This window comes from Solenopsis invicta, chromosome 10, assembly GCF_016802725.1.
Source record: "Solenopsis invicta isolate M01_SB chromosome 10, UNIL_Sinv_3.0, whole genome shotgun sequence".
In the NCBI taxonomy this organism is placed as follows: Eukaryota; Metazoa; Arthropoda; class Insecta; order Hymenoptera; family Formicidae; genus Solenopsis; species Solenopsis invicta.
The window spans coordinates 6,271,347-6,343,435 of NC_052673.1; the positions used below are offsets into that span (position 1 = coordinate 6,271,347).

The window sequence follows — 72,089 nt, forward strand, 5'->3', positions numbered from 1 at the left end:
TACTTTAATTATATATTTTATTTTTTCAATAACATATATTGAAATCGTTTATCAGTATTATATATGTATTGGCATAAGGTATTCACTTAGATAGTAATTTTTGTACATGTAGAAGTCAAACAATGTTGGTAGCGATTCTAGCTTGGAGGGGTGACTACTTGGAAATTTCCGAAAAATATTCCTCAAAAAATGATTCCCGAAAATTTTCTTACTTTAAATAACATTTTTATTTTATTTAACATTAAGAAAACGTTTTTTGTAACATTAAAATAAATATTTTTTTAATGAAATAAGTTTAAGGATCGATCCCAAGAAGGATGTAAAATGATTTCTTTTTTAATACATTGCTAAACTTTTTATAAATTTTTATATAAAGTCTTTTTTACTGACACTCTATGTTGTACTTGGGAACACAAAACGAATTCTTTTTGAAGATTAAAAGAAACTCATTACTCTTTTAGCTGAACTCAATGCAAAACTTTTAAAAATTTTAAGTATCATCTGGGAATGCTTTTTATCGTAGTTTTTCGAAATTGTGTCTAATATTTGAAAAAAATGCTCTATTTACAAAAAAGTGAATAATGAGAGATATTAATAGTGAATCTGAGAAGATTGTTAAAACCCTGCTGGTCTGTTTGGGTCTGTTTGACCCGAAATGATTTTTGTTCCTCTGCAACATTTTTATGTGACAAGTGAGCGGTTTGGTCCTTTCATGACTTTATTTTATATCTTAAAAACTTTACAGTGATTAAGAAAGTTTAAAAACATTTTTCCTTTTTTTTTTCTAAAATTTTTAGTTGTTACGTACATTACGTTCGGGTCAATATAACCCGAAAAAAAATTAATATTTTAATAGTGCCAATTAAAATATAACAGTGTTTTATGACAAAAAAGAACATAATTAGATTGAATGATTATTTTTGTATTATAAACCAATGTTTGGCAACAAATTTATTGTTTTCAGGAATATTATTAAGTATTGTGAGAAAAAAAAATAAATTTCATTGCTTTATTATTTGTTTGTATTACTATCCTAAATAGCACAAAAAATTTATAAAACATTTACTAAATATTTATAATATTTATTTTAATATTTTATAAACATTTGTCATAAACATTTTAATAAATGTATTTATGATTTTAGATTTGACAGATCATATATATTTATCATAAACGTTTCAAAAATGATAAATATTATGATAATTATTTTGAAAATGTTTATTAACTGTTATGATAAAAATTTATTTCAGAAAGTGTATTGCATCGATACTCGATTTCTTCGAGTTTATTGTTATTATTTTTTCGATATGCTGATTGATTCTCATTCAACGCTTACTTCGTGAGCGGCTGTTATCGTGGAGATCGCATTTTTTGATTATGTGTATTGATATTGTTAATAGTGTAACATTAAATTTGTAATTTGTATAAGAAATTATGTAATACTAAAAGCTTTGTAGCACGCGGCTGTTTTATCTAGTCTTTAAAAATTTATACAAAATTTTTTAGTAAGAGAAAAACAAAGCGCTGGTCAATGATTGTGTTTTACAACATAATTGCAAATTTTGTTCATCAAGCAATAACAACAAAACAAATATTGTATGTAGTAATTGCCAAAAACAAATTTGTAAGTCACACACAAGTTATTTTTATCCAAATTGTATCAACTTATAGAAAACGTTTTTCTTTAATTTTTGATGGATGTATTTTTTTTTTTTTTTGTTATTTATCTTTGAATTTTTAGCAATAAAGGTTTTAACAGTCCGTTTTGTTTTTATATCTTTGCAAATATATAAAATGAGCCGGGTTATATTGACCCGAACAGACCAACTGTATAGTAAATTAGAACAGACCAACAGGATTAAAGCATATTGAGCTTTAACTTCGCTTAATACACAACATTGATGCAATCATATTTTTATTTAATTGAGCAGTTTCCATCAATGTTGATTGACGATGTTTTGACGTTTATCTCATGCTAGACTGTATTTGTAATAAATCGAAAGTCTCAATTTTATTGGCTTGAGGACTCCCCAGTAAACGGAAATAAATTTAAATTGATTGACAATTTATAATACATTTTAATTCATTTGAATACATTTTGGACTATATGTATAATACAGCAATTTTATTATTTCAATTCTATGTCATAAACTGTATTCAGCAGAACTCAGCGACTATACAACTGTTACTGACGAAATGCTATGTGTTGAGTGTTGTAGTGAACGCTCTTATATGTATATTACAATGTAAAGAATAATATAGTTATATTTTGTATTATATGTGTAATATTATTGTACTCATATACATTGAATTCTAATACATTTATTTCAACATTTTTAAGAGTATACAATCATGGAGGAAAATTTATAGATTGCTTTATTGAATTGCCAGAACGTATACATTACGTAAAAATGGTCAGGTAAAACTCACTATTTCAACATGTTTAGAATGCAAGAATACTTTCAATACCACGACAGTTGCATTTAATAGGCGATTCAGCATCAGATGGTAAATCTAATAACATTATATGAGAACAACGGTCACTCAACAGTCTTACAAATACGATATACTTAATATAAAATTAAGTTGTATTTATTCAATTATTGAAAAATCCTTTCAATTAAAAACAAAATTTAAAAGACTATAATATTTAGATATTTCGGATCTAGGAAACATGATTGCACCTATATGTATAATATATTACATAATTTTAAAATAGATGATGATAATTTCAATGTAGAGGATAAAGATAATTTGGAACATGTAAGAAATAAATGATACAGAGCAAAATGAGGACGAACAATAAGAAGCAGTAGAGACTGCAGAAAAGCGAAGAAATATAACAATATGGAAGACTAATTATAAACAATTAAAACATTTGTTGCATAAAATTATATATTTTTTTACGAAACAATACATATTATTCAAATATTTTCTCTATTATATTATTTATTATTATTAAGTCTTACTTTTTTGTTTTACTGAAGGTATTATTTACTTTATTGTGCATTATATATTATTATGAATTCTTCGTTCTTTTTCTCTACAACTTTATTAAAGTTTTAAATAATTTATTTCTTTCTCTTTGTAAGTTGTTACATTCTTCAATAGCAACTATTTTCTTGTCTCTCTATTTTATTGCTTTCTTCAACGCTTTTCATCTTTCTATGTTGTTACTTTCTTCAATAACGTATTATTTATAGCTTTTATTCTTTTCTTTTCACACTCTATCTGAACTTGTCTTAACTCATATACTTGTTTTGAGTTTGGAGTTTTTATATTTTTATTTCATTTGTTAAATATCTTTTTTTTAGCATTAATTCAGCAAGCAAAGGGGTATTTCACCCTCTTAACCTGCGACTCAGCACGTATAAAAAAATACGTTTCCCTTATTTTGATCTGTACTGCAACATATTAAAGGCACATTAAAATCGCGAACAGTATCAGTATTTTATCAGTTTCCTTATAAGTAATAAACATTTCAATATTAAATTCTGCTTGTTATTGTAATACAATAATATTAATCTAATAGAAGGGCCAGCACAAAAGCAAAGATGTAAAAAATTAATTAATTTAAGGTTTATTAGCTGAATCACTAAGAACGATACTTAATATACAGTTTCAATCTTATTTAGTCATTTCAATCGATTTAAAATAAATTATTACATTCTAAATATTTCCAACTATTTTAACAACGACATTTAACGCTATTTAACAGCGCTTTTTAATTTGAACATTAACTACATGATTGAAAGTCACCTTACAAGCAAACATAATTTATACATTAAATTTTGGTATGGTACTTGAAACAAAGTCCATGGTTGAATTTCTTCGAGTAAAATTTGATTTGAATAAATATTTCATTACTTTAAGTCTAGAATATGTTAAACTACACTTTAATGAATATAAGGTAACTATTTTTTACTGCCAGTGTCCCAATTACTGCCGCTTCTTTCAATTGTAGTATTAGAATAAAAAATATAAGAATGTTGTGTATTAAAAATATTTTAGTGTTAAACTGAGATTATCATTTAATTATATTCACAACAATATAATATTCGATAAAATTTACATTTATAAAATAAAGGAGGAAGTAAGGAATGCACCTAAGAATGTAACCGTCATCATTTTCTAACGAAAAGAAAAGCAGAACTAAAATATAAAATACAATTCATAAATAACTTTTATGCTTTTCGACCTAACCGAATTACAAGAGGACTGGGAGACAGTTGTTTGATTTTGTGAAAAAATCGAGGAGAATTGTATAACATTGTGTAACTTGACATTATCGCAATGGTGACTCAAAAGTGAAGTCATTCACAATTACATATCTCCGATACTTTATAACATAAGTTCTGATTAACGCTAGTTTATTATTATAAAAAGTATAATAAATTATACATACATAACGTTTAAAAAATGCAAACTAAGATTTATATACCTACAGAACGTTTTTATAGAAGTGACAGTAAATAGGGAGGCAATGTTAGGCAGTAATCGGGGGATAGCTTTCATTGACTGACAGCAATAGGTTTAATAGGATCTTTTCCATTTCGTTGATCATATTTAATTAATCATTCAATTTTCAAGTTTGTTGCTTTTATTTTGTATATATTAAAGTTATTGCTTAAATAATAATAAAAAAGAACGTTGTGATTATATATTGCAACAAACTAAGCGTGCTACGACGTATTTAAAGTGGCAGTAATTAGAACAGTTACTAATCGTCTAAGTTTCAATATAAAGTATTAAATAAACAAGTTATTCAATAAAATAAGGATAGGTGCCGTATTAACCTTTTCTCCTCTATACACATGCAAAAATTTATGTTATCTGCAAAACTGAATTTCAGTTTTTATAAAAGCACAGAGCGAACACTTAATGACCAGTAACCATTCTACAATGTCTAAATAGACTGTAAGAAAGTAATTTTAATAGCTGCTTCTAGAATTCAAAGCGAATTATACGGTGATATTTCATCACCGGATATTCCATGGCCACCGTCTTTTCTTTACAATAGCCAAATATTATAATATAAAAAACTAAACAAACAAAATGAACAAAAGTTAAGGCTCTTATAAATTAATTAAAATTAAGAAATAATGAGCTCAAGAGCCACGCAGGATGTCAGACTCAAATAAATAAATCACAGCATAAATCCAGTGTCGAAGCAAACGTTTCGACCTTTAATGACGGTCTTTCTCAGTACAGATTTACAAGTCTATAAAACAACAAATTAATCGCACTAATTAAGATATGAACGAAATAAACAAATAACGAAAATAAAAACAAGTTACCAAACAAATAGAGATTGTGCGAAACCACGATGTACATACATCTTCTTTCAACGTCTTAACATAATAACATAATAAACGATCTCACAGAGCGTGTGCAAAGACAAGAGCTTCGTAAAGAATTGGTTGCTAACAAATAAATAAATAAAATGATGACCTTTAAACTTATAACAGACAATTGATTTTAAAAAACACTACTATTTCAGTCAATAAATTTCTCAAAGTTTTGAATTTAATAATAGATTCTACGTTTTTTAAATGTAATAACGTTTGCTACAAACAGATCTTTGGTCTGCCGATGGGATCACCGTTGTCTCCTATTTTAGCGGATTTGGTCATACAGGATTTGGAGTGCAAGGCGTTAAAACTCCTTTCTTTTCATCTACCTTTTTACTGCAGATATGTAGATGACATTATATTAGCAACCCCGGCTAACTCGTTATCGGGCATCCTTGACATGTTCAATTCCATACATGACCGTTTACAATTTACTATGGAGAAAGAAATCGAAGGGAAAATCAGTTTTCTTAATGTTATACTTGTAAAAGTGAATAACAAGATTATTTTCGATCAATACCGTAAATCAACTTTTTCGGGAAGATACTTAAATTTTTTCTCACACCACCCCTTGTGTCAAAAAGGTGTTATTTTTATTATGGTTGACAAATTACTTTTATTATTACATCCTCAATTTCATCGTAAGAACTTCATAATTTTAATTAATATTTTATTGGAAAATAATTATCCTTTAAATTTTATCTTCTCCATGATAAATTTTAAACTCAAAAACCTTATAAAGATGATACCTACGTTGAGGATAAACGTGTGAGAAAATTTTTTACGATCCCTTACATTGAGTAAGTATCAAAAAAATTTTCATCTTTCTCGTGTAAGTTTGACTGCAGTGTTGTGTTTACGATCCTTGCTAAATTGAATAAATTTGTAACTACTGGCAAAGACCATATAGAGCGTCTTTTGTGTAATGACGTGGTCTATAAAATTAATTGTAAGGACAGCGATTCTTCTTACACGGCACAAACGAAACGCCAATTAAAAACAAGAGTCAGCGAACATAAAGCAGATATTTAGAAAGGCCAGTTCTCCTTCGGTTATTTCGTTACATTGCATTGGAGAAAACCACAAATTTGATTGAGAGAACGTGGAAATTTTAGACAAAGAGCCATCTTATGTTAAAAAATCTATATTCGAGATGTTAAACATCAAAAATCAATTGCATGGACACAATAAACAAAGTGATACCGAACTCTTCTTGGATGCGTATCTTCCTATCCTTAATCGTATTCGTCCTTCATAGGTTTGTCATCCCTTCTTCTATTCCTTTCGTTCGGGCCACCGAGGCTATCTCGTTTTGGTCCTTCTTATTTGTATCTATTCTCATCGAAATGTAACATCCCGTCTCACAATGCTGTGACACGAGTTTCGGTGCTTAGAAGTTTTGTATATAATTTTTTGTCTCGATTATTTCCATTTTCTTTTTTTGATTTTGCATAATTTTTTACAATGTTTTTTTTTTACAATTTTATATCTTATGATTTCTACAGCTTTCTTTTATTTCATATTTATTTTTATTTTTATTTATTTTCCGTTTATTTCTTTTAACTATTTAATTTGTATTGTTGTCTGTTACAAGTTTAAAAGTCATTATTTTAATATTACTTTTTTATTTATTTATTTGTTAGCAACCTTTACGAAGCTCTTGTCTTTGCACACTATCTGTGAGATCGTTTATTATGTTAAGACCTTGAAAGAAGATGTATATACATCGCGGTTTTGCATAATCTCTATTTGTTCGGTAACTTGTTTTTATTTTTGATCATTATTTATTTGTTTATTTCGATAAGTTTATAGCTTAATTAGTGCGATTAATTTGTTGTTTTATAGACTTGTAAATCTGTACTGAAAAAGACCGTCATTAAAGGTCGAAACGTTTGCTTGGCATTGGATTTATGCTGTGATTTATTTATTTGCGTCTGACATCCTGCGTGGCTCTTGAGTTCATTATTTCCTAATTTTAAAAAACTAAAGTTTTGACAAACTGATGAAATATGCGCCTCCTCATGTCAATAAAAGTGATCTCGAAATATGGTAGCAATCCACTTTTGCACAAATGCTCAATGTCTTCAACGCTCATATATTGTTAAATGTATAGCAAGTCATTCGCAATTAAAAAGCTATTATATACACATCAAAAATCTTTATTATTCTTCCACGTTCAAATTTTTCTTTTTCAATGGGAGACCGCGGACAAAATCTCTCACAAATCAAACAAATAATGTAGATCTTCCCAGATAGACAAATGTCAGCATATTGTCTGTATATTGACGAAATTTTAAGATTGGAAATGTTTGCATAAATACCTTAAAATGCATTTTCATATAAGGTAAATATAATCAGCATATAAAAGAGGTTTTTGGATGCTGCAAAAATTATAGCAATATGCTACTTATTTAATTAGAATCGGAGTGTGATTAATCCCATATATGTTTGCAGCATATAAAAGTTTTTTAATGTTGAATAAATTACGACAATATGCTGCTTATATAATCAGAAATAGAGTATAATTAATTCCTTAGTTTTAAAAAAATTTTTTTTAGTTTTTTAACAAATCCTATTATTTTTATAACTTAATCTGTATTCACTGTTTCACTGTTTCATATAAGATTCTATTAATATTTTACTAATAATATTTAGTATATTTACTATAATGTTTTACTAATTATAATTACGCATTATTTTATAATTTTTTAAAACGCATCAGCGGGATTCAAACCTAATATTTTGGAATATTAACCTAATACATTAACACTGAGCTAATTTGTACACTTGTGATATCGTTAATAAAAAGTTATATTTAAAGTAAAGTTGATTTGTATAGGAAAAAGCGCGTTGATCGAGTACCGCGCGAATACTCACTATAGCTCTTTGATTATTTAGCCGTAGATAGTTTTTAATTTATAATAAACAAAATAAACTGTATAAATTATACATGAATAAAACAATTAAAACTTGTTTCTGCCAATGGCCAGACTAGTAAAGATAGTCAAGAAGTAACAATTGGAAATATTATAGTACCGGAACATGGAAAAACATTATTAACGTCAAAAGCACGTTACAAAAATCAATTTTGTAACTAATTGTTACAAATTATTAAAAATTAACTGTAGAAGAAAACTAATTGCACCAATCGATTCTATGGGAAAATATATTGTACTAAAGAAACATGATTGCTCTAGTCGATTTTACAGGAAAATATATTGTACTAAAGAAACATATATGACGCTTTGTTAATTGTTATAAACAAATTAGTTGCAAAATTGATTTTTGCAACGTATTTTTTATGTTTTTTTACGTTATGATCCAATTTCCAATTATTTTTTAGCTATCTCTACTGGTCTAGTCATGGGCTTTAATGGATTAAAACAAAAAGTAATTTTTTCTTTATAAAAAAATAATTTTTTTTAATTTATGGAATGATTTAGTTAAATTTTGTTTATCTAAAAATTGAAAATTTTAAATATGCAAGCATATGGTTCAAATATCTACTTATAATTGAATTGTAACATTTATTTTTCTATTTCAACAAAATGTTATATATTTTTACAATCACAATGAGATAATTAATGATTTGACAGACTTTAACGGGACTGAATTAAAAATTTTAAAAATTTCATCAAAATGTGCACCGAGAAAGATTTTAATTAGGAATAAAATGTATGCGCACTTAAGTATTATAATATGTATGTATTAATTAATGTAATAGTATACATTCAATAGCCTACGCAAAAATAATAGTATTGGCTCAAACAGATAATCTTTGTGAATTTAATTATTATTCTCAATTTAATTATTATTCTCCCTTTTCTTTTTTTGTTAAAGCTTTGTTTTGTATTATTTATCTAATCCTAGTGTTGTATAATTTACAAATATTTTATTGTATGTATTTTCTTGTAACCATCGGATGTCTTTTCAATAATAAATTCTTTGGCTTATAATTTATTTTTTGAGCGTTAAATATAAAAATTTTTGCAATATAAACGATTTAAAGAAGAACTTATAAAGCTCTCAATTTACGATGGGATTATATTTTACTTACGAGTTAACTTGCTCGCTACTGATAAGTTACTGTCGCCTTTCATACGTTATTATATGTATACAAAAACAGAGAATATTAATGACAGTTATCAGCAAACATAAACCAAATAATTCTGTAAGCGAGAGGAAGATTACACAGATGGGGATGTTATCTTTGCCCCCCCCCCCCTCCATTCTTACTGCATAAAGTTATTGTGAGATCAAAACATTGTAAGTCGAGTATTATCTATATATTCAAAATATATATATCATAACATGTATAATAATAATTTAACAGCGTTCTGAAATTTATTAATTTATAAAAAGATTTTAATTCAAAACAGAAAATCTCTTTATTCCGACACATAACCTATTATTCGAAAAAAATGCGTTATTTTATAAATTTTTTAACATATAAAGCATTATATTAATATTTAGCATATAAATTACAAAATTAAGTCTAATAAACTTTATTATTATAATATTGATAATAAAATGAAAAAATTAATACGGTAGAAATAATTTATTCCATAATGAATTCTGAAAAATTGATATTTTACAACAATTTTTGTTTATTGCTATTCACGAATCAAGAATAAATGTAAGAGTTAAAAAATAATCAAGAATTTTTTGAAATGTACATGAACGGAATTATTTAAATAACGTATATTTAGAAAATATAATTTCTTAACAATAAATTTTACAGATAAGGGTATTAATGATGTTGATGATATGCATTATTTCTTTAACTATTAAACACATAAATGGGTCTGAGAGACCCCATATGAAATTTCGAACGTTTGCTGTGTGAAGACGGAAAGAGATAGGAGGTTCGGACCAGGACGTAAAAAAGTTTGAAATCTCCTCTTTCGAATGATACCGTTGATCAACTTTTTGATCAACTAGAATTCGGACGGCACGGCAGCAAAGTTTTGTTAAGATCTATGCGACCCATATAGTGTGTGTGTGAAATATTTTTCACAGTAGTAATCTTATGTAAAAAACACGTTCAAATAGATCCGTACGCGTATGTTACTCTGTTTAAAGTTATAATACTATAGTGCCGTAAAAAAGAGGACTTCTAGGGTCCAAAAAATGTAATCAAACACATCAATTTTTAATTTTAAACACCTTGAGTTAATCAAAAATGCTTTATATTCGCCTTACGTAAGTATATTTTTTAATAAAAATGGCAATGACATAATTTTTTTTTTTAAGTATGACTTTTTAGCTTTAAAACGCCATATTGTAAAGTTCTTAAAAGTTTTTTGTTGCAAAGATATGATTTTTTTTTTAAGTAGATTTTTCGACACTTAAAATACCTCATATTCTCCTCGTTATATAATTATATTTTTAAAGGAATAACAATACCATAATTTTTTTGAAAGTATGACTCTTTAGCTTTAAAACATCGTATTTGAAAGTCCTTAAAAGTTTTTGTTGTGGAGATATGATTTTTTAAAGGAAAAATGGATTTTTGAACAATTTCTCATTTTTGCTTAATGGTTTTTCTTTTATAACTTCACAATAAATCATTTTTCGACAATGCCGATTATGCAGTCACATTTCTGAGATTCTGAACTTTTATGTGAAAAAAAGATTGTTGAAAAATGTTGATTGGAACCAAAGTTATAGCTTTTTAAAGTAGAAAAAGCCTTCCAGACCCAAAAATGTGTTTACGTATTTTACAGGATCGGTGTGTTTAAAAATTAAAGTTAATATTTTGATTGCCAAACTAATTTTAATATTGTGAATATTAGACCAGTGATTTTATAACAATAATTAAAACGATAAAAGTAAAGATGCATATGAAGTATGAAGATATATTACACGGAGAAAAAGTTATGGTTGCCACAACTGAATAATAATGTTATTTTCCGCCCATCAATACAACATAGTTGTGGGAAACATAGTACTCTGGAAGTGATCCCTATGGTTGCCACAACCTTAGTGAGGATAGCTACATATGGATGCTACAATCATAATAATATTGTTCCTGCAACCATAGTTACATATACTTTTCAGCAAATGTGCAATATAAAAAAAATTTTTTTTTAGTTTTTTAATACAGATTTTATTATTCTTATAGCTTAATATTCTGTATTCATTGTTTCGCATTTGTATTTTCTTAATTACAATTACGCATTATTTTATAAATTTTGAAAACGCATCGTCGCCAGCGGGATTTGAACCTAAAATCTTCGGAACAATAACCTAGTATGCTAACTCTGAGCTAATCGTGTACTTGTGAAATCTTTAATACAAAATTATATTAAAGTTGATTTAAGCAGGAAGAAATTTACGTCTTGAGTATCGCGCGAACACTCACTAGCCTTTTAATTATTTAGATATTGTTAGATATTTTAAATATAAATTATATAAATAATTAAAATCTGTTTCTGCCCATGACCAGACCAATAAAGATAGCCAAAAGTAACAATTAGAAATATTACCGGAGCATAAAAAAACATTATTGATCAAAAGCACGTTGTAAAAGTTAATTTTGCAACTAATTGTTATAAACAAATTGTTAAAAATTGACTGCAAAGGAAAACTGATTGCACCAATCGATTTAATGGGAAAAATTATCTAAAAAAGCATATTTAACGCTTTCTTAATTATTGTAGTTATTATTATAAACAAATTAGTTGCATAATTGATTTTACAATGTTGTGTTGGAACTTAGCAAACTGCAGGGCGAGCATGGCGTCGACCTCTTATGACTACTGTGATCTTTTAGAACTTTCCGACGGAAAACTAAAAAATTCCACAGTTTTTCCGGCTTTTAGATCCTTCTAGAAGAATCGCGAATAATTGGTGGAAACACGTGGTTTCATTTTTTGTAGTTATAACGGCCAGCAACAGCAAGACAGAGTGATCCCACGCGTCGCCGCTCCGTCATTTGACAACAGACGTTCACGACCTCCGTGAAGTTGGCACCCGACTTTTACGAAATCAAATTTCAAAGTGTGTTTCTTGTAGGATTTTGTCTGTAGATGATTGTAGTAAACATTATTTTGTTTGTAGTTAAAAAATAAATATATTATCGGTTTTTAGAAAACAGTAAGAAATTATTTAATAGCTACAGCTCAAATGGCATCCCACTTCTATATAAAATTGTAGTTGTTTGTAGTATCAAAATTTTTGTTTGTAGTTAAAAAATATGTTTATAATTAACTTTTAAATAACAACTGGGTATTAAATTACAATAAAAAAAAAATTACATCATATTATCATTAAAAATTGTTTGTAGTTGTTTGTAGTGTAAGAGTTTTCGTTCGTAGTTGATTGTAGTTCAAGAATTTTTGTTTGCAGTTGAAAAATAAATATGTTATCGGTTTTTAAAAAACAATAAAAAATTATCTAATAGCTACAGCTCAAATGGCATCAGATTTCAATCTGAAATCGTTTATAGTTGTTTGTAGTTCAAGAATTTTTGTTTATAGTTTAAAAATAAGAACGTTATCAATTTTTAAAGAACAGTTGGAAATTATTTTATAACTACAGCACAAATGGCATCCCACTTCTACATAAAATTGTTTGTAGTTGTTTGTAGTATCAAATTTTTGTTTGTAGTTAAAAAACATGTTTGTAATTGATTATTAAATAACAGCTGGGTATTAAATTACAATAAAAAAAAATTACATCATATCGTCATTAAAAATCATTTGTTTGTAGTGAAAGAGTTTTTGTTTGTAGTTGATTGTAATTCAAGAATTTTTGTTTGCAGTTAAAAAATAAGTATATTATCGGTTTTTAAAAAACAGTGAGAAATTATTTAATAGCTACAGCTCAAATGGTATCAAATTTCAATCTGAAATCGTTTGTAGTTGTTTGTAGTTTAAGAATTTTTGTTTATAGTTTAAAAATAAGTATGTTTTCGATTATTTTAAACCAGTTATAAATTATTATATAACAATAGCTCAAATGGTATTATACTTTTATATAAAATTGTTTGTAGAAATTGTTTGCAATTCAAGAATTTTTTTGTAGGTTAAAAGTAAGCATGCTTAAAAACAGAAATTGTGATAACATTTGTGCTGCAGTTAAAAATTAATCCTTAAATGTTTTTTAAAAATCAATAATATACTTATTTTTAAATTATAAAAAATTTTTTGAACTACGAACAACTACAAACGATATTAGATTGAAGTCTGATGCCATTTGAGCTGTAGCTATTAAATAATTTTTTATTGTTTTTTAAAAACCGATAACATATTTATTTTTCAACTGCAAACAAAAATTCTTGAACTACAATCAACTACGAACGAAAACTCTTACACTGCAAACAACTACAAACGATTTTTAATGATAATATGATGTAATTTTTTTTTTTTATTGTAATTTAATACCCAGTTGTTATTTAAAAGTTAATTATAAACATATTTTTTAACTACAAACAAAAATTTGATACTACAAACAACTACAAACAATTTTATATAGAAGTGGGATGCCATTTGTGCTGTAGTTTTAAAATAATTCCCAACTGTTTTTTTTTAAATTGATAATGTTCTTATTTTTAAACTATAAACAAAAATTCTTGAACTACAAACAACTACAAACGATTTCAGATTGAAATCTGATGCCATTTGAGCTGTAGCTATTAAATAATTTCTTACTGTTTTTTAAAAACCGATAACATTTATTTTTTAACTACAAACAAAATAATGTTTACTACAATCATCTACAGACAAAATCCTACAAGAAACACACTTTGAAATCTGATTTCGTAAAAGTCGGGTGCCAACTTCACAGAGGTACGCTCACGCTCTCGCTCCCGTTCCCGCTGCCGCTCCTGAGCGCTGTCTCTATTTGCTTATTATCCCGAACAATATATGTATACGTTACTTGCAGGCAAATACACGCGAATAATATTTATTGTTAGCTATATTCCGAAAATCACTGTCAGTACTAAAAAATCAGTAGTTCACACTAGCAATGTACATCGGGACGTAGTTTTATATTCTCGATGTATCTGCCAGCGGACATAAATATATTTCTGACAAAATACGTCGTTTGCCGCAAATGTGATTTCACATAATATGGCGTAAAAACTGCTACTGAAATAAACTTTTAGTGTATCGTGCAATTGTATTCTATAGATCTCACAACCATAGTATTTATTCTGCTAACAATATTAGAGAGATAGCAATAATCCTTCGGTTGTGGCAACCATATTTGAGGATATTATAACTTAATGTTATTTATCCTAAAGACTATGGATGTGAAAACTGTAAAAATGAGCATACCTTAACAAATGTATTTGATATAATATCAATGTAACTAGAATTCACATACATTTCTTTTGCAAACATAGAGATTATTGTTGTTACACCCACAGTCATTTTTTTCGTGTATATATTATGAATTTGTTGAAATTTAAAATTAAAAATTAAAAACGAATACTGAAGTGGATAATTAGTGTATCATTCATAATTTATTCCCCATTCTGAAGCAAAAATGAATGAAATCAAAAGTATTAAAAATTATGTTCACGTAAAGTTGTCAACGATATAAAAATGATGCGTCAAATAGCACAGTTAAAAGGTTACATTGAAAAATGTTTAGTTAGTATCACTTAGTTAGATGCCGATTAAGATATAAGTCTGAGATCGTCGACAAACATCGTTAAGTTGTATATATCCAAACAATTAAAAAAGCCTCTTGTTTGGTCAGAGTCTTACGAGTAATTCTTGTACATTTACACAATGTACAATAACTTTTGCTCTCAGCGCAAAAAGATTTAGTGTAGTTAAAACGCATTGTATTATTGTCCTCTTTTATGAATAAATATTTGAAACATTTTTATATCTTTATTATTTGGCTCTTATTTTCCTTTCATTGCATTGCAAGAATTGAGGTTCCAACTTATTAATTTATTACATATTCACAACGCATTGTAAAAAATTAATTTCTAATACAAAAATTAAATTAAAAATATAAAAATTTTCCGTCATGCAAAATAAAAACGAAAAATTCAAGTAACTCACATTTTCATAAATTTTAAAGAAACAATCTGCTATTTGCTGAATTAAACTCCTTTAGAACATTTTGCTTTACAAAATAAAACTTTGAAGATTACTTTTTTCTTTAAAAAACTCAAAGTTGTCGGATTTTTTTTTATAATGAAAGAAAACTCCTACATTTTTAATATTATAAATTTTTTATTATGTAATAATATTTTATATCTTAAATATAAAGCAATAAATAACATCTGAATGGAAAACTGTTAATTCTTTTTTGAAATAAAGTCCCAAATTTTGTCCTCAGTTTAAAATTCTGATAAAATTCTGATATTCTTCTTTAATAAAACTAGAAAGTTATTTTAATAATTAATACTTTTTATACTGTCATAATAAAATTTATGTAATTTAATAATATAATTTATAATTCTTTTTAATTTCATAAAAAAATCAAATAAAATTATATTTAAATAGATAAAAAACCACAAGCATAAAGATAATGAATTTTTGCGGAAATTTACGTTTCTTCTAGTAGTAATGACATGGCAATCAAAATATTATTACTATTATACTATTTTTTATTCTAGCATTCTGATGAAATTGATATTTAATATTTTTTAGTATATAAGAATAAAAAAAAATCAGTGTTTAAATATTGTAAAAAATATCGTTTGTAAGTAATTTAATCAAAATGTACACAATTTGAAACTATTTACGTGCATTCAATAATGGAATTTTCTGTCCAAATCTATATTTTTCCACTCTTCTACACATGATAATAAGTAAAAAAACGTTATAATTGCTCAATATTACTAATGAATGAATGATTTTGTATAATTTCCGTAATTGCGTGCTTATTTACGTGTTGACTTTTAACATTATCTTAATTTACTTAACCAAATGTAAATGAAATGGCATCATAACTTTCTCTCATGCTGAAATCATTAAGATGGCTAAAATTCATTATTCCAGATGTTTTTCAATAAACACTCACCTTCTATTTTCCCCGTTCAAACCAAAAATTTTCTGATATAAATGACGGCCAAGATGACAGTACTCGTTGCAAACTTCCCGTACAAGTACGAATCAGCTAGTTGCATCTCTCATAAGCAAGAAAAGAATCAAACGACAACATGTATCTCTTGTCATTTTTGTTTGTAAACCTTTTTTTGGGCTTAAATGCTCACTTCAACTCGATGGCCCTTTTTAAGGCCGCAGGATTTGCAGGCGCGGGACTTGCTGGCGCGGGACAGACTGCTGCTGGACAAGCTTTTGCAAAACAAGCTACCGCCGGACTCGCTGGTGCAGGACTTGCTGGCGCTAGACTTGTTAGTGCAGGACAAGTTGCTGCTGTACAAGCTGCCGCTAGACAAGCCGCTGCTGGACAAGTTGGTGCAGGACTAGTTGGTGCAAGCCTTGCTGGAGCTGGACTTACTGGTGCAGGACAAGGTTTCATGGGTCAAGCTGCCATGGGACACGCTGGCGCGGGACTTGCAGGCGTAGGATTTGTTGGCGCTGGACTTACTGGTGCACAAGCTGTCGCTAAACAAGCTGCTGCTGGACAAGCTAGTGCAAGATTCGCTGACGCAGGACTCGCTGGTGCAGGACTTGCTGGAGCAGGACTCGTTGGTACCAGACTTGCTGGTGCAGGACAGAGCTTTATGGGTCAAGCTGCTATGGGACAAGCTGGTGCAGAATTCGGTGGCGCAGAACTTGTTGGAGCTGGTCTTGCTGGAGCGGGACTCGCTGGTGCAGGACTTGCTGGTGCAGGACAGGGCTTCATGGGTCAAGCTGCCATGAGACAAACTGGTATAGGACTTGCTGGAACGGGACTCGCTAGTGCAGGATTCGTTAGTGCAGGACTCGCTGGCGCGGAATTCGCTGGACAGACTGCCGCAGGACAGGCAACTGCTGCACAAGCTGCCGCTACACAGGATGCCTTTGGGCAGGCTGGCGCAGGATTTGCTGGTGTGGGAATCACTGGTGCAGGACTCGCTGGCGCGGGATTTGCTGGACAGGTTGCTGCTGCACAAACTGCCGCTAGACAAGCTGCCGCTGCACAGGGTAACTTTGGGCAGGCTGGCGCAGGATTTGCTGGTGCGGGACTCGCTGGTGCAAGACTTGCTAGCGCGGGATTTGCTGGACAGGCTGCTGCTGCACAAGCTGCCGCTAGACAAGCTGCCGCTGCACAGGGTGTCTTTGGACAGGCTGGCGCAGGATTTGTTGGTGCAAGACTCGCTGGTGCAGGACTCTCTGGCGCGGGATTTGCTGGACAAGCTGCTGCTGCACAAGCTGCCGCTAGACAAGCTGCTACTGCACAAAGTACTTTTGGGCAGGTTGGCGCAGGATTTGCTGATGCGGGACTCGCTGGTGCAGGACTTGCTGGCGCGGAATTTGCTGAACAGGCTGCTGTTGCACAAGCTGCCACTGCACAAGCTGCTTTTGGACAGGCTGGCGCAGGATTAGCTGGTGCAGGACTTGCTGGTGCGGGACTCGCTAACGCAGGATTCTCTGGACAGACTGCCGCGAGACAAGCTGCTGCTGTACAAGCTGCCGCTAGACAAACTGCCGCTGCACAGGCTGCCTTTAGACAAGCTGGCGCAGGATTCGCTGGCGCAAGATTTGCTGGCGCAGGACTCGCTAACGCGGAATTCGCTAAACAGGCTGCTGCTGCACAAGCTGCCGCTAGACAAGCTGCTGCACAAGCTGCCGCTAGACAAGCTGCTGCTTTACATGCTGCCGCTGGACAGAGCTTCATGGGAGTAGCTGCCGCTAGACAAGCTGCTGCTGGGCAGACTTTTACGGGACATGCGCAATTTATGAGACTTGCTGGCGCTGGTCAAGCTGTTGCTGGAAGAGCTGTAGCATTTAGAATGACTTTCTAAGAAGTAGGATAACAATGATAATGAAGAATCATTGACATCAAAGAAAGAAGACAAAATTAAGACCCGAAAAATAATTTATTGAAATACAGAATTATTTTTTTATTTAAAGAGTATTTGAACGTTCATAATTTTACACTTTGCACTTATTCCTTCGAGACTACGTTCTTTGCTACTGGTCATAACTATAACATATTTGTTACTGTGTATACATTTTATATTGAATGTATTTCTTACAAGCTGTTAAATATTTTGTGCCATTATTGTCCATCCTTGAGAAAAATGTAGCTGTGATTTTATTTTGACACTAAAATAAAGTTTTTTATCAGCTTCAACGTTGTATTATTTTCTTCTAGGCTCACCCCCTTGCCCCCCCCCCGCGCGCGCGCGTGTGTGTATGTGTGTGTGTGTGAATAGTTATTACTGAAAATAATTATTAATAAAAATTAAAAAAAACCTATTTTAAAACAGTTTTTCTGTTACGACTAAAGTATCAAGGTTAAATAAAATATATATATGATCTTTTTTGTAGAGCTTCATTTTTTGTTTGACCCTTTTTTTGTAAAATGAATATTTTCTGAAAGAAAAAAAAGTAATAAATAATTACCCAACTTTTTTATGATTATAATTTTTTAACGAAGGGCGAGCGATGGCTAAAACTTGTTAGAGGTTACTCAGGGCCATGCTTTTGTCAAACCTGGACAACATATATCACGGTCAAGATCAGTTGAGGGTGGTCCTTATTACTAAATAATTACTATTTACAACCTTTGATGTTTAATCAATAATGGAATTTTCTAATCAAACATGGTTTTTTCCATCTTTATACACATGACGATGATAAGACAAAAACATGATAATTGCGTGATATTTTTAAATGAATGATTTAGTATAATTTTTATAATTACTTTGTTTATTCACTTATCATATTGATTATTTCAATTCATTTAACTTACGATTAGTTTACCGACAAATGCGAATGAATTACGTCATATCTTTTCTGCAACCATTAACACGAATAAATTTCATTCATCACAATGTTTTTAATGGATAACGTTTTTTTCCCTTGCTTGTTCAGAAAACTGGTGTAAATAATAATCGCAACGACAGTCTTTGTTGTAAAATCATGTAAGTACACAAGGCATACGCACAACCAAATTAGCTAGTTATATTTCCACCGATTTATAAGCAAGAAGAGAAAACATCATGTATCTCTTACCATTGGTACTTTCAAACCTCTTCTTATGCTTAAATGCCCACTTCAATTCAGCGGAACTAACTAGTGCCAGCTGCGTGCCAGACTAGCTGGCGCGGGACAAGTTAGCGCGGGACAAGTTTTCGCGGAACATGCTGCAGATAAATGGGCTGCTGCTGGACTCGCTGGTGTTGGAGTCGCTGGCGCTAAACTTGCTGGCACAGAACAGGCTTTTGCAAAAACAACTGCTATTGGATAGGTTGCCGCTGGACAAACCTTTGCAAGATTAATTGCTGCTGAACAACATGCACTGGTTGTCCCTGGACAAATTACCAATGATCAAACTTTCGCAAGATAAATAGCCGTTGGGCAATAAATTATTGCAAAGATTGCCGCTCGAGAAGCTGCTACACAGATTGCCGCTGCATAGACTACCGCTAGACATAACTACGCAGGATTATCAGCCGTCGAATAAGCTGCTGCATAGACTGCCGCTGCACAGATTACCGTTACACACGTCTATACAAGACTAACTGCCGCTGAACAAGTTAGGGCACAGATTGCCACTGGACAGGTCTTTGCAGGACTATCAGCTGTTAAACTTGAGCTACGGCTGCACAAACTATCGCTGAACTGATTACCGCTGGAGAGATTGTTGCTGGACAGACCTTATCAGAATTAACTGTTGCTGAACAAGCTGCTGTCCAGACTGCTGCTATACAAATTGTGGTAGGTTAGGCTGTCGCAAAATTAACTGCTATTAAACAAGCTGCTGCACAAATTGCATTTGCAAAGATTGCCGCTGGATGGGCTTTGACAGGATTAACTGCCACCGAACGAGCTGCTGCACGGATTGCTGGTGGATAGATTGCCGCTGAACAGTTTACCGTTGCACATATCGGACATATTAGACACGTTGGGCAAGTTGGACAAGCTGCCGCTGCATAAATTACCACTGAACAAACTACTGATGGAAAAAAATGCCGCTAGATAAGTTGCCGCTGGATAGGCTTTTGCGGGACAGGCACAATTTATGTGACACGTTAGCGCTGAAAAAGCTGTTGCATTCAGAATAGCTTTCTAAAAAGTAAGATAACAATGATAATGGAGAATCGTTGACGTCGTAGACGGAAAATAAAATTAAGATCCGAAAATTATTTATTGAAACACAGAATCTCTTTTTTATTTAATACGTCTTTGAACGTACATAATTTTACATTGTGCACTATTCCTTGAAGACTACGTTCTTTGTTACTGGTTTTAACCGAGGTTGAAAAGTAACGGAAACAAAGTAATATAACATATATGTTTATCTTAAATATACATAATAATAAGTATCACAATTAAGGTAACAATTGTTATAATTCGAGTTATATAGCAAGTAACATAGATATATGTTACGTGTACTATTAAATGTTAGCAACAAAATTACGTCTCTGATCTATTTAAAATATATAGCACAATAGTTTAAATGTTATATTTATTACATATAATTGTGCCAATACAGCAACATAACATATATGTTATAAGACTGTAGGTTACACATACATTTTAAATGCATAATAATTAATAGTAACATTCAGATTAGATATGTATTCTCAAAATTCTTTAGAGTGGAATTTTGTTCTTGATCTAAAATAATGAAATTCGTGCTAGTTGGTTGAATTTTTACTATTTCAGAGTAAGATTTTATTTCAAAAATTAAGAAATAGCATCAAGAAAAATTTGATTCGATATTAGATAAAATAATTAATAACTTTTGAATTGAATTTAAAAAGATAAGATTTTTTGAAATATTGATATATATATATATATATATATATATATATATATATATATATATATATATATATATATATATATATGTATATATATATATATATTATATATATATATATATATGGGAGACCGGGGCAAATCATTAGACGGGGTAATTTGATAATTGAAAATATCTTTTTATGAGTACATATTAAAAATTTACTTTAAACACTGTAAACACGTCCAAATGTAACAATGTTGCTAACAAAGTTTTGTTGGTAATGGCGTTATATTAAAGTCGTAATAGTGAAAAATGTGTTTTGCGACAGTCGAAGTAATTTCTGATAGTCAGCATTTCTTCGAAATTTAAATAAGATAATAAGATTTTTTTGAAAACTGTGAATGTATCGTGCCCAGTTAAATGTATTTGAAACATTTCGTGTTTATTATTTGCTGTGGGATATTTTTGTCGATTATACGCAATAATGCGCACAGTTAATGTTGGGGCTATTCGTAATACTGAGCACCGGGGCTATTCGTTAATACTGATTACAGCGCCTAACTTAAGTTGGATAATCCTAACACTTTGGCTGTGTTACGAACGTTTGCGCTACGCAGAGTTAAGCATTGAGGTAAAGTTCTTCATTGATTTAGTTCAAACTTGATAATATTGTGTATTTCAGTACATAGAACATGAATATGAATATAAAAGCAACGCTCTTAAGCAAGTAAAAAGTTATAAAGCGTTAAAGATTGACACTTGTGAGGTTAAGAAATCTGTCACACCGATGACATAAAAAGACATGCGAACGTGTATGTTTGTATTTGTTTTTTTGTATATCTATATCTTTTTTTAAATAAAAAAAATCTTAACAACAGCTTTTTTAGTCTTTCATCTTGAAACACAAATTTTGAGATATTCCCGGACTAGTTACGAATTACCTCGGGCTTGGAGCTATTCGTAATTTTTGGCATTGGTTGACATTTTTATATGTACTTCAAAGCAAGTACAGTTCCATGTTCTATACCGGCATTATGAAGGGGAAGATTCAACCTTTTAAACCGTCCCATGTTTCTTTTTTTTAATGAATATAGGACTCAAGAAACACAAAAGAAAAAAGGTCTAACGAATAGTCCCGGTCTCCCCTATATATTTATCAATTCTAATTCTTGATCTATAAATGTATATATATATATATATATATATATATATATATATATATATATATATATATATATATTGTAAAGAGTTAGTTTATAGAAGATGTATATTTAACAAACGGAGAAGAGTACAGACGTTCGGCTAGCGAGGCGTATGCAGACTGTCGCTGGGCTGTTCTGCGCATGACCACAGCCAATCAGACGGGCATGAGTGCGCGTTCGCATGTGACGACTGGCCACCGATGTACAATACCGATGTACAATACTTATGATTTTGTTACAGTCAGCCATTCTGACCAAAGATCGTCCTCGATCTCTTCGATACACAGATTAGACAACATACTTGACAAAACATACATTTCGCTATTATAAAATAAATTCAATTTTTACTGATTATAATAAACTTTCGCATAACTACAAACATTACTTATAACTATAAAACATACTTATAACTCTGAAGATATATTTTAAAGATATATACTAAATTTTAACGATAACATACTTAAATTTAAACTTTGATGTCAGGATTTAACCATGGTCGCATATGCTTTGATTCCCAAATCTTGATATCTTTTTTGAGTGTTTTGAAACCTCTCCACGTCGGCTACAAGATAACGATCGTTTCGCAACACCCTTTTGACAATGTAGGGTCTTTTAAACTGTGGAATCAATTTTTTTGACTCTCCGACTGTAGCATCGAAATTACGCAACATCACATAATCTCCTTCTTTGTATACATTAGGTTCTTTACGCTTTTTATTATAATGCTTTTCATTATTCTTTTGCGCTATCTCTATCTTTCCTGCCGCTTTTTTTCTTAACTCTTCTAAGTCTCTTGGCTTAGCGTTAGAGTCCAAATATTCTTTTACTTCGTCATTAATTTGACCTTGCTGGTCTATGCCAAAAAGTAGTCTGCTCGGAGTTTCGCCGGTAGTTTGGTTTTTGGAATTGTTTATAGCATATTTGGCTTCGTGTAATAATTTATACCAATTTTTTCCTTCATCTTTATTAACGATTTTGCTTAACATAGGGACTAGTGTTCTATTTGTACGCTCTACTTGACCGTTACTTTGCGGTGAACCGGTCGCAACTAATACATGTTTGTTTCCTTGTTCGGTAATAAAGTCTGTGAACTCTTTCGATGTGAAACACGAACCGCGATCAGAAATAATTACACGAGGTTTATTATAATTGACAAAATAATCACGCAGAGCTCGAATAGCTTCAATACTGACAGTGGTTTTCGTAGCAAATAATTTTATATGCTTAGTAAACGCGTCCACTACTATAAACACATATTTTTTAATTAAACACTTCCCACGCAACACACCGACGTCTTTTAGACGTTTAAACGACGTCCCGTCCGTACGTCACATGACGTACTGAAGATGTACCGAAGACGTTCAGTAGACGTCTTTTTGTACGAAAAATGTGGCGCCCAAAGACGTCCAATAGACATCGTTAGTACGTACAACGGTACGTACCAAAGGCGTCCAATAGATGTCATTGTACGTACTAACGATGTCTATTGGACGTCTTTGGGCGGTACATCGTATCACCCAAAGATGTCCAGTAAATATTGTTATATCCTTCCAGGGGGCCTAGATTACATATCTTTTCACAAAGTAAAAATGCGAAAAGTGAACAGATTTAGATTTCAACCAATAAAATTATAGTATACTCTAGTGAATTCTTTCACTTTTCGCATTTTTACCTCGTGAAAAGATACGATACGTAATAGGCCTCCAGGATGTAAAATGGATGTAGTGTAGACGTTTTTGATGGATATTTCTGAAAATAGCATTTATAGAGATTATTAAATTCGTGAAATGGTCGAGAAAGTAAAATCAGATTAATATTTATTTTATTATAAAAAAACACAGCTTATAAATGCTTATATATAGTACAGCTAAAATGTATATATAGTTATGCAAACATTTAGTACAAGAACTATTGACTATGTTCTGCATATAGAACCATATAGGTAAAAGAAGCATAAAAAAAGAAAGTTCCTCATTTTTAAGACTCATGAGTAGTCATCACGGCCATATTAAATTCTTGTTAGCAAAGGCAAGAAATTAAACCCTATTTTATTGTGCGTTCCATTTTCAAATAAAAACATTTTGATAAAAAATAACTAGATGTTTCCAAACACTTCTAAAATTAATTGAAAACTCGGAGCGTAGCTTCTAGCGTGCTTGAAATCTGTGCGGACGTGAAATGGCATGGTTTCTTTTTTTTCCTCCTTTTTTCCATAGAACAACGCTGGCCAAACTAGGAAGGACATTATAATCGTCGGCGTTATATTACGTGTGTAAAATGTTGAACAAATGTCTATCTTCTCGCGCGCGCGTATTCATAAATCACTGAATAAACCTTTGAACGTGTGCAGTTGCACAGATCTTTGAATTCACGTACAATACCGTAAGGATTTATTTTTCCATTTCGAATATTTTTCAGACTTTCTTTGTTGTGACACTAGGTCAAGCAAAAAGTGTGCAACGAGGGAAAAATTACAAATACCGATGCGTGTCGAAGTTCAATTGGCTTTTTAAGATATGGAGGTGTTCTTTATTTCTATAAAAATGATGTAAGAGATCATATATAAAAGAAACATCAGCGCATCTTTTATATTAATTCATGTCAAATGTCGGCTCGATTCTATTCCTCATTGCACATCTATCTGCGTTTACACAAATACTTTCAATATTAAATTAAAAATAATAAAATACATACAATTTTCGTATATATAGCAGCACCGATTGAGTGCAGTATAACTTAAACTCGGATTATTTTCTAGAAAACTAGATTCATATTCGTTTAAAAATAAGTTGAGAATACTGAATATATTATAAAGTGGAACATGTAACTTCGAAATCCTTCCTCTCTAATGACAATAGGTTTTTTTTCTTTTCTATACGGTCTTATTGCTATCTCTCAGTTTTAGGCTAAAAATAATATCCGGAATTCATTCGACTTGCCTGAGAGTTTCGATTTTTTACGAACTCATACATATACCTAATATGTATAATAAAACGCACTTACAAATCAAACTGAAAAATTCAAGGTTGACTATTCATTAATTCAGAACAAAATCTTAAAAAAAAGAGCACGCAAGCGCATGTTAATCAAACATCACGTTGGACTAAATATTACTTCAGTACTAGAGAAAAGAAGAAACGAAAAGAAAGATGGGGAAGAAAAAGGGGGGAGAAAAGGGAGAGAGAAGAGTTAAAGAATAGGCGATGGCGATGACACATGCAAGTACAAATTACACATTGCACATGTCAGAGTTGCCAACAAGTTTCGTCCACTTCATTGGAAGAATTAATTGCTAAATCATATCCCATAACCCCATTATCACGTCAACGTTATTTCATAAACATTTAAAGTCTCGACCGCGAACGGTCGCGACTTCTAATCTAGGCTACCGTCACTTTTGAACAAAATTTCTCTGCACACTGCATGTGTATGTGACAAAGTCACATCACACAATGGAATCTATCTATATAACAAACTAAAATATGTTTGGACTTCGCGACCAGTCACCTCTGCTCTTGTGATCCCAATATTCGCCATTATAAACGAAACAACGGCTGTCCGTGTACGGATCTTGTTTCTTCTTGAACCACAGCGGTTCGTACGAGATAGAAAATCGTAGATAGATTAACTTCGATAGAAGTTATTTCGTCTCATCGCGAATCTTCGGAATCCTATCCGATGCTCGCCGGAACCAATCAATTATTGTACTTTCAATGACACGATCATCAATATTTTTGTACCGCTTTTTCACAGCATCTGTAAGTGACAAATTAAAACATTTTATATTTATTTGTAAAACAACTAATTTTTTTACTTATTACAAAATTCTAAAATTCCATATGTATACCCAGTGAAAACAATCTAGTCAAAATAATGTCAAAGTGCCATCAAATTAATGAGAAGTATGATGTCAAAATGAGTGCAAATATGATATCAAAATAATGCCAATATGACTGCATTACGTCCCATACCATGATTGTAATTTTGACTGTCATTTTGACATCTGTTTGACAGTCAAGATGACAGTCACAGGAATATATATGCACAATTAAAATTAAATTATATTAAATAGGAGCAAAATAAAGACAAAATATATTACATACGGTACAACAGTTTCACAGATAAATTAACATTATGAATATAATTTCAAAAAAACAATAATACGGAGCTACAAGCCATCACTTGGTTATTTAATACATTAACCAAAGGATTGTACACGTATATCATGATAATGTTATCATATGATCATATTATGATGTTTCTCTACCACCAGGCGTAATGAAACCTTAAGAATCAAATTCAAATGACGAAACATTTCACCTTTTATTCTGTCCTATAAGTGCTTGATAATGTCTCAGGAAATTCCGGATCCCAAAAACCTTCTGGTGTATTTGGTCGCTCATATTTGTATCGATGTCGCGAGCATTGATTCTTACGTTTTTGTAATTCTTCTTTTGGTAATGACAAATTGTTATAATACTAAAAATCAAATATGATTTATGAGAAAAATATGTACATTTATTTATTTATATTTATAGTTATACGTTATATTTATTTATATATATATTTATTTATATTTTTTTATTTATTCATATCTCATATAACTATAATATTGCATTACTTCTCTGCATTCCCAGCAATCCCAGCCTTTTAACTTTGCTCTGTCACTTTTACATCGCATGTTAACCTGCTCTGAAACGTTCTTTCTTTTTGAGCATCTGTAAGTAATGTTTTCATTGAATATATAAAAGCAACTTACATTATCATAATTATTAAATGATATTTACGCATTAAACTTATCCACTAACATCTTTTTTTAAGGTGGCTTATTTTCTGTGTCATCCAAATTAAAATTATTTATTTTATTTCTATTTGCAGTTTGTTCTACAGGTAGATGACTTATGTTAACTTTATTTTTCAATGTATTAACAGTATGTTTAGGCGAAGGACATGATCCAAAATCTATACGCTTTTTAGCAATGTTCCTTTTGAGTTCTAAGAACTGTCTGAGTTTTGACGCAACACTTTGCGTAGGACTGGCTTCTATCACTTCATCTTCATCAGAAATTCCACTTCTACTATTTTCAGTAACAGTTGCATTTCGAGATTGTTTCCGTCTCTTCCTTCGATGTGGTGTTATGGCCAACATCGAAGGACTGTTTGGCTGATTATTTTTGTGCAAATATCTATTTACATGTGATGAACCAATTTTTGTATCGGAATTAAAATTAATAGAACTTGTATCTAATTCCAATATATCTAATGTATCTAATTCCAATAATGGAATACTATTGCTTTCTTGCACATTAGCGTTCAAGTATTGTGACATCGCTTCCTTTGTTTTCGTACAAGGTGTATTAACTGTCATTTGGAATAAAAAATGGTTACAAAATCACACACAAACATACATATATACATATATATACATACATATATATATATATATATATATATAAAATAATTAATCGATAAATTAAAATGTTATGCGTAAATGATACCAAATTTTGTATTCCAGAGGATCAGTTGTGTATTTTATTGGTTAACACCAGGTATTAACCTATGAAATTATAAATATTCTAGTAAATTCACTCACTTTTGTAATTTTTACTAAGTTTTAAAGTACATAATCGATCCTCAAATAGAGCAGAGAAAATGATGATAAACGACGGTTTTTACGTTATATATAGACATTATTTTGACTGTGTTTAGGCTGTTTTCATTGGGTAACATTCCATTTTAGAAAGATATATTTACCAAATAATATGCGAGCAAAATGAGTTCCTTCCAATCTCTGATTCTTCTTCCGTCCCAACCATGAAATTTGAAGAGACAAATGAGGAGTAAAAACATACACCAGCATGCGCCGTATTAATTCGGCCGGAACTTTTCCTCCGCGGTTATAAAGTTTATTTTCCTTTCAAAAGAAAAAAAATAAAATGACAGATTGACTTATGGTGTATACAATGTGTATATTAGAGTAAATCAAAAATAGGGGTTAAGATTGAAATGATGGAGAGTATAGTCGGAAAATCGTTAGTTTTTGTATTCACGACTATTTTGAGACTTATTGAAAGAAATGATATATATTATCGATAATTTCGACATTTATAATTTCGCTTAAATGAAGGCCCGTCGGAGTTCGGCGTTTGCTATTATTTCATTGTGCAACTATTCCATTTTTGTTAGACTTGGAATACTTTTTTAATTGTTTAAAACAAACATTGTACATAAATGTCTTCATATAAAATTACACATAATATATGTCCCACATAGCACGTAATATTTCTGTGATATCACAGAATCATTGCAATATCACAGAAATATTTCATATTACTGTGAAATATTACAGAAATATTACTATGATATTACACAGTGATAATGACATTGAAATATTCCACTGATATCACAGAAATATCACAGAAATATTATTGTGATATTACACAGTGATAATAACATTAAAATATTCCAATGATATCATTGCAATATATTGTTGCAATATTTAATTTCAAAGAACAAGGTAATGTCAAATGACGTTTTTATTATGTCTTATTAATGCAACGTCACAATCTCTTTGATTAATTTCGATATTTTTAGTATCCTTAATATTCTTGGTAATTTCGATATCCTATAGAAGAAATCAACTTATAAATAAAATAATTATGTTTTTGCCCTTTCGTGGAATAAAAGTAAATGTTAAGAAAAAAAATTAATTAATTTTTATTATTAGTTTAGATATTTACTTAGTTTATTCCTTAAACTGTATATATGTATAAACTATAATGTACGCTCTTCTATGTAATCTATCAATTTAATTATTGCTTTACAACTCGATCAATAATGATTTTATTAAAAAATTACAGAAAAACCTTTGTATTTGTCTTATTGCCATTTATAATTTTTACAGGAGCACAAAATTGATTTTAATTTTTAAAAATTTTTATCATGAGGAATTTAAAAAAAAATGTTTACAAAAAGTTTTGTTAATACACATTTATTATTCACTTGGCAATAAATATTTCAAAGTATATTTAGAAGTTTTTAAAAAAATATACATTTTCACGTCATTTAATATTTACTGTTTGGTACATTATTTTGTGAAATAGTTTATTCATTAATATTGATTAGACTATTATACACCACAGTAAAAGGTTTTTTAAGTTAATTAAAATATTAAATTTCCAACAAATTTTTCTTTAGATTTCACTCTTTTTTCAACTCTATTAAAAAATATGATTATATATATTCTATCATTAATTAGGTATTTTACAATGTTCATTAATTATATGTATGTATATAATGTTGCGGCTCGGTCACCGACCGTCACAACATACGACGAAACAAGCGAGCGCGTGCACAGCCGCTATGCGGTCCCGCTGTGTGTATAAGACTCCACGCAAACAAGTGAGTGCTGGCACCACCGCTAGGTGGCCGCGCCGCTGGAGACCTTCTCGTGAGTCAAGTGCAGCCACAGGTGTTATATCTAGACGCCACTACGGCCGACCGTGCCGACTCACCATGACTCACTAGCTCACACTTCAGTGAGATTTTAAAGAAAATCGTTGCTTGTTGTAATTTGGAAACGAATACTTGTTCTAATTTTTTTTCCAATGTAACGTCCCTTGAAAAAAAAGTTGATAAACTTGTTTCAATAAACTGATTACTGATCAGTAACTGATTATATTTTGTCAGTTACTGATCAGTAATCAGTTTATTGAAACAAGTTTATCAATTTTTTTTTAAGAGATACGCGTGGAACGCTGTTCCATATAAAATTTTATATTTTTACATGTAAATAATATTTTGTATTGTTATTTAATCTTGAACATAAATTAAAATTATAATTCAAATTGAATCTTTTTTAACAAAAATGAAAAAGGATACAAGAGATTATTTTTTGTAAATTAAACATTTATTACGTTTACATTATTGTATTCTGTTTTAATAAATATAATTCTTTTTTTTATGTTTAATATGTATTACATGTAACAATATGAAAATAATATTAAGAATAACAATAAAAATAAAATAAATTGAAATAATTTATTTATTTAATTTCTTGCAATATTATTTAAATATCATATAAACATCACAGAAATATTGTGAAATATCACAGTAATATTACTATAAAATATCACAGTAATATTACTGTGATGCGTTTTCGCGGACATTTTAATATTACTGTGATATCACAGTAATATTTCGTGATATTTCTGCAATATTTCATTTGTAATATTGCAATGTAAAAATGATATTGCTATGATATCACTGCAATATTACGTGCTATGTGGGGTATAATATAGTAAACAACCTTTATTATATTGTATATTATATGTGTAATTTTATATAAAGATATTTATATAAAATGTTTGTTTTAAACAATTAAGAAAGTATTCCAAGTCTAAGGGTGGTACTTCAATGTTCACTAATTTAAAAAAAGAAACGTACCAACCCTAATATCGACCAGCACTCAAGTACAGATATCGTAATAAATAATATAAGAATATTTAAAAAGTGTGCAAGTAGAAACTTGCACATTGCTTCCTCATAGTTTTTAAGTATGCAAGTAGAAACCTGCACATTGCTTCCTTAGTTTTTAAGTGTGCAAGTAGAAACCTTCGCTCACAAAGCTCCTCTATGAGGAAGCTTGTATTTTATTCGATGTATAATTATTAGTATTTATTTGTTTAGACTTCCTCATAAAGGAAGCTTTGTGAGCGAAGGTTTCTACTTGCACACTTAAAAACTATAAAGAAGCAATGTACAGGTTTCTACTTGCACACTTAAAAACTATGAGGAAGCAATGTGCAAGTTTCTACTTGCACACTTAAAAACTATGAGGAAGCAATGTGCAAGTTTCTACATGCACACTTAAAAACTATGAGAAAGCAATGTGCAAGTTTTTATTTTAAACATGCGTATTGTTTCTTTTGTACAAATTCCCTAAAATTTCAGACGTTTGTATTTCAAGAACTAATCAATCAAATATTAACGAATTATATATGAAATAAGGATAGAAAAGACTAAAGAATACAGTAGAATTAGAAAAATTGCCAATGTTTTAAAATTTTAACCTTTAAGGGCTACATCTGAAATCTCAATAATTGAGACTTTTCACAAATTGTTTTTTGACAATTTAGTATTAATTATTAGCAACTTTTCTTATGTATAACTTGTACACTTTTTAGGCAAAAATTGCTAACCTCTTCACCGATCATTGCCAAATTCCACACCAACCTACCTTTAATGATACTCTACCCATGAAAAAAAAATTGAGCTCAATATCTCAAAATTTACGGAAATTAGAGCAACTACGGACATTTCTAAAAATAACCAGAAATCGGTAATTCCTTCACCGATCCTTGCTAAATTCAACACCAACCTACCTTTAATGATACTCCATCTATAAAAAAAAATTAAGCTTGATATCTCAAAATTTGGAAATTAGAGCAATCACGTAAATTTTTTTAAACAGAAATCGATAACCACTTTATTATTAGCAATTTTTATTAATTCTATTCTATTTTTATTTATTCTATTATATTCTTCAGTCTTTTCTACCCCTATTTCATGTATATTTTTTAAAGATTTGGTTGATTAGTTCTGGAGTTATAGAAATTTCTGTAAATTTGGCACATACATACATACATACATACATACATACATACATACATACATACATACATACATACATACATACATACAGACAGACATTTTTTCAATGCAATATTTCGACGTTTTAGAACACTGAACATATTGACATAAAAAACTCAAAAAACAATCTTTTCTTTGGTTTCTTCTATCCCTATTTTATATATAATTCTTTTAAATTTTGTTGATTAGAACTAACTTTATACGCAATTAAAAGTTCATATACAAATTTACAAAAACAAAGCTTCCTGTATGAGGAAGCAAAAATTATTAAAATATCATCTTAAATTAAAAGTATTCAAGCTTCAAAATTCTCGTAATTTTATTATACTACCAGCTCTTTTCGTTCACTATTATAAGATATCAAATTAAGATTTGATTTAACTATTAATAGGGGTGGTAGAGATTTATAAAGAAGGGCGAAACAAAATGTATTACTTACGAGTATTATAGTAGTAACTTTTATTCATCATATTGACTATGTTATTGTAGTAAATATATTAACATCTTCATAGATGTTAATATATTTGCATTTACCACATTTACGTATAAATGATAATACGTAGTCGGACTTACAAGTTGTGCTCGTGCGGTGTCTTCATTTTGTAATAAATCTTCCAAGTCAAGGAAATTTTTCCAATTTTGTAAAGTAAAGTTTGGCAAAATATTTTCTTCCGGCTTTTGTTCATCCCTCGATATCTCAGGATTGGTTTCTGTATTTTTCTCAATCCAGGTCTCGCTTAATTTTGTCACCATTTCCAGAATTGCTCGCATATCATATTTGATCATTGTCAAATCCCTAACCATCTATTTCTCGAATTCTATTGAAAAATTTATAAAATATAAAACTTGCAAAGTTATGAAAAATATTTATTATCGCAACAAAAAAATAATATACCTGTTTCTCCATTATATTGATTTTTCAGTTTTTTTTCCAGTTAACTGCGTCTGAATTTGTCCAGCAAGTTGATTAACCATTTGATTTTCTTGCACTACCGTTCCACTCGTGCTGCATCCATGTTGTAAAGTGATATCTACAATATTTAAAAGATTATAATGTCACAATAATTCAATGGAATTCCATTAAATGTCATTAAAAAACGAGAGATTACCTTCCTTACACTGGTCAAGTCTCTTGTCGATCTTATTTAGCAGTGACTGTAAACGTATAGCGCAATTTCTTCTGGATGAGGAAAGATTTTGGTTGCCATCTAGAATTCGTTTTGATTTCTGTTCTAGGGCTTTTGATAAAACCATCTCTGAACATGTACGTTCTTTCGACGTAAATCGCGGTATTTCATTTCTAGAGTCTTTCTTTTTGTGTTTTGGAGTGCTGTCCTCAGATGAATCGGATGATTCTTGCAAGAATTTCTTATTGGGTTTATGTATTCGTTTACCCACAACCTCTGACACAGGAAAATCAGATGTAATTTCGGCTTGGCCTAAATGCTGCCGAGCTGTTTCATAGTCACCTGAGAAAAATGTTATATACTCATTTTCATGGCAAAAAAATATGCAAAGTATATATTTTATTTTATAAAAAAGTGTATTATTGAAATTGAAATAAATTACGGAAAAAAGTGTAAATTCTGCGATTTAGATTTCACAAATAGAAGTTAGAATGTTTAATACAATGTGTGTGCATGCGTGTGAGTATGTATGGGCGTGCGTGTATACTACGTACCAAACAAATTAAGGATTCTGCACTTGTAGGATGGCCATTTGTCATCTGGCACCGTTCTATTTGCAACGCATTTCGTCGGAAAAGCATTATTAAGAGGCCATGAGCAATAGTTTATGTCTGACGATTCAAATATCCAGAAATCAGGAACAACCTCCACAGAATCCTCTTCAGTAAAATGAACGATGCAAAACTTAGGAGACATGCCTAGAGTTACATATATACAACATATATATAAATGTCATTGACCATGGATGAGGAAAGACGACGACATTTTTGTAGTCTTCAGATTGGTTGGATTCGTCAAAAATCGGCAGAACAACACCTTTATTTTTAATATTTTCAATTGGAAATGCTTGCAAGCTACCATATTTGCCAGAAAATTTAACAATACCAAAGCATATTGACGGTGCTGGCGAATGAAAAAATGGATTCCCGTTTTTTAACATTTTGCCAATTACTAGTATAGAATTATTGCGATGGCAAATAGTTTCAATCATTACAATACTTTCGTCTGCCATTATACAGTAGTTGTTTGGTCTCTTTATCGTGATTTTAAAATTCTTGAATTGAATATCTTTGTGCATAGGCGACGTACATTCATCTATCAACCTTCCATTGTAGCATTCCCTTCCCAGTTTATATGTTTCAATGGCATCGTTGACGGATTCAATGCAATAGCTATTTCTGATTTTATTTATGCGATTACTTAATTGCTCAAGAGGTTTATCACTACCTCTGATCATTTTTTTTATATACTGTAAATAATTTTCGAAAATAAATGCAGAAAATTCGTCGAGTGCTCCCCACTGTAATGCATCATCAGCCAAGTGTAATAATCCATGCGTATTGTACGTTGCATTATGCACTCCGTATAATTGCAAAAATTCAGTAAAATATTCTTCTAACAAGCTCTTCGCATATCTATTTTGTTCGACATCAATACCAGGAGTTACTAGAAGACGTATAGCCACTGACAGTTTTATTAAATGATTATATACATCAAGTCTTACTATCTTGCGCAATACTATGAGTCCAGTATACAACAAAAATTCTCGGAATTCAGTGGCTTTCCAGCGATCCAGTTTATCCAAAGCTCTCGGTTTACGGGCAAAGTCATTCGGAACATACTTTCGAAGTTCAAGCTGCCGTTTAGAAATCTCCAGAACCTGTTGTGCACTCAACTTCATAGGATTCAACTTTCCAGTCATTAATTTCAAAATTTTTTTTACTTGGCCTAATATCACTAGATGCATATAGTCATACGGCACTTGTCTAATGATATTGATGTTAAGACTCAATAAGGGACTTTCTGCAGTGTGATGTTGTTTATCAGATTGCGTAGCAAACGATTCCGCTGTTTGTAGCCGAGCGTTTATTTCTGGATATACCACTTTTCCCTTATTATACATGCCTTTGGTTTCACACCTACTACATGCATAATATCCTCCGTGGTTTTTAATACAACAAATATACGCTCTTGCAGGAGCATCACATATGAAACAATCAATAATAAATTTTCTGTTAATACCATCATGGATATAGCCATTTTCTATAAGGTCTACTGCTTCTTCAATAAAATTTTTTAAAAATATTGCAGCAGCTGGAGGCTTTTGATACCCATGAAAAGCGCCAATGAGAAATGGCGTTTTGTTTTGAAAATTTCTAAAACTTCCAAGAATTGGCCATAATTGACTCTTTGAACTTTTGGTAAGAGGTAGTCCATCTATGTTAATGGATAAATGAATTTCTTCAGGTATATATGTACCGGTACCACTTGTTTCTATAATATGATGTAGGCTTTTGGCAATACCAAAATGAGTATATCGACCGTGTTCCATTGGTATACTTTCTGCCTTTCTTGAAGTTCTTAAGAATGTTCGTGAGTCTGATGGAAAAAATTGCATAGCCTTTTCTATTTTTAAAACTTTCAATAGACTGGTCACAGCAGATCTACAGATCATGGCTCCACTTGACCAGATTTTTTTGCAATCGATCAATATTTATACTATTATGTTCATTGTCTGATTCCGACAAAGAATCGTATTCGACTCGGGCGATATAATTTGGTCTCCGACTATTGCTTCTTGTATGATTTCCGGGATAATTTTCTCTTGCACAATCTCTTGGATTATTTCATCTGATGCGGTTTCCGAGATAGAGTCTGTTTGATCATTATTTACTTCCAGAAAGTGGTTGTCGTAATTTTCGACCAAATATACCATTTCGTCGCTTTTGTGAGCTTGTAGATTATTTCTTATTTCTCTTACTGCATGCTGCAAAATTGTTCGCCGATACTTGTGACTATATTGCTTGTGCTTCGGCATGATTGCACACGGCAATATATGTTAAACTAGAGATAAAATAAAGTTGTTTAGACCGATTAAAATCATAATAGATAATAAGACGGTATGTAATTTTTTATTTCAATGAATTAAAATGGAAAAATATCTTAAAACGTATAATTTTTATTGTGGTTTATAAAAATATAGAAAAGTATAGAAGAATACGCTTTTTCTGAATATTTCTCTACAATTACACAATTACACAGTACAACAAAGAGTGACCCCAAAATCGGACATTTTTAGCTTATTTTGGTAGCCCTCGAAATTCTAATCAAATTGTATGCTAAACAATGCTACATGATGGGACATTAATATAAAAAGAAATTAAAGTTTAGCACAGGCTTAGTTTTGGAGATACAAGGAGTCAAAAAGTGGCCAAATTCCCAATATTATCTAAGTACAAACACAAAAAAGGATGTTAAAACTTCTTTGATAATAGTGGTATTTTAAATAGAATTAGTCCGAATGATTCTGAACATCGTACTAAAAATCTATTCCCTCCACTTCTGTTTCTTAATTTTTTAAAGGAGTAAAACTACCCCTAAAAGAAGTTTTTGCTCAATTTCTGGAAAACAAATAAAGATACGAAAAAATGTTTCAAATAACAGTTGTTTGTCTAGAAATTATGCACAAAAAAGGTTTCTTTTATTTTTTTCGTAGGAAAAAATCTTTCATAGAAAAATTTTCACTCTTTGGCCGAAAACCGTGCCTGAAAAAAGATAATTTTTAAAAATAAAGGGAATTTCTTCTTAAGGAATAGTTGTCAATTTCTAGTTTTTTTAGGTATTTTATATCAAGATACTTCAAATATCACATGCGGTGTAATCACAGTTTGCAATACTTAAGATAACTAACATCTTTCTACAATTATATTTTAAAATATATTGACACTTATTTTTGTGATAATCGTTCCTTAAGAGGAAATTCCCTTTATTTTTAAAAATTATCTTTCTTCAGACGCTTCCGGCCAAAGAGTGAGTCCTACGAAAAAATAAAAGAAACTTTTTTTATGCAGAATTTCTAGACAAACAACTTTTATTCAAAACATTTTTTCTTATATCTATCTGTTTTTCAGAAATTCAGCAAAAACTTCTTTTGGGGATAGTTTTACTCCTTTAAAAAATTAAGTAACAGGGATGACAAAAGTGGATTTTTAGTATGGTGGTCAGAGAATCATTCGGACTAATTCTATTTAAAATACCACTATTATCAAAGAAATTTTAACATCCCTTTTGTGTCTATTATACTTAGATAATATTGGGAATTTGGCCACTTTGACTCTCTGTATCTCCAAAACTAGGCTTATGCTCAACTTTAATTTTTTGTTTTAGATTAATATCCTATCATGTAGCATCGTTTGACATAGATTCAAATTTCGAGCGCCACCAAAATAGACTAAAAATGTCCAATTTTGGGGTTACTCTTTCCAAAAATTTGATGATTTCTCAATTTTTTTTTTACTGGAAGTGATTCAGCTCGGTCTACTTTGTGAATGACGTGACATGTGATTTACTCAGGTCCTCATTTTTTTAATTATACTTGATTAAAATTCTAGAGTTATGAGTTTATAAAATAGAAAAAATAGAAAAAAATTCTTGTAAAAATGTTTTACACAGGGTATCTCATTTTAATGTATTATCTTGTAAAGTATAACTTTTTGATAACTTTACTTTAATACTCTTATACATAGAATAATGAAAAAAGTCGAATAATAATTTTTACATTTGTAATTTTGCAAAATGAAATACATCTACAAAATGCAATCGATTTTTGAAAATAATTTTTTCAGTTTTTTTATAATCAATTTTTTTTATTATTTTACGTATAAGAGTATCAAGGTAAAGTCATCAAAAAGTGAATACTTTACGAGATGTTTCATATTTTGTATTAAAAATATTATGACAAAAATATCTCAGGAAATTTTTAACGAAAAAGAGCTTTATTAGAGTGCTTTGAAAACGTCTTGACGAAATCTACTTTTATCTCAAGGAAAAAATCAAGTTGCATTTAAGAAATTGGTTGATTATAAAATTTCTTAAAAACAACATCAACGACATGACTCATATCCGAATTATGTGTCCTCCTTCATACCAAATAAATTGTCTAAAACATTTTTTTCTACAATTAAATATAAAAAAGTTTTTGGAGTAATATATTAAAATGGGACATATACATTATTGGAAGGGTATTTAGAGGAGTACAAAACTTGAAAAATATTATACGCAATATTTTGGGAATATTTTTTTTATAAAAGGCTTAAATTTTTTGTATTACATCCAAAATTCTGGACTTAATGTTTTGTACGTTTTGTTTGCCAATACACTCATCTTCTTCAATTTCTCTGATCAAATTTTAGTAGTAATTAGTCAATATATTATTGACTTCCATGAAACGTTTTTCTATTTTTTTTGTCTTGATGAAAACGTTTATCACTCACAGTGCTTAAGTTTTATGGAAAGAAATTAAGATGTGAGTTCAGAAAATATACTTTAAGAGACATCGCACCTTTTTATACTATGAAATACATGTAATATTTCTTTAACCATAATCTCATAATTTGAAGACCAAGAATTCTCAAGAAAACTTATAACCACTTTTAAGGCTATCATCCATGCTCAAATTTGATTCGTTTTTTAACGATAAAAAAAGAGCATAAACAGCCTTAAAAACGGTTATATGTATAATAAGTTTCATTGGGAATTCCCGATCTCCAAATTATGAGATTATGATTAAAGAAAGGTTAGATGCACTTTGTATTACAAAAGTTGCAAATTCTCTAAAAGTATATTTTCAGCGCTCACATCTTAATTTCTTTCCACAGAACTTTGGTGCTAAGAGTGATAAACATTTTCATCAAGCATCTAAAAAGTAGAAAAAGGTTTCATAAAGAAGTCAATAACATATTGGCTGATTATTGCTGGAATCTGATCAGAGAAACTGAAGAAAAGTGTAAACGGTAAGCAAAACGTACAAAACATTAAGTCCAGAATTTTGGCTATGTTATACAGGACATTAAAACTTTCATTCAATAAAAAAAATCTCCGAAAAAATTATAATACGTATATATTTTCTTCAAGTTTGACTCCTAAATTTTTTTCCAACAATATATGAAACATATTTTTATAAGAAATTTTTATTTAAAAATTTTTTTTCTATTTTATACAGTCATAGAACTCCAAAGCTTCAATGAAATGTAACTCAAAAACATGAGGGTAACCTGAGTAAATCACGTGTGTCACGTTATTCAGGAGACTGAGCTGAGTCATCTCCAATGAAAAAGCTTAAAAAATTATGAGACATGTTGTTCAGTGTTATTATTAATCAAGAATTTAACAAGTTTGTGTTTTTTGTTATTGAAAAGAACTAATACTAAGTTTTTTTAAAGTTAATATTCAACAATTATTGCAAATATATTAATTAAAATACAGAACTAATCAATTCAAAAATATAGCGACAATAAATCAGATATAGGTAATATATTTCTTTAAAAACATTTTTAATTTTATGAAGAAAAGAAATTTTATTAAAATAAATAATATAAATAAACATGAATAAAAACGTACCATAGGATCTTTTAGATTCATTGTAATCCAAAAAACAATTTATTTTATCAAACTATTATTTTCAGGAACCCTTAAAAACAAGTTTTCATATTATAAATATAGACTTTTTTTTGCAAAAAAGGCGTATAATCACTATTATATTGGAAAGCTACTTTTATCTTCAAATATTTATAATTTTATATACAAATTTAAACAGTATTTTGTGCAGTTTCCTAAAAGTATACAGAGTACCCATTTTAATTGCCTGAGACTAATATCTAAAAAAATATGGAAGATTCAGAAAACGTTTTATAGAAAAATTAGTAGGATGCCAAAGGGAACAGATGATGAAAATATAAACTTCCGACAAACAATTATCAATGTATCGTAAATTAAATATTGAAAAAGTTACCTTTTCCTTAAACATCTCAAAAAATATTAGGCAAATAAAAAATTAGTTCAGACAAAAGTTGCTTAAATTGATTAATAGACAAAGATGATAAAATAAAAAAGAGTTTTATTTAAAGAAACATCCATGACTTTAACCTGGCCTTAAAAAAGTCACTCAAAGTCAAGTCCATATTTTTAGCATTTGTTCCTCTTGATATCCTATAATTTTTGTATAAAGTTTTCTGTGTCTTCCATATTTTTTTAGATATTTGCTTGGGACTATTAAAGTGAGATCCTGTTTATAAAACTCAGAAATATTGCATTTTGGAAATAATAAGCATTCAAATAAAAAAATATATTGATGGTAAAAAAGCTTTCTTCGGTTGTAGCTAGGTCTTAGTGCTTTATATTTATTTGTGTGATTTTTATATACTTCTCCGAATTCAACCAGAATGTGCGCCGAATTAATTTTCGGTCATAACACAGCATGTTGAATAAGAATTAGTAATATCACTATTTATATTAAATTAATTAATTTAATATAATAATTGATGCTGATTTGCATCTATATACCCATTCCCCCCTGAAAAAACTGTAAAAAATTTATTGCGAAAAATATCACCCCACCCAGGATTCGAACCTGGCACCACCGGAATCTCCAGTCCCGATGTCTTACCACCTCAACCACTGGAGCACAGTGATATTTCTCGCAATATTCGTATATGAATAACAACGCATTGCATACGCAATGTATTGCATACATTGAGGCTACGGTCAACGTGACGATACAAATGCTTTGGAGCGTTCTTCTTCTCCTTCTTTCTTCATTGAAAGAAAAGAGAAGAGGAATGCTTCGAAGTAGCCTGAGAAGTATTTCTGGCAGCAATTGTTAAGAATCATGCTCTTATGTAGGAAGTGTCACATATAAAAATATCATACCTGTTAGTACCAAGCACGTAGCTATGAATTTTTTCGTAGTTCTACACGTAGTTAGACAATACGTCTACAAATTATTACTTCCTCCTTGAAAAAATTCTTTATAAATTTCACGGTCCTGACAACGGTCCTCATCAACTGTCTAGTTAGCTCTGGCCAAAGTGATACCTGTGTACGAATAAATATATTTTTAATCAAACTATTAAAATATTACAACATATAACCTAACTTGTCAGCTTTCTCGACATGTGAAAAAAAATGTGTTTATAGATGTATTGGCATAGATATACGGTTTATGACACGGCTTTATTGCTTACGACCACGATCAAATAAGCGTTACAATAGATGTAGTTCTAGCTTATTTACATGCCCCACGAGCGGGGATATATTGCGACGCAAAGTCCAAAAGTAAAAATTTTATATTAAGATACTTACGTAAGATACGCCGACGTCTCTCAATAATATATATATGTATATATATGTATCAGAAATGTCACTTTCACTACTTTCAACGGTATAGAATTAACACGCGGTCTTGTCCTGGCGAAAAGCAAATGGAGGAGGCTGTTGCACACAGGACGTGTTGCACAGGATATAAAATGTGCCGCGCGGTAAGAAGCAACGCGCGGTACGCTCACAACGGACAGATCACTAAAAATATGCGACGCGACTTACTAATTACAGAACGCGACTGACTAACGCAACTTAATTAAACTACGACGCGGGACTGCGGACTGCCGACGTTAACGCTAAATACGACCAACTCAGAATTGGCGCGCACAACGCACAATCAGAACAATAGCCGCCGCGAAAGAACGACGCGCGAAACATCACGCACAACCGGCACATGACACGTGACACGCAACTCGCACGCCACTCTCGACCAATTAGAACGCGCGCATCACTGGCGGCACTGAATCGCGCCAATGCCTGCGCTCCACGCGAGAGAGACCAATCCTAGGCAAATTAAGCTATAGTAGCCGCTGCGCACGCAACCTGTACATACATACATGGAATGCGTTCCGATATTCGCTGCTATTAAAAATCTGTAGTATTATATATACATATATATATAATATATATTTTATTAATATATATTAATACATATATTTTATATTATTTAATTATATATTGTAATTAAAGGTAAAAAAGTATGCGCAATTATATAATATTTATTATTATAATATTAATGTAATCTAATATATATATATATATATATATATATATATATATATATATATATATATATACGAGGTGTGTTCAAAAAGTATCGCGAATTTTGTGTTTTTTCAAAAATTATTTATTTATTCATGAATATCTATTTTGTCCCCTTCAAAGTAATCCCCATGAGATATTATACACTTGTGCCAACGGTTTTTCCAATCTTCGAAGCACTTCAAAAAATCATTTTTTTTTATCTTGTTCAGCTCCTCCTTCGATGCCGTCTTTATCTCGTCAAGCGTAGCGTAACGTCGTCCTTTCATGGGCCTCTTCAGTTTAGGGAACAAGAAAAAGTCACAGGGGGCCAGATCTGGGGAATACGGTGGCTGCGGCATCATTAGTGTGTTGTTTTTGGCCAAAAAGTCGCGCACAAGCAACGATGTGTGAGCAGGGGCGTTATCGTGGTGCAAAAGCCAATTTTTGTTCTTCCACAAATCCGGGCGTTTCTGGCGGATTGCTTCGCGCAAATTGCGCATAACTTGCAGGTAATATTCCTTATTGACCGTTCTACCCTGTGGCAAGAACTCATGATGCACCACGCCCCTGCAATCGAAGAAAACTGTCAGCAAAACTTTCACATTCGACCGAACTTGGCGCGCTTTTTTCGGTCTTGGTTCGTGCGGCAGCTTCCATTGAGATGATTGAGCTTTGGTTTCCACGTCATAACCATAAACCCACGATTCGTCACCAGTTATGGACCAGACCCTCTGGAGCAAATTTGGGTCGTCGCGGACAGAGTCCAACATCTCATTAGCAATGTTCATGCGATGCTGTTTTTGGTCGCAATTGAGCAATTTTGGTACGAATTTCGCGGCGACCCGTCTCATGCCCAAATCATTGATAAAAATCGAATGGCACGAGCCAATCGATATGTTTAGGTCCTCAGCAACTTCTCTAACGGTGATTCGACGATTGGCCAATACCATTTTCTCCACTTCATTAATTTTTTCGTCTGTTGTTGAAGTGCTCGGGCGTCCGGCACGCTCTTCGTCGTTCACATCTTCTCGGCCTTCTGAGAACATTTTGTACCACCGATAAACGTTGCTTCGGTCCAAGGTAGCTTCTCCGTATGCCACAGTCAACATTCGGAATGCATCCGCGCACTTAATTTCGTTTTTCACACAAAATTTGATACAGGTTCTTTGATCCATTTTTTTGAATAGGTAAAAATCGAAGACGATCCAAAACACGTGCAAGCAAAGCAGCTGTCAACAATTAAGTGAACATTCAAAATGGCCGAGCTTGTCGGCATAAGTGAGAGACATGAGTACCAACATAACGCCACAAAAAGATCGAAATTCGAATATACGTAACCCGCGAAAATTCAAAATGTTTCGCGATACTTTTTGAACACACCTCGTATATATATATATATATATATATATAGGGTGAGTCAGAAAGACCACTTGTCCTTTCTCAGGCATATTCGTAATCGAATTCTGAGACGATTTTTCCTTTGGCAAAAATTTATCTGGAGCTTAGTTTTTGAATTATAGAAAGAAATAGTTAGCGTGTGACGGGTCGGATACAAGAGGTAGACAGGGGCGGCGCAACTCAGCGTTCCGCGCGGCGCGGCGGCGCCCCTGCCTAGCTCTTGTATCCGACCCGTCACACGCTATTTTTCTTTACAACTCAAAAACTTAACTCCAGATAAATTTTTGCCAAAGGAAAAATCGTTTCCGTGAGGCTTGCCATTGCACTTAGATAACACAATAGTACACGGACAACACATTCACATTAAAATTTTCTCTCTCTCTCTCTCTCTCTCGCTTTAATTATGCTATCTTTAACTTGAAAATAATCTTCTAATAATTCTAATAAAAGAAATGACAGAACTTTTTATAGAAATAAAGAACAGAGTAATTACATGAAGCCTACAAGAATATTTGCATGTAGGATTTTAAAAAACAATCAAAATACTTTTTTTTATAAGAAACGCGACTGTACTCGACATTTAGATAATTAAGAACACATGAAGTAAAACAAAGTTAATCACGATTTAAGAGTACAAGTTACTATTGCGTTGTAGAGCTACAATTTCAATCTCTAGCTTCTTGAGAGAAAAACGGATAAATAATTTTAAGTTGTATCTATCATTATTCAAAACAGGAGTGTATTATAATAAATGTATGCTCGCGAATATAAAATTTAATACAAATGGAATTACTTAAATATTATTTTCCAATTAAAAATAGCATATTTAAAATGCATGAGAAGAGAAGGAAGGAGAGGGGGAGAGAGAGAGAGAGAGAGAGAGAGAGAGCGGGGGGGCGCGTTCGAACAAGTTTAAGCATGTTTACTCACGAATCCATCCTGTACGGCGATCAGCTTATTGTTTCCACGATGCGACAGTTCCACTTGAATCGAAATTTGTCCTTGAAGAGAAATTTATCTCTCAGAGTTATTTCACATTTTATCACTTTTACTCTATTTGCTCACTTGATCGATTAACGACGAACAACGAACAACGAACCGATCGATCGATTTTATTTATCACTACGAATCACTACGAATTAACCGCTACTAATCATTCGACGCGTTAAAACACGTTACTCGAAGAAACACGTGTTTACGTTACGAGCACACAACACGTGTTTACTCGACGATAGCAAGCAGTCGACTGGATGTTATGATGCGGTAACAGTGGTGCCATAAGTAAAAACGCGGCAAAATTAAAATATTAAATATTACTATACGACTTACATTTTATAAATAATAAAAAATAAAATATTTAGAAAAAATTGATTTTGAAAAAATCAATTCTTAAATATTTTGAATAAATAATAATTATCTTGATAAAGTCATTAATCATATAATTTTCAATAAATAATGATAAACATGCATTTGCAATTTATTAGAAAAATATTGCAAATGCATGTTTATTATTATTTATTGAAAATTGAATGATTAATGACTTTATCAAGATAATTATTATTTATTCAAAATATTTAAGAATTGATTTTATCAAAATCAATTTTTTCTAAATATTTTATTTTTTATTATTTATAAAATGTAAGTCGTATAGTAATATTCAATATTTTAATTTTGCCGCGTTTTTACTTATGGCACCACTGTTACCGCATCATAACATCCAGTCGACTGCTTGCTATCGTCGAGTAAACACGTGTTGTGTGCTCGTAACGTAAACACGTGTTTCTTCGAGTAACGTGTTTTAACGCGTCGAATGATTAGTAGCGGTTAATTCGTAGTGATTCGTAGTGATAAATAAAATCGATCGATCGGTTCGTTGTTCGTTGTTCGTCGTTAATCGATCAAGTGAGCAAATAGAGTAAAAGTGATAAAATGTGAAATAACTCTGAGAGATAAATTTCTCTTCAAGGACAAATTTCGATTCAAGTGGAACTGTCGCATCGTGGAAACAATAAGCTGATCGCCGTACAGGATGGATTCGTGAGTAAACATGCTTAAACTTGTTCGAACGCGCCCCCCCCCGCTCTCTCTCTCTCTCTCTCTCTCTCTCTCTCTCTCCCCCTCTCCTTCCTTCTCTTCTCATGCATTTTAAATATGCTATTTTTAATTGGAAAATAATATTTAAGTAATTCCATTTGTATTAAATTTTATATTCGCGAGCATACATTTATTATAATACACTCCTGTTTTGAATAATGATAGATACAACTTAAAATTATTTATCCGTTTTTCTCTCAAGAAGCTAGAGATTGAAATTGTAGCTCTACAACGCAATAGTAACTTGTACTCTTAAATCGTGATTAACTTTGTTTTACTTCATGTGTTCTTAATTATCTAAATGTCGAGTACAGTCGCGTTTCTTATAAAAAAAAGTATTTTGATTGTTTTTTAAAATCCTACATGCAAATATTCTTGTAGGCTTCATGTAATTACTCTGTTCTTTATTTCTATAAAAAGTTCTGTCATTTCTTTTATTAGAATTATTAGAAGATTATTTTCAAGTTAAAGATAGCATAATTAAAGCGAGAGAGAGAGAGAGAGAGAGAAAATTTTAATGTGAATGTGTTGTCCGTGTACTATTGTGTTATCTAAGTGCAATGGCAAGCCTCACGGAAACGATTTTTCCTTTGGCAAAAATTTATCTGGAGTTTAGTTTTTAAGTTGTAAAGAAAAATAGCGTGTGACGGGTCGGATACAAGAGCTAGGCAGGGGCGCCGCCGCGCCGCGCGGAACGCTGAGTTGCGCCGCCCCTGCCTACCTCTTGTATCCGACCCGTCACACGCTAACTATTTCTTTCTATAATTCAAAAACTAAGCTCCAGATAAATTTTTGCCAAAGGAAAAATCGTCTCAGAATTCGATTACGAATATGCCTGAGAAAGGACAAGTGGTCTTTCTCACTCACCCTGTATATATACACAGGGTGTCTGGTAATAATCGCCGGACCTCTTGTATGCAAGTAGAGTGAGTCAAACCAAGTAGAAAAGTTCTCAATCATTTTGCGAAATTCGCAATACTTATTGAGAAATTAATTGAAAAAGATCACGAGCGAGTCAGCGGCAGCGCCCCTCCCACTGCTTCGCCGCGCGCCTAGTACCGGGGTTACGGTGGGAGAGTGGGCCGTCTCTTTTGGCCGCGCGGCTTCTACTTGCGTGGATTGGCCGATCTTTTTCAATTAATTACTCAATAAGTATTGCGAATTTCGCACAATGATTGAGGACTTTTCCACTCGGTTTGACTCACTCTACTTGCATACAAGAGGTCCGGCGATTATTACCAGACACCCTATATATATATATATATATATATATATATATATATATACAGGGTGATTCAAAATAACCTATTGGTCCCAAAGCTGGCATATTCGTAATCGAATTCTGAGACGATTTTTTCTTTTGCAAAAATTTGTCCGGAGCTTAGTTTTCAAGTTACAATAAAAATTAGTTAGCGTATGACGGGTCAGGTACAAGTGGTAGACAGGGGCGGCGCGACTCACTGTTACACGCGGGTGTTTCCGTGGAGCACCTCCTGCGCTCAAATGACTGACAAAAGGACATCACATTCCTATTTAAACTTTCTCTCTCTCTCTCTCTCTCTCTCTCTCTCTCTCTCTCTCTCTCTCTCTCTCTCTCTCTCTCTCCGTCACTTTAATTATGCTACATTTAACTTGTCAAATTTCGATCTGTCATCCGGCCGTCAAATATCGGGATGACCGTGAAATCTTTAAGTAAGTTTACATTATTATAATAAATGTACGCCCGCAAATAATAAAATTTAATGCAAATTAGATTACTTAAATGTGCACTTGCAAGTTAAAAGTAGCACTTTTAAAACGCACAAAAAGGAAAGAAAGGAAAGAGAGAGAGAGAGAGAGAGAGAGAGAGAGAGTGAGAGAGATAGAGACGGTGAAGAAGGAGGCTTTAAACAAGTTTAAGCACGTTCACTCACGCACACGGCAATCAGCTTATTGTTTCCACGATGCGACAGTTCAATTTAAATTTGTCCTTTATCCAGATCTATCCCTCGAAGTTGTTTCATATTTTACCACATTACTATTTACTTTGCACTTGATCGATAAACGCGGAACTACGCGACGAACCGATCGATCAACTTTATTAATTACTATTCTAATCACTACAATTATTCGATTAAAATTACTCGAAGAAACACGTGTTTACGTTACGATCACACAACACGTGTTCACTCGACGATATCAAGCAGTCGACTGGATATTATTGTTTATGTTGTTATATGAGTGTCGAACGATTGGTTAAAGCCATAAGTCAAAACGCGGCAATTTAAAATGCAAATATTGGTTAATACAATTTACGTCAATACAATTTATTAGAAAAATGTTGCAAATGCATATTTATCATTATTTATTAAAAATTGTATGATAGTGACTTTATCAAGATAATTAAATATTATTCATTCTAAATATTCAAAAAATAATTTTATCAAAATCAATTTTTTCTAAATACTTTTTTTATTTCTTATTTTTGAATATTTGTGAAAACTGTGAAAATATTCCTCAAAATAAAATATTTGATTGCCCTGAAAAGGGCAAATTATCCGTTGCTGCAAGGAGATTTCAAAAATTATATCCTTAAAGTTCTTTTATAATAAATATTCTAAATAATTATCTTGATAAAGTCACTTACAATTTTTAACAAGTAATAATAAACATGCATTTGCCACATTTTTCTAATAAATTGTATCGATGTAAATCGTATTAATCAATATTTTCATTTTGAATTACCGCGTTTTGACTTATGGCTTTAACCAAACGTTCGACACTCTTATAACGACATAACCAATAACATTCAGTCGACTGCTTTATATCGTCGAGTGAACACGTGTTGTGTGATCGTAACGTAAATACGTGTTTCTTCGAATAATTTTAACGCATTGAATGATTTTAGTGATTACAGTAGTGATTAATAGTAATTAATAAAGTCGATCGATCGGTTCGTCGCGTAGTTCCGCGTTTATCAATCAAATGAAGAGTAAATAGTGTAAATGTGGTGAAACAACTTCGAGAGATAGATCTGGATAAAGCACAAATTTAAATTAAATTGTCGCATCGTGGAAACAATAAGCTGATCGCCATGTGCGTAAGTAAACGTGCTTAAACTTGTTCAAAGCCCCCCCCGTCTCTCTCTCTCTCTCTCTCCTTTCTATCCCTTTTGTGCGTTTTAAAAGTTCTACTTTTAACTTGCAAGTGCACATTTAAGTAATCTAATTTGCATTAAATTTTATTATTCGCGGGCGTACATTTATTATAATAATGTAAACTTACTTGAAGATTTCACGGTCATCCCGATATTTGACGGCCGGATGACAGATCGAAATTTGGCAAGTTAAATGTAGCATAATTAAAGTGACAGAGAGAGAGAGAGAGAGAGAGAGAGAGAGAAAGAGAAAGTTTAAATAGGAATGTGCTGTCCATGTACTTTTGTCAGTCATTTGAGCGCAGGAGGTGCCCCACGGAAACACCCGCGTGTAACACTGAGTCTCGCCGCCCCTGTCTTCCACTTGTACCTGACCCGTAATACGCTAACTAATTCTTATTGTAACTTGAAAACTAAGCTTCGGACAAATTTTTGCAAAAGGAAAAATCGTCTCAGAATTCGATTACGAATATGCCAGCTTCGGGACCAATAGGTTATTTTGAATCACCCTGTATATATATATAAAAAATTAGATTACATTATACTAGATATTTTAAAAACCTGTAGAAATATATTATAATTCAGCATTCCGCATACTCTTTCTTTAATTACAATATATAATTAAATAATATTAAATCAGATCGACAAAACAATTTTGACGACATCCATAGGACATTCTTAGAACATGAAATAACATGTATAATGTAAAAATAATAAAACATTTTTGTTTTACGCATTGGAAAATATAATAAGACGTTTTCGAGACATCCTTAGACGTCTTTTATATGACGGTAAAAATATGACATAACAAAATAATTATATATTATCGAGATATCTATTGAACAAATATGTCAAATAAAGTCATTCAATATTGTTTAACGAAATTAAAATGTAAAAAAACTTGGGTTTAATTTGAAAAATCAGACATATTGACGATGTACTCTGGACATCCCTCAAACGTCTGTGTAAATAACCTTATTATAAGACGTCCAAACAACGTCGTTGAGACGTATTTTAGACGTCCGCAAGAAGGCGACATAAATTAGACTTTTCAGAGCATACTTCGAACGTCCGAAGGACGTCGGTGTGTTGCGTGGGTTGTTATCTAAGGGACCTAGATGGTCTATATGAATCGTATCTAAGAGAATATTCCCCTTGGGTATTGAATGTAAGACGCTTTCCGATTTTCCAAACTTCGGTGAATATGCGATATATTTTAAACAATTCGCTATATGCTCTTTTACTTTAGCCGGCAAATTAGGGAATCAATAGTTTCGTAATATCGTACTCGCAGTCTTTTCAATGCCGAGGTAGCCCAGTTGGTCGTGATATTTGAATAATACATTCTTCTCCATCGCTTCAGGAACATAGAAAAACAAATCGCTACCTTTCTTTCTATATATTAATCCGTTTCGCATTTTTAACGAAGGGTTTTCGCCTTGCTCTAACTCTAGTCTTAATTTCTTAATTTTTTTATCTTGTGACTGACAAACTGACAAATTATATTCGAAAGGATTATCTTCTACAATATAAGTACTGAAAGATCTGCTGAGAGCATCAACTTGTCCCATTCGGTCAACCTGGTCTATGTTCTATCGTATATTTGTAGTTTTGTAGTTCTAAGGCCCACCACGCGATTCTAGGATTTATGTCTTTTTTTGTAAAGTCAATTTGAGCGCATTACAGTCAGTCACTATCTTAAAGGGGATCTCTACTAAATAAATTCAAAAACCACTTAACGCGTAAATTATCGCCAATGTCTCTAGCTCGAAACTATGGTAGCGGCTTTCTACCGTCGTAGTGCGCTTAGAGAAATAGAATACTGGTTGTAATCTAAGATCAGACTTTCTTTGCATGAGCACGGCTCCAAAACCATAACTGCTTGCGTCGCAATGTAACTCCGTAGAGTCACGTGGATCATAAATTGCCAAAATAGGTGTCTTCACAAGCCTTCCCTTTAACTCCTCGAAAGCGTGCAACTCTATTTGTGTAAATTTAAACACGGCATCTTTTTTGAGCAAATCGTGAAGGGGTTTGGCCACCACTGCAAATCCTTCAATGAATTTTCAAAAGTAAGAGCAGAGTCCCAGAAAACTTTGAACCATACGTATGTTCTGAGGGACAGGATAATTTAATACAGCCTCAATACCTTTTGTTGTCGGCCTAATGCCCTCCGCGGTAATTAAGTACCCTAAATACTCAATTTTAGTGAACATGAATTTACATTTATCAAGTCTTAAATTTAATTTATTATCTACCAATAACTTGAACACTTTCTTTAAAATAATTAAGTGATGTTTCAGCGATTCTGTTGCAATCAAAAAATCATCTAGATATACTATTACATCACCCGATCAAATTAACTCGCCAAGTACTTCATTTACAAACTTTTGGAATCTACTCGGAGCTGACTTCAAACCAAAAGGTATCGTAGTATATTCAAATTGCCCTAATGGAGTTATGAAGGCTGTGTACTCTACTGACTCCTCGGCTATTCTAATGTGAAAAAACCCATTTCTAAAATCCATTATACTAAAATATTTTTTTCCTTTTAAAATATTAATTTGATCTTCTATTACAGGTATCGGGTAATTCGTACGCGCAATATATTTGTTAAGTGTTCTATAGTCGATACACAATCTATATTCACCTGTTTTTTTCTTGACCAACACAATAGGCGATGCATATTCTGAACTGCTTGGTCTAATTACCTCCTTGGACAATAAATCATTGAGTATTATCTGGAATTGTTCCCTCTCCGTATAAGCAAATCGTCTCGGTTGGAAATGAAAAGGTTGCACATCCTTCAATTGTAGTTTTAACTCTGCATTCACCTTCGGTTCTTTTGGACGCTCGGGATTTACATAGTGCTTCTCGAAAATATTCTTTATTCGCTTTTCCTGTACAATTTCGGGGTTAATTATTAAAGAGTCGGTAATGTTATTCGCAGTTTCTATCGCATTTATACTTAAGATCTCGTCAATTTTTTTATCTGAGTCAATTTCCGGTTTGCTTGCACGGTTCTTATACAATGTAACCTGTTTTAACAAATCTCGACCTAATATCATTGAAAAAGACATAGTATTATTAGTAACAACGTAAATTTGAGCTCCGACTTCCCAAATTTCATCACAAGTTACGTCTGCTGTAGCAGATCCAATAATGCTTAATTTACTTCCATTTATTCCGCAATACTCATTTGATATGTTAGTGTAATTAATGCAATCACTAGGAATTACTTTTTCTTTTACAATACTAATCGGACTTCCCTATCAATTAATGCGTCTACTATTATTTCACAACTGAGTTTAAGACCATTAAATTTTAAAGTAGCTTGCCCTTGAAAATTGTTACTAACCTCCATAACATTTACGCTATTGTCTTGCTTCGGTTCTATCTTACGATTAGTTGTGCATTCGCCGATCGTGTGTCCTTTCTCGCCACATTTGAAACAAGTACCTCTCTCTCTCTTCGGTAGTCTGCATTTCTTGGACATGTGGCCAAATTTACTACAATTGTAGCACCGTATCTTCGCTTGTGCCGCTCCGACGTTCTGCGCTGTTTCTTTCTTCGGCAACGTCTCTTTCTTCAGTTGAGTCCGTGCCCCTCCTTGGTCCTTGTTCCACACTTTGGTATCTTGATCCATACGATTCCTGGTTTCTAATAGGCTAATGTCCTTGAAAGCAGCTAACAATTCCGCCCTCGAATCAAAACGCTATAATCTCGCCTGGTTTCATAATTGCGTGTTCGATATCCCGTCGATAACTATTCTATTATTTCTTCCTCGTCTATCGGAATTCGATTGGCTAAGATTATTTTCTCATAAAAATACGCACTAAAACTTTCGTCCGCTTTCCACGTTCTCTCTTCGAATTGTTTACGACGTTTCAGTTTACTTTCCCGATGATCGAACATTTTTTTCATCTCTATCAATATTTCTTCAATGGTTAGTTCAATATGCTCGACGAGAATGAAACCATTCTGCCGCTTTAGCTTTAAGGCGCATTCCGATTAACACTTTCGCTCTATTATTGTCCAACTTATAGGTTAGTATCAGTAACCTTAACTGTCTCTGCCAATTTTGGAACGTACCTTCGGATCCGTTGAACTCACTTAAGAGCTCACTTATTGCCTTGACACTGATTTTCGATTGTTCTTCCGGCCGATCGTCGTCTCTGTCGCTCGTTCTGGCTTGCAGTAGTCGGTTTTCTCTCTCGGCGATTTTCAGCTCTCTTTCTAGTAGCCGCTGTTCCCGCGTCAGCCACTCGATCTCTCTCGCTGCGTTTTTCGCCGCCTCACCGCTGTTGCCGGGTATGCCAATCTGCGATGCCGTCGAGGAATATTCACCATCCGACTCGTCTCTTAAGGTCGCCATTGCACCCGTCTGCTCACTTTCCAACTCGCTTGCCCAATTTCCTTCCGGATCCGCCATTTCTAATCTTGCGACCAATTCTGCTTTGTTTCCCGTTACGGGTAACTTCCGCTTTTGCAACAGCTTCTTCAGCTGCACAATCATAAGTCTGCTCGAATCAGACATGCTTCGATAGGGCAATCAGAAGTCTATTCAAAACACTGCACTCACTAAAAACTGATCGAGTCTCTCTCAACAGGCGAATGGCTTGCGCAATTCAATGCAGCACGTGTGTCGATCGTGCTCGTTTGGCGGTCTCTTGTCTGCCTCGCAGTATTTTTCTCAATACTGTCCGGACTACTCTTTCGTCACTACCACTGGACTCTTCTTTCAAATCTAAGTCTAAATTCGAGTTCAAATCCCACTTCTGATTTGTAAAGAGTTAGTTTATAGAAGATGTATATTTAACAAACGGAGAAGAGTACAGACGTTCGGCTAGCGAGGCGTATGCAGACTGTCGCTGGGCTGTTCTGCGCATGACCATGGCCGATTGGACGGGCGACAACGCATGAGTGCGCGTTCGCATATGACGACTCGCCACCGATGTACAATACCGATGTACAATACTTATGATTTTGTTACAATATATACACTACTCAAAAAAAATAGAGAACACTTTCCAGACACCAAAAATTAGGATATTTTCAAATGACTGTAACTCGGTGAAAAATCATCGTAGATAAAAAATAAAAAAAGCATTTTAAAACATGAAGATCGAGCTTTAACGCTCTACAGCAGATTTTCAAAATTCGTTTAACTTCCTTGTCTTATGCAGTAAAAAAGCACACCTTGTTTTGTTTGTTAAAATTTCGTATTTTTGACACTTTGCAGCTCGACCAACAAATTTTTTCGAATAATTTAAGTATTACTTCATAAACTACAACATTTTACCTACAAAATGCTTTTTCTAAAATTTCTCTACGACTTTTTTTAATCGAGTTACGCAACTTTGAAGCTAAACCTGCATTTTTTACAAATGATATCCGTACTCCGTGAAAAATCATTGTAGAGAAAAAATCGAAAAACCATTTTAAAGCTCAAAGTTTCAGCTTTAACATGCTATTAATGGTTTTCAAAAATTTCCTCAATTTCTTAGTACTATGCCCCAAAAAAGATACACTGTTTTTTCCTTAAAAGTACGTATTTTTAACAGCCTGTAGCTCAATAAAAAATTTTTTTTCGACAAATCCAATGCAAGTGCCATAAAGCATGACATTTTCTCTACAAAATACTTTTTTAAAATTTTTTCTACGATTTTTTTTGACCGAGTTACAAGACTTCCAAGAAATACATTTTTTACAGTACATTTTTCCGAAAAATGACGTCTACCGCCGACATTAGCATTACCCAATGTGCACCACGTGGAGGTTGCCGGTCGGATTTTTGCACATTGTGTGTGTGTGTGTGTGTGTGTGTGTGTGTGTGTGTGTGTGTGTGTGTGTCACAGCAGAGATAAGAAGCCCACAGTTCGTCACTTCTGCAGTATTTAATGATTCCAAACCATCTCTGCTGTTTGTGTGTATGCGCGCACGCGCATGAGTGTTTAATAGTGTGTATTTCCTCCTCTCATCAATTACTGCTTGCAAGCGTTCTCGCATATTTATACATCTTGCAATATGATCTTGCGGAATGTTGTGCCAAACTTCCGTTAAAATTTCTCCCAATTCTCATCTAAATTTTGCGGCTGTTCCTTGCAACGCCTTAATCGTCGTTCCATTTCATTCCAAATTTGCTCAATTGGATTTAAGTCCGGGCTATTGGTGGGATGATTACCAGTCTAATTGCGTAGCGTTGAAAAAAATGTCGCGTTATTTTCGCCGTATGAGATCGAGCGTTGTCCTGCATGAAAATAAAGTTCCGACAGGTTCGATTTAATAGCAAAACGTGTGATCGTAGAATATCGTTGATATAACGAACACACACGAAATACACTCTATTGCATGATGTAAAAAACAAGGTGAAACAACGCGCATCGTCGGCGGCTCGATGCGCGGTAAGAGGCGTGGCTCAATGTGATGCGCCAATGAAATTTGGGTCCAAATATATCCGCGCAATTTAAATACGAACAATCATATGTAGTCACACGTACTTAAAATGTAGAAGTTGTTAAAAAAAAATATATATATAAATGTAAAAATACTTGAAATTTATTATCTTTAACACAAATCACTGTTGCAATAAACACTGTTGTTATAAACATGAAATATAACAATTTAGCCATACACATAAGCTCATTCTTATAACTTTCCAAATTTCTTCTAATCCGAGTTTAAAAAATTTGAAATCACAATTTTCATTAATGTACAAAGTCTCAACCTTACCTTCACGTTCTTCTTTTTTTAAGTAGCTTTGAATTTCTTCGATTCATCAATTATCTCAGATTCACGTATAAATACAAGTATACATACGTCCCAGTACCGCAGCCGTAGCCATATTGAATCTCAAAATTTGGACCCAGTTCTGATTGGTTTAGAGTATGGTCTACTGCGCATCTGGTTACTTGTTTCACCTTTCTTCTTACATCATGCTCTATTGAACACTCATGCGCGCGCGCGCATACATACACACAGCAGAGAGGGTTTGGAGTCATTAAATACTGCAGAAGTGACGAAGTGTGGGGTCTTTATCTCTGCTGTGATACACACGCGCACACACGCGCGCACGCACGCACACACACACACACACACACACACACACACACACACACACACACACACACACACACACACACACACACACACACACACAATGTGCAAAAATCCGACCGGCAACCTTCACGTGGTGCATATTGGGTAATGCTAATGTCGGCGGTAAACGTCATTTTTCGGACAAATGTATATACTGTAAAAAATGCATTTCTTCGAAGTCTTGTAACTCGGTCAAAAAAAATCGTAGAAAAAATTTTAAAAAAGCATTTTGTAGAGAAAATGTCATACTTTATGGCACTTGCATTGGATTTGTCAAGAAAAATTTTTTTATTGAGCTACAGGCTGTTAAAGTACGTAATTATAAGGAAAAAACAATGTATCTTTTTTGGGGCATAGTAGTAAAAAATTGAAAAAATTTTTGAAAACCATTAATAGCATGTTAAAACTGAAACGAGCTTTAAAATGATTTTTTGATTTTTTGTCTACAATGATTTTTCACGGAATACGGATATCATTTGTAAAAAATGCAGGTTTAACTTCAAAGTTGCATAACTCGGTTAAAAAAATTAGAATCGTAGAGAAATTATAAATAATAATATGTATTATATAACAATTTTCACACATTATTACATGTAGTTTCACTTTATTATAAAAATAATATACATCAATTAATAGTTACTACTAAAGTGTATAGCGTAATAAGGATAATGATTTTGGGACTTCCGCATATTCAGTCGTTATATAAGGCAAAATATTCACTCAAATAAAAGAAACATTTGTGCCAAATTTCATTTTAAAAGACCTCCACAATTTCGAGATATCCCAAGAAATGTGATTTTTCATTAATACTTTTTTTCTCCGCTAAATCTAAATTAACCTTTACAAAAAAATTTATAATTATAAAGGGTATCCATAAACATAAACTCTAATTTTTTTGTCGTTCTGAGTTGAAAATTCTGTTTTATAAAAATCTAGAAATGTTTAAGTCGCATTTTTACTTGATCTAAAATATTGGCTATTTTTACAAAAATTCAGTGAATAAATCATATGACATTATATTTGAAGTTTAGTAAACAACTCTTAAGATTTAACAAATAATAAATAAAAACAAATGAGAGTCCGGCGCGGTTTGTGTACACAAAAACAATTATATTTATTAACCGTAACGTTTTCTGTATTTGATTCGATTCGTACGTTTCGATTCTATTTTAAAGTCATCTTTAGCGTGAAAAAAAAATTATCAATAATAACACCTTCTACATTCCAATGTTGGCCATCGTCGTCCAAATGTGCAGGTGAATCACTACCGGTTAGTAGTTCCGAAATGAAACTCTTTCCACTGCTTGTATTGTTGAAAGAGATGGTTTAATCTCCCTACAATACGATATTCATCATGAAATAAACTGATATATTGAGCAATTGTCTAGTGGCTTACCCCCAAGTAGTCAACGATTACCAATGATGCACTGGATAACATCAGTTTTAAATTATTTAGATAAATTAATAATTCGCTTCGCTGTCTTGTGATGTGTCCACATCGCTGATATTTAAGTCACTGAGCGTTCAGCGTCAGCTCGGTCCGGTTACAAATACAGATAAGCAACTCAAAACAATAAGTACAAGTCAGAAATAAACATAAGTACTCCGCTGCAAGAAATAAATGTATGTAGAGTTAAGCAATTAAATAAGTTATAAATATAAATAGATGAAAATGAAAATAAGTTACATAAGTTGTTGAACGTTAAAAATTAAATACATAAATAATTAAATAAATAAATAATTGTGAGTTAGTTGGTAAGAGTTGGATAAATAAATAATTATAAGTCAGACGATAAAACACATAATTAAATAGATAAATACCCAGATAGCCAAATATGCTGAAAGCAAACTTTGTAAAATTTTGATACAAATCTTTTTAGCAAAAGGGCACTAAAATCCAGATCAATTTTGTTATATTAAGTAATACCACAACATGACGGCAGATACATAACCAAATTTGTTGACATTTGTAATTTTTACAAATAAAAATTTGGCACACCGATAAGATTCCCTTTCTCCCCTATAATCGTCGACTTAGTGATACAAGATTTGGAGGCTAGGGTTTTGGAAAAAATTAGAATGCTTTTACCTTTTTATTTCAGATATGTTGACGATATCGTGATGGCCGTCCCGAAGAACTTAATTAATTTTACCTTGACTTTCAACTTATTCCACTCACGTTTACAATTCACAATAAAAATAGGAGGTAATAAAATCAATTTTTTAAACATTACCATTATTAAGGGAAACATTTTTAGAATTTGACTGGTATCACAAGTCTACTTTTTCAGGCAGATACTTTAATTTTTTGTCTGCACACCCACTGTTATAAAAAAGAGGGACAATTATGGGAATGATTGACAGAGCATTTTTATTATCTAATCCTAAATTCCACAGAAAGAACATTGAACTTAATATATTATTACACAATGACTATCCTATGAGATGTTACCATAAAAAATTGGCCAATCATAGTCGATTATTCTTCTACACATTGTCTATGATTGGCCAATTTCTTATGGTAATACCATGATGCAGCAAACTAAACGTTAGTTTTCCAGATTCTCTCTTGAGGATCTCTAACGCAAGAGAATGGCCTGAATTCTCAATCGGACACTGAATGCTTACATCATGCGTATTCTTCTTTGCTAAAGAGATTGTGAATTTAAAACCAGAATTTATAATGCATCCGTTATTTAATTATTTATTTATTTAATTATTTAATTTTTAACGGCTGACAACTTATGTAACTTATTTTCATTTTAATCTATTCATATTATAACTTATTCAACTGCCTAACTCTACATGCATTTATTTCTTGCGGCGGAGTTACTTATGTTTATTTCTGATTTATACTTATTGTCTTGAGTTGCTTGTCTGTATTTGTAACCGGATCGATCCTACGCTGAACGCTCAGTGACTTAAATATCAGCGATGTGGACACATCACAATACAGCAAAGCGGATTATTAATTTATCTAAATAATTTAAAACTGATGTTATCCAGTGCATCATTGGTAATCGTTGACTACTTGGGGTGAGCCACTAAACAATTGCTCAATATATCAGTTTATTTCACAGTGAACATCGTATTGTAGGGAGATCAAATTATCTCTTTCGACAATACAAGCAGTGGAGAGAGTTTTATTTCGAAACTACGAACTGATAGTGATTTACCTGTACGTTTGGACGACGATGGCCAAACAATCGGAATGTAGAGGGCGTTATTATTGATCTTTTTTATTCATGCTAAAGATGACTCTAAAATCTTGAGAGTCGTTTATTAAACTGTTCAAGTATAATATGTCATATGAGTTACTCACTAAATTTTTGTAAAAATGGCCAATATTTTAGATCAAGAGAAAATGCGAGAAATTCTAGATTTTTATAAAAACAAAATTTTCGACAAAGAACGACAAAAAAATTAGAGCTTATGTATATGGATACCTTCTATAAATATTAATTTTTTTGTAAAGGTTAATCTAGGTTTAGCGGAAAAAAATATTAATAAAAAATTGCATTTTTTGCAATATCTCGAAATTGTGAAGGTCTTTTGAAATAAAACTTGACACAAAGTTTTCTTTTATCTGAGTGAATATTTTGCCCTATATAACGGTTGATTACGCGCGGGACCCAAAATCACTATCCTTATTACGCTATACCCTTTAAAACTCGTAAGAGTCAGACAGTTATTTATTAAATGCCACGTCACATTAAAAATGTTATGTAATTTATAATGTATGCGTATAATGTTACATATAAAATTTTTAATTTACAGCATCGATCTCTCGAGGATTTAATATACTTAAAATTTGAATATTTCCTCATACAGTTTTTTGATGAGTGTGATGTTGCATCGACTCTGATATGTCTTTGAAAAGTAAATAAAATGCCTTAATTTTTATTTTTGAATAATTTTTGTATAAGCAGCTTAAAAAGTAACTAACATGTTACATACTTTAGCTTCTTGTTGAAATATAAGTTGAAATATGAGTTAACATGTTTTAATAAATGTACTAGCGCACTGATAATCACGCATGATTCCCAAAAGCCCTTTGTTTTTGTAAAATTATTTGAAACACTGGAGTCTTTGGAATTCTTATTTTTAATTTTAAAAAATTAAAATGTTTTATTTCCGTCTCCGTTTTTTAAACATTAAAATGTTTTTGTTTTAAACAATGTTACGTCTGGCAAATAAAATTTTTCCTTTTCTCGCGCCATCCGTTTTAAATATTTTTGTGATGGCGAATCAAATTAGGAACGCCCTCCAACGGTTCCGACTAACCAAAAAAAATTCAAAACCATACGAAAATCGTAACTTGCAATTACTATAAATCCAATAAAATTCTACACTGAAAAAAATTTCAATTGGATAGCGATCAAATTATTCCGTTAAAAAGTAACAAACGGATATTTCCGATTATTTAGATCGGAATATCCAGAAATAAACGGATAATCTGTCGGATAGTCACTTCCCATACAACACAAAGTCTAAAATCGGGACTTAAGACAACTTTAAGACATCTAAAAAGATTAAAACACCTTTCTTTAAAACACCTTTTCAAAAGTAGCCTTAAAGATACCTTTCAAATATTTTAAAGACGTCTTATGACCCGATTTTAGACTTTGTGCTGTATTTTTAAACAGATTTATCCGTTTATTTCTGCACATTCCGATCTAAATAATCGGAAATAAACGTTTCTTACTTTTTAACAGGATAATCCGATTGTTATTCTCCGGACATTTTTCTCAGTGTACTATCCGTATAAAGCGCGGAATCCAAGTAAGTCACGATACGGCCCTAGCACATGCGATCGTTCCCGCGTCGCACAACTCCTGCGACCGCCAAAGAACCTCGCACGCACCCCCTCGACAAGTGTCCCCTCGACGCGCGGCCTATCGAGCGCCAAGAGACTTCAGAATTTCCTCTATCTGTTCGATATAACTAAAAATAGGGAGAACAGTAAAATGATAACTCTTGATGTGTAATTCTTTTGCAGATACATGCTCCTACCGCACTATACAGTTCAATTTATAATATCTTTAAAAATGTAACAATTAAAAATATTAGAATATTTTGGATAAATATTAAATTTAATCATATATAAGTAACACTAAAACCTTAACTCTTAAAGCATAAAACAATAGCTTGTACATGCCATTATCTCTCTCGCTTTGAACACTCCAAACTAAAATAATTTAAAAATTAAATCGTAGAATTTTTTTGGTCCGTTACAGTAGTTAAGAAATAGTCTCCTGATTAGCAACAATAAAATGTTAACTTTTGCAATCACGTAACGCTTCAGTACATGGCTCATTATCGTGCCATATACTTCAAATCAATATCTTATAAGGAGTATAATTGATATTAATTTCTTAAGCATAGTAAATTCATGTAGCGTTGTACTCGCCATCCCCGCGTGCGCCAACGAACACCTTTTCGCGCGAATTATAGCGCGAGCCGCGCGGTCGCAGAGTTCTAAGTCGACTTCACATTATGAAAAACTATCGCGCCGAATTTTCCGCGAACCAAAGAATTGTCCCGCGACACCTCTTGCCTACATATTTTGCCTAAATAAGTCGCAAAATCGGAGTTCCTAGTTTCAGATCTGTCTTGTTGGTCAGCAAGATTCGCTAACAGGCGACCGCCAAACTTCAGACCTTCAGGTACGGTCTCACCGACGCGATGGGTCATATCCCAGGCACAGATGTTGGTCTTCGGGGTCGGATGCTTTTTTCCATTTTTGCTTATCTTCTCTCTCTCTCTCTCTCTCTCTCTCTCTCTCTCTCTCTCTCCTCCCCCCCCCTTTCTCAGGGGATTGAACCGAGCAAACGCTCGAGTGAGGCCTCAGCCGCTACTCTATCTCTCTCCTCCATTCTTGCCGTCGAAAAAGATTTGCAAACGCAACTCTTCGACATCTTCTATATCTCTCTCTCTTTAAACCAGTAGCTTTCAACTTTCCCAAAGTGATTTCTACCACTAAAAAAGCTATTCGAGCGGACTTCTCCGTCTACTCAACGGATTCACCACTATTCTAAGATCATTTAATAAAACTTACAGTAAATTCACGCAAGTTAAAATCTCAGCCTTTTCTCTTTTCTCGATTTAAAATACGATTTAAAAAACTCAGAAAGTTAATATCTTCTCGTGGCAACCAAAAACTCAATTCAAATTAAAATCAATTCATCTAGAAATAATTAAGAACAACTCAACAGACTCAATTTGCAAACAGACACAGAGCTTTTATACGAATCTTATTTTGACTTGCTTAACAGTGTTGTAGCCTAAGCTAACACCAGTGCATAGCAACAAAATGGTTCCTTTTTTCAATGTTGAATAAATCGACGAATAAAAATTGTACGCTTAACAAGTACGGAAATTAAAGATAAAGATTCACGCTTTCGAACACTGTAAACTGCATTTGTGTGCAATTTTTAATTCATGTGAAATAAAGTCGCAAATTTTGTAATAAATTTTGCCGCATCTTTATTTTTATTCGTACAGCTCCGTAAAAAATCAATATATGGTTTCAAAATCGATATTAAAATTATATGTAGAAACATTAAGCTGTAAAATAAATTTAATATTTGATTTATTATTTTTATTGATTTATCATGTTACACTCTCTGTTGGAGAGTAATTGCACTTTGTAAAGGTGATCCTTTAATTTTACAGTTGAACGCACACTTAATCTTTGCTGAAGTCGATATTTAAACTTCGTAAAAAAAATTGTAAAACGATCTTCCAGGCCTCTTTTTAAAGATCGAAATCTTTTGATTATTTAAGTTGATTTTTCTCGAAGATTTTTTTACACTAGGAAATAAAGTAAGAAATTCAAAAAAGATTTAAAAAAATCCACAGCAAAATTAAAGGACCACCTGCAGTTACTCCCCAAAAAGAGTGTAACATGATAAATCAACAAAAATGATAAATCAAATATTTTAAAGTGCATTTTACAGTTTAATGTTTCTGCATATAATTTTAATATTGACTTTGAAACCATATACTGATATTTTATGGAGCTATACGGATAAAAATAAAGATGCGGCAAAATTTATTACGAAACTTGCAAGTTTATTTGACGTGAATTAAAAATTACACACAAATGCAGTTTACAGTGTTCAAAAACGTGAATCTTTATCTTTAATTTCCCTACTTGTTAAGCGTTGTACAATTTTTATTTGTCGATTTATTCAACATTGAAGAAAGGAACCATTTTTGCTTCAGTGCTGCTGAATAACTCACAGTAAAAAACAATCGAACAAAGCTCAACAAAAACGCAAATTAAAGGTAAAAATTCACGCTTTTAAATACTGTAAACTGCATTTGTGTGCAATTTTTATTTCACGCTGTACAACTTCGCAAAATTTTTATAAGATTTTGACATTTGTCAGATGTTTTGTACGAACTTTGCAAAGCTCCACGGCGTAAAATAAAAATTCCACAAAAATGTAGTTTACAGCATTCAAAACCGTGAATATTTACCTTTAATTTGCGTTTTTGTTGAGCGTTATACGATTTTTATTTACTGAATTATTCAACATTAAAACAAAAGAGGCTATTTTTGCTTCAGTATTGCCTAACTCAGTGAAAAAAAGTCGTACAACGCTCAATACAAACGCAAATTAAAGGTGAACATTCACGTTTTTGAATGCTATAAACCGCATTTGCGTGCAATTTTTATCTCGCGTGAAACTGCAAAGTTTGTAAAAAGTTTTAAGATTTGACGCATTCCCATTTAAATCCGTAACTTCGTAAACAATGTAAATTCTGTAAATCATTTAATGACTTATCAATCTCAAAACTAGAGATTTCAAGCTTTAAAATGCTTTTTTAAAAAGTTTTTACGATTATTTTTGACAAAGTTACACTCTCTTGAATTACGCTTATTTTTCGGAGTCAGACTAGATAATCCCTTAATTTTGGCGTCGAGTGTATATACGTTGAGAATGACTCCAAAGAACCGATACGTTTCATTAATTATATTAATAATGAATAAGCTTTGTTAATGATTCATAATTTTCTCTCGCACATCAATATTTGTACTGTACTTTCGTTAGCCTTTATTTAATTCTGTTGTTATTTAAATTTCAAGAGTTTTTGATTCAAGTATACATTGTGTTGTTAATTAAACATCTTTAACACTTGCATTTTTAACACAAATTCTTAAAACAAATGACTTTTATATTATCTGTTATATAAAGTGAAAATCATCATTGAAAAATCATGAATTATTCTAGAAAAAAAGATTCTTTATAAAGAATAATTTAATAACTAAGGAAAATATTTTATATGTTATATTTTAGCACGTTGATTTATAATATTACAATATTGTAACTTGGAAATATAAAAATTACGTTTTGTAGTTAAAAAAGGCTATTAAATATAACAATCAGCTACTGCATTTATGTATGAATAAAACTTATAATGATTTTAAATTGTACTGCATTGTAATAGTTTCGACAACATATCAAAACATACTTTGAAAACCAAACCAAAACACTTTTTTAAAAAAATCTTTTTCAATAATTTCATTTATTTTTTTAATGACAAATAAAATATTATATTACGAAGTATGTTCGGAAAGTAAAGTTACGACAAATATTACAAATCGAAAAATGTAAATTTATTTGTGAAACTTACATGGAATGTTAAGTAGGTATATATTTATTTTTCAACATAGTCACCATTTATTTCCTTACATTTAGTGAGCCGCGGGAACAATTTTTTTATGCCCTCGTTGCACTCGTTTCTCGCCAACTTCTTCGACCATTCGTAGACCGCGTTTTCTACCTCCAAATCGAACGAAAATCGTTCTTTACTGAGATGCTCCTTTAGACAAGTAAAAAGGAAGAAATCAGAAGATGCAAGGTCCCGACTATGGAATGAATGGTTTAAAATATCCCAACCAAAAAGGTTGGGATGTTTTAAAAAAACTTTTTTGGTTGGGATGTTTTAAACCATCCATCCCATAATCCGGACCTTGCATCTTCTGATTTCTTCCTTTTCACTCGTCTAAAGGAACATCTTAGTAGAAAACGATTTTTGTCCGATTTGGAGGTAGAAAACGCGGTCTACGAATGGTCGAGAAAGTTGACGGGAAACGCGTGCAACGAGGGCATAAAAAAATTGATCCCGTGGCTCACTAAATGTAAGGAACTGAATGGTGACTATGTTGAAAAATAGTTATATACCTATGTAACATTCCATGTAAGTTTCATAAATAAATTCACATTTTTCGATTTGTAATATTTGATGTAACCTTACTTTCCGAACATACCTCGTAGTAACTTTTTTTTTAATCTCATAATAGACATGATTTATATTAAAGAACATACAGTAAGCAGAATAATCTTCAATGTGACACAAAAGAAGTTGTAAACAATAAATGATTATGTTTTTGTTTTATAATAAGTCGTTACAAGAATAAAATATTAAGCTATTATTTAAAGAATTTCAAGAAAAAGTTCTATAATATATCAGATTAATCAATAATATTTTTCCTGTTATTAATTACACACAAATATCCTATGTTGATTCTCACGGCATCTATTCATACTCTGATTATTTTTTCTGTTTTTTAGTTTTTTCGTACATTGAGCATAATAAACGGCATATTGCGGAATTTCAGAGAGGCACTACGAAGAGAATATTAGCTTATAAAGGAATAAGAAAAATTCTAAGTTATCCAGATAAATTTTATCAAGCTTCTTCAATAGCGCGTGTCCTGCTACATAAGGTAAGGATTTAAAAATATTCATATATAGTGTAGTTCAATTAAAGTGTTACAGATTAATATTGTCTTCTTATGCCTTTCAAAAAAAAAGTTTTAGACAAAAGGCGCAGAGAAAAAAGATAATAGACTTTACTTGAGCTATCCGGTATGTTAAACATCCATACATTTTTCCCACTATTGTATTTTATTCTATCGTAGATCTTCAAAAACTAATTACTCGAATATGCGGATTAAGATTCTAAGTCTCCTTCACGGTATTATTATCGGTGTCATTATCAACCCGTTACATGGATATCAGTACCAAAGTAGACAGTATAGTAAGAGTAATACAGAATGGGAGTTACCAAACTTACTAGAACTAGGTAATGGAGTCGTAAACTTTCTCAATCAGAATCAACATTACATTGAACAGGAATTACCGAACACGACACCGCATTCCGGAGATACATATGATTTTATAATAATCGGTGCTGGTACTGCCGGCGCAACGTTAGCCGCAAGATTGAGCGAGATTTCTCAATTCAAGGTACTACTAATCGAAGCTGGCATCCACGAGAACCTTTTCATGGATATTCCAGCATTCGCCTTTGGCCTACAAGTTACTGATACTATCAATTGGAATTATCGAACCAAACCGTCCAACAAGTATTGTCGCGGCATGAAAAATAATAGATGCTATTATCCGAGAGGAAAAGTAGTTGGTGGCAGCAGTGTCTTAAACTTTATGATAGCTAATAGAGGCGGTGCCGAAGATTACGATCGATGGGCCGAGTTGGGGAACGTAGGTTGGGCATATAAGGACGTTCTTAAATATTTTAAAAAGCTGGAAACATTTGATATTCAAGAGCTGAAGGCAAATGATACCTATCATGGTACCGAAGGACCAGTACATATCAATTACCCGAAATTTCATACTCCATTGGCAGAAGCTTTTTTAAAAGCAAGCATGGAGATGGGATATCCGCTAACAGATTACAACGGAAAGAACGAAATAGGTTTCTCATATGTACAGGCAACAATTATAAACGGCATCCGCATGAGTAGCAATACGGCATACTTGCATCCAATACACAATCGCAATAATCTTTACATGACTCTTCAAAGCACGGTAACAAAAATACTGATCGATAGTATTACAAATCGAGCAATAGGCGTACAGTTCATCAAGTATAATAAAATTACAAGTGTATTTGCGAAAAAAGAAGTAATTCTATGTGCAGGTGCTATAGGATCACCACAACTATTGATGCTATCAGGTATTGGACCAGCGAAACATCTTACTGAACTAGGCATAAACGTAGTAAAAGACGCACCAGTTGGCGAGAATCTCATGGATCATGCAGTTTTTTTAGGATTAACGTGGACAATAAACAAACCGATAAGTTTCAAGCTATACGGAGATTTTAATCCCATTGAAAAGCCATTTGTATCAGATTATTTAAACAAGCGAATGGGACCATTAACGTCACCAGGCGCTTGCGAGGCCCTTGGTTTCATCAATACAAAACAACCAGAAAGGCATAACGGTTTACCGGATATCGAATTACTGTTTGTTGGTCTTACAGTAAAAGATTTTTTTACTCCAAGAATGATATTTAATCTTAAAGACACAATATCTCAGCAATGGTCCAAGTACCAAAACAGTTACGGTTGGACCACTCTGGTAATATTGTTGAAACCAAAAAGTCGTGGTAGAATAACGTTATTAGCTAATGATGTTAATGTTAAACCAGAAATTATGCCAAATTATTTCGACGATCCAGATGACGTAAAAACCATGATCGCAGGTATTAGAAGTGCGATACGCCTTGGTCAAACAAAAACGATGCAGACGTTTAATTCTCAATTGATAAATATTACTTATACAGAATGTAATAAGTACGAATATGATTCTGATACTTATTGGGAATGTGTAATAAGGATAATAACTGCCACGCTTTATCATCCTTGCGGCACTTGTAAAATGGGACCTAGTGGAGACCCAACTGCTGTCATCGATCCCAGATTAAAGGTATTTACTTGAAAAAAAAGAAGAATGAATTAAAGTAAAAGTATTTACAAAAAATATCGTGAGTAGCGCAACTGTGTTCATAAATTTATATGCAATGTTTTGCAGGTAATCGGTATTCAAGGTTTACGAGTGGTAGATGCGTCCATTATGTCTGAAATTATATCGGGGCACATAAATATCCCTGTATATATGATTGCCGAAAAAGCGGCAGATATGATTAAAAAAGATTGGAATTACTTGGCGAAATCAAAATAGTAATATACTTTCATGAAATAATTGTGCGCATGTGTGTGTATGTGTATGTAAAAGATAGACATTCAAGAAAACAAAAAAATATTAATTCTGCTGTTATTGAATCAAATTAAAAATTTCAAAGATTAATAAAAGCTTAAAATAAATGTAATATAACAATACAAATATGTGTTTATTGTCTTAAATAGCTTTCGGAATAAATGATGAAGGATATTAAAGAAAAACTATATACAGTCATATGAAAACAACTTAAATTATAATACATAAGAAAGGAAATTTTAAAATCTGATTGAACTTCAGTATTGTTGTAATTGAATTAATTCTTTTGTTGCTTTATTATATTTACTTCGTAATATCATAATTATCTCAAAAACTATAATAAAAAAGTTTGATGGTTTCCCCGACCTCAATGTGGTAACAATGTACAGTGAGGTGCAACGATTCGCAGGGTCATAGTAGGTAGCTTGAGTTACCGACGCTGAGTCGGTAACGATAACGCACGCGCGCGCTTGGAACATGAATAATTTTATAGATCAAATGTTTTTATTATTTATGTTTATTACTTTATTAGTCTACATATTTGTGTATAACTATATATAATTATGTATGAAATATTTTTACTGGAAGTGAGAAAGATAAAGAAATAAATTAATATGTCTCAGATACTTTGTTTTCAATTTTGCGTATGTAATTATATGAATATATTATTGTTTATACGCAATAGAAACAAAAACATAATTACATTAAACTAAATAAATTTATATTTAAAATTGAAAACAAAGTATCTGAGACATATTAATTTATTTCTTTATCTTTCTCACTTCCAGTAAAAATATTTCATACATAATTATATATAGTTATACACAAATATGTAGACTAATAAAGTAATAAACATAAATAATAAAAACATTTGATCTATAAAATTATTCATGTTCCGAGCGCGCGCGTGCGTTATCGTTACCGACTCAGCGTCGGTAACTCAAGCTACCTACTATGACCCTGCGAATCGTTGCACCTCACTGTACATGAAAAATAAATGTATCTAAAAATTAATTAAGTATTTTTAACATTTGTCTCATTTTTATAAAATAAATGATTTTTATATATGTAAAGTAATAATCTTTTTTAAAATTTTATTAATTATTGCATTAAGAATAAATGATTTTTGCAAATGGAATAAATTACGTTTATTGAACAAAATAGAGTATGTTGATTTAAGATGATAGAGTATACTAACTAACATTGCAATATGAGAACTGTGTCTTAATCAAAAAAAGATTAAAAATATAATAATTGTATATTTATATGTGTGAATGTAACATGTATTGATTTTGTATCATACATTATTATACCTGTTTTGTCAGCTATTAAAACATATTTTTTAAAAACATACTATTAAAAAATTAAATATAAATGTAAATAAAAAATTTTTTCAGTAATTAATTATTTTCAATAGTTTTAGCAAAAATTATTAAGTATTGACGTGAATTTTTCTATTCCGTCACGATATAGGAGAAAGCGGAATAATGACGTACACTTAAGGTGTTTACGATAACCCAAGTTGAGTTGGTTTCCACTAAGGCCGAAAAATATTAGGCGCAACTCTCTCTAATACTTTTATGATTCATGACAACTCAACGCTGTATTGCATTGCCTGAGTTAAGTTAGACCTCGTGCTCAATCGTTGGACTGCGTAGAATAGTTAAAATATGAAACAGTACGATTATAAGGCACGAATTAATTTTAGAAATAGAAACATCATGTATGCAAAATTAAATAAATATTTTGAATATATTTCCAATTTAAAAAAAAGTTCATATGAAAAAATGTTCATTAATTTTTATAGAAACACTAGATTTTTAAGTTCTTGTATTTCAATTAAATGTTTAATAGGATTATGCTTTGCAAAAAACTAAATTCTTTGTTATAATATATTTGTACTTACAAATCAAGTCAAGATCATTTAGAACTTATGTTTAATATTATAAAACAGCAATTTAGATGCAATAATAACCTTAGTTCAAAGCAATTTTAAAGTGCAATGAAAAAAATTTTGCTTTATATAGAATTGAAAGAAAATTCATTTGGAAACTGTATTTCATTATCAAATATAAATATATTACTTCCGGTAGCGAAAATGATTGACGTATGTGTGTGGAGAGTGCGAGTGATAAGCAGGTATTAGGGGATAAGGTGAGACGTGGTGGAGTGCGAGGAGGTGAAGGAAAAGGGAAGGGGCTGGTGGTAGAGGGTGAATAAGGGTAAAAAGCCGAGGTAAGAGAATAGTGAGACAGAAGGGATAATAGGGTTGGGACGGGATTTGGAGGTTAGACGGGAGGGCAGGTTTAGAGTGTAGAGAGAAAGTAGAAAAGAGGGAGGGTAGCGACATCAGGCGGTAGAAGTGAGAAGCAGAGCAGGAGAGAGTAAGTGCAGTAGCGGGAAATTTTGAATTGGAGTAACGTGTGAATAACCGATTTAATATCTTAAATACTTTTTACATTTGCTACATCTATATAATAATTGTAAAAATAAGCTAAAAATATTATTAAACTTGTTTAAATTGTCTTCTTAGAGTAAAAGTGTGATCATCTTAAATATAAAAAGAGTCATATTTTCTAGTAAATATTTTCTACTAAAAATAGATTGCTTAATTTAAAAAAAAAATTTGTTTTTTTTTATATTTACAACCCGACTACAAGTAAATAAACTCTTGAATAGGGAAAGTTGGCAGGTTAGAGGAAAGACGAGATGGAGGAAAGAAAGGAGGGAAGGAAGGAGAGGGAAAGAGAAGTAGAGGAGGGGAAAGGGGAGAAGAAGAGGAAGGTGGGAAGACCGAACAAAGCAGAGGAGATGAGGGATAGAGTATATAGTCTGTCGCTGATAGATGCGTTTAAGAGAGGAGAGAAAAGGAAGAAGATAGATGCATTACAGGTAGATATCTTTAAGAAAAGTATTAAAGGTAGTGAGATCGCCGGAAAAACAGCTAGAAAAGCAGCCGGAAAAACAGCCGGAAAAGCAAGAAGAAGGGGGGTTGAGTGAGATATTAAGAGAGGTAAGGGAGGGTTTTAAGGAAATTAAAGCGGAATTAAGAGGTAAAGGAAGGGAAAGCAGAAATGAGGGAATGGATGGAAGATATGAGAAAAAGATTAGACAGATTAGAGAAAAGAGTGGAAGAGATTGAGAAAGGTAGGGGGAGGGAGGAGAAAGAGGAAGGGGATGAGGAAAGGAAGGAAGAGGAAGGGGTAAAGCAGATGGAGAGAGGAAGAAAGGGAGAGATAAAGGAATTAGAAGAAAGAATGAAGAGAATAGAGTTAGAGGGGGAAAAGAGGAAAAGGGAAGAGAGGAAGAGAAATGTAATCGTAAAAGGAGTAAAAGCAAAGAAGAAAAAGATAGAGGGCTTAAGAAAAAAGATAGGAGAGATAGTGGGGGCGACGGGGGCAACAGCGAGAGTGGAAGGGATAAGGAGTATAGGGAAAAAAGATAAGGAGGGAAGGAAAATGGTATGGATGAGATTAGCGAGTGTAGGGGAGAAAATTGAAGTGATGAAAGGAAAAGCAAAGCTGAGGGAGAGAAGGGAGTGGATAGTGGATGCTCTGACAGAAAAGGAGAGAAGGATAGAGTGGTGGATAAGGAAGGAAGCGGAAAGGATAAGGAGGGAAGGTAGGAAAGTAAGAGTAGGATATATGAAAATATGGATTGAGAAGAAATTATAGGTATGGGATGAGATTAAGGATGAGTTGAGGGAATGACACGGAAAAGAAGTAAGAGAATGGAAGGGGGGGATGGAGAAGGGTAGAGGGGTAGAAAAAGAGAAAGAAGATTTTTAGTAGGGTGGTGGACGGTGGGAGAGGGAGAGGAGGAAATAGAAAGAAATATAGAAAATGAGAAGCATAGGAAAAAGAAGAGGAATAAGAAAAAAAAAGATAGCAAAAAGTATAAAATAGGCTTTTGGAATCTGGCAGGCATGGAAAACAAAGAGAAGGATTTCAGGGAGAGACTAAAAGAATGGGATATGATGTTTCTGAGTGAGACTTGGTTACAGAAGAAGGGATGGGAAAGAGTTTGAAAATGGCTGCCAAAAGGATACGTGTGGGAAATGCAAGAGGCGGCAAGGAAGAGTAAGAAAGGGAGGGCAATGGGAGGAATGATTGTGGGGATAAGGGAAGGGATAGGGAGAGAAAAGGATGATAAGGAAAGAAAAGAAAAGAGATTACAAGCAGTAAAAGTAAATTTAGGGG

At 32.1% G+C, this 72,089-nt stretch overlaps 3 protein-coding genes across 3 annotated transcripts; 2 read left to right on the forward strand and 1 right to left on the reverse strand.

The window, feature by feature from the left end:
• The first annotated feature begins 16,545 nt into the window (after positions 1 to 16,545).
• Positions 16,546 to 18,234, forward strand: LOC105196919 (spidroin-1-like). The gene is made up of 2 exons (XM_039454018.1): positions 16,546 to 17,542; positions 17,627 to 18,234. Exons 1-2 carry the CDS (start codon positions 16,546 to 16,548, stop codon positions 18,232 to 18,234), a joined length of 1,605 nt encoding a protein of 534 aa, XP_039309952.1.
• A 5,953-nt stretch (positions 18,235 to 24,187) lies between these two features.
• On the reverse strand, positions 24,188 to 32,852 carry LOC113004684. Its single transcript, XM_039454395.1, is given in 5 exon segments — positions 24,188 to 26,866; positions 27,009 to 27,105; positions 27,175 to 27,748; positions 28,142 to 28,301; positions 32,612 to 32,852. Coding segments are annotated over 5 exon segments (1,218 nt in total). The 5' UTR covers positions 32,843 to 32,852; the 3' UTR covers positions 24,188 to 26,710.
• A 32,940-nt stretch (positions 32,853 to 65,792) lies between these two features.
• LOC105203144 (glucose dehydrogenase [FAD, quinone]) lies at positions 65,793 to 67,936 on the forward strand. The gene is made up of 2 exons (XM_011171911.3): positions 65,793 to 67,599; positions 67,705 to 67,936. Exons 1-2 carry the CDS (start codon positions 65,812 to 65,814, stop codon positions 67,852 to 67,854), a joined length of 1,938 nt encoding a protein of 645 aa, XP_011170213.2. The 5' UTR covers positions 65,793 to 65,811; the 3' UTR covers positions 67,855 to 67,936.
• The last annotated feature ends 4,153 nt before the right edge of the window (positions 67,937 to 72,089 follow it).

Bases quoted from the DNA above. Each gene is read 5' to 3' on its own strand.
- LOC105196919 (XM_039454018.1), top strand. From the start codon at position 16,546: ATGGCCCTTTTTAAGGCCGCAGGATTTGCAGGCGCGGGACTTGCTGGC. The intron at 17,543-17,626 runs GTGTCTTTGGAC...TTGCTGGACAAG, and splicing joins ACAAGCTGCCGCTGCACAGG to CTGCTGCTGCACAAGCTGCC.
- LOC105203144 (XM_011171911.3), top strand. From the start codon at position 65,812: ATGCGGATTAAGATTCTAAGTCTCCTTCACGGTATTATTATCGGTGTC. The intron at 67,600-67,704 runs GTATTTACTTGA...AATGTTTTGCAG, and splicing joins TCATCGATCCCAGATTAAAG to GTAATCGGTATTCAAGGTTT.